Genomic DNA, 72,089 nt, shown 5'->3' with positions numbered 1-72,089 from the left:
CATCATATACGTGTGCGTTTTCCTTTTTTATTGAATTCGGATCGTTAATTGTCACTTTCGTATCAGTTGTAGTTCGATGGATCCATCTACGTATAACCATGGTACCAGGCGACGGGGACATCAACGACACTCTCACCCGTCAACTGAGCTTTGGCCTTACATATCATCATACCGTCATAATCATCGTATCTTTGTATTAGTCACAATCAAGTCACATCCTTCATCATTTCATCATTTATAAAAATTCACGCACATATATCATTTTTTTTAAACCAAACATGCAACACGTCTTTTAGCATTATCATTTTTCATCATAAAATTTCTAAACTTTTAAAATAAACATTTTAATATTCATTAAAGCATTCAGGACACTGCCAAGACATTTTCTCAGGTACAAAATGAACGTTTTTCCTTGGAAACTCTAACTTTCTCAATTTATCCTTAGACGTTAAAACGACGACCCAAATCCATCCAAACATAACATAACACCTCAAAATACACCCATAAATATTTCTTAGATGTAAACTTATGTTCATCGACTAATTTACCAATTCGTTTTAAAACTTAAACCGTCGTACCGATTTTAGCTTGAATTGACTCGAAACTTAACCAAACTTTAACCATCGCTTATTAACACCTAACCATACCCTATGCAACCCAAATCAAGCCAATTTAACCCTTGAACAAGCCTAGACCAGCCGCTCAAATTATGCCCTATCTTATTCAAACCCTAGCTTAAACATACCCTCAATCCCTTCGACCCTAGCCCATGACCGACCCAACCAGACCATATATGATCCTCTTAGGACCTTGACCGAAGCCTTAGGACTCTACTGGACCATCTTCTACATCACCTACAAGGCCAGCCCTCAAACCCCTGCCCTTCGAGCCATACATGACCCAAACGGCTAGCAACCTTCAACCTCCCCTTCCAGCCCCTACACAGCCCGTCTAGGACCATGAATAGACTCTCTTAGGACCCTTGAACCCATCCCAAACAGCATCCAACAGCTGTGCCCTCCTAGAACCAAAGTTCAAAACCCTAGTCCCACGCAAACCCAATTTTAGTTCATCATGTTACCCTATCTTGTACAGCCCTTAAACATGCACCTAAGGACCCTTAAACATGTGGAAAAACTTCCATTCCCATAGTCCTATCATGAGAGCCTCTTTGTGCATCACAATCAAGAGTTTTTAAAAAATGAAAACTTTAGTTTTGTTCATGTCATGCCATAAAAATGAGAATATTAGATAGTGCATCATATTTTCATGCAAACATGTATCAATACATATAATATGGTATGAACGATGATTGAAAGAAGATTAAGGTGTGCTTTTGCATATTTTATGAACGAAAAACAACTTGCGGTGTGAAGAACATTGATGGAGAGGGACGGAACTTGCTGCGTTTTTCTTCAAAACCCACATGAAAAAGCTTGAAGTGGCGTGTGTGTTCGTGTAGGGATGCTGATGGAGAGTCCTAGTGCTTTTGTATGATGTGTGCGTGTGTTTTAGGTGTATATGTTTAGGTTTTAGGGCTTATTTGATATATAAAATACATGGCACAAGTTTGGACCCGATAACCTAGTTAGTATAATAGGTTCATTAGATAATAATAAAAATATTTTTTTTAGGGAATTTTTTGAAAATAATAACCGAGTTTCCAAAAAGTCCATATTTTCGTAAAAAATCGATTACCGGTTAAAATACGTGTAGGTGTGTAAAAACACCTCAAAAAGCATCATTTTCGAAATTACCATTTAAAATATAACATATATTAAATAATTAAAAATAATCATTTAGTAAAAATATTTTTCCTTTAAGGTCTCCGGTCTTCGTTCATCTATCGTGTCTCGAAAAACCTTTAAAACATAGTTTTTATGCATTCTGATCTAAAACTTTTTTTAAAACATTTAAACATGCCTACTACATTCAATTAATACAATTAAATTAATTTAATTAATCATTTTTCGTTTTTCCTAGATTTGCATGCAGTTGGGTTACATTATCGTATTTCGACCTTACATACATGCTCCTAGAAGATTTGAAAGGATCTCAAGTCCACCTATGAGGTTGAGTCTGCTTCTTGAAGAGGGCCTGAATGAGCCCATTCTTGGATATCATCTGAGGAAATTCAAGAAAGCGTTCCGATTTATCCAAATGGCTTGAAGCCATGCAATCCGAGATGGAATCCATGTATTCGAACCAAGTTTGGTCCTTAGTATATCCATATGGGGGATTTGTTCCCATATAATACAAATGGATTTACAAAAAAAGCTTGAGGATGGGAAGTTAATGACATTCAAAGCTAGATTAGTAGCAAAATGATATACTCAAATGCGGATAAGAAGGTAATGACCTTCAATTCCATTAGGATTCAGCTAGTCATAAATGTTATGACTATGAAACATGTCAAATGGATGTGTAGAAAACGTTCTTTAATAGTGACATTAATGAATATATTTATATGTATCAACCTGAATCATGCACATCAGTAGGAAGTGAACATAATGTATGTATACTTCAGAAATCTATTTATGATATCAAACAAGTATCTAGGAGCTGGAACATTAGATTTGATAACACTATCAAAGATTTTAATTTTGTTTAGAATATTGAGAAACCAAGTGTGTATAAGAAATTTAATGGGAGTGCAATAACATTCCTATGATGATGATGTCTTGCTTGTTGAGAATGATGTAGGATTGTTGCAATCAACTAAAGTATGAGTAGCTAGTAAATTATTCATGAAGGACATGAGTGAAACATCCTATGTATTAAAAATATAGATCTATAGAGATATATCAAAGAGAATTATAGGGCTCATTCAAGCCACTTATATCGATGTCATAATAAGGAGATTCTCTATGGAGGAATCCAAAAGATAGTATCTACCAATGTGACATGTTGGGACTCTATCCAAGTCTATGTGTCATAAAACTGACGAGGAAATAGAAACCATGGGACACATTCCCTATGTGTCTGCCATTGGTAGAATTATGTATGATATGATATCTACTCGAGCTGATATAACATTTGCACTGAGTGTTGCAAGCAAATACAAGGAGAATCTCAGCCCATTGCATTGGAAATCCGTGAACGATTTTCTTAAGTACTCAAGATTGATTAAGAATTTGTTCATGGTCTATGTGAATGGAGAATTAAAATACGAAGATTACACTGATTCTAGCTTCTAATCAGATGTAAATGATTCAAATTCAAACTCTGGTTCTATCTTCAAGCTCAATAGTGGTGTTGTCTCTTGGAATATTTTTAAGCAATAAATTATAGCAGATTCAACAATTGAGGTCGAATTTATAACTTCTTCGACTGCAGCAAAAGAGACTGTTTGGATGAGGAATTTTGTCCATGATTTGGACAGCATTCCTAATGGAGTTGATCAAGTGTCGGTGTATCGTGACAACATTGGTGTCATTGAGTAAGCAAAGGAGTCAATGTCTCATCAGCGATCCAAATATATAATGAGGAAGTTCCACATCATCCAGGAGATTGTGGGAAGATAAGACATATTGGTTGAGAGAGTCGCCTCTATAATGCCTGAGATTTTGATTACTGTAATCCGATATGATTTGTTGATAATTGTGATATGATTATAGACGGAACGGATCAGACCGAGACAGCCTAAAAGAAGATGGGACTTATGTGCGAGGATAAGTCCTCGCGCATATGCGCGACCTGGATCCGCGCATGTGCGCGAGGGTGGCAGAGAGTTGTGAAGAACCTCGCGCATATGCGTCGAGTGAGGGCGCGCATATGCGCGAGCTACCGTGAGGATGACGCGCCGAGACATAGTATCTCGCGCATATGCGCCGAGGATGGTCGCGCATATGCGCTAGACATGCTGAACCAAGAATGAGCCACTTGGTCTCTACATGCATGATATATATATTAAATCACTACATTCCTTCAGATGAATAAGCAAGAATTGAGAAAAGCTTCAGAAAAGTTGTTGAAGATCCGCCCGTCAGAATTTCAATCTAACTTCAGTATTGTGTTTTTATCGACGAGAGCTTCAACTGGACGTAAGTTTTCTTATGTTCTGTTATGATTTGAAATTATGCTATTGAAGGATATGATTCATATATGGTGTTTCTGATATGTTAGACATCGTATAATCGAAACCGGATTGAAGAACGGATATCGTATGAAATTGTTATGATTTTCAGAGTTGATTAGATTGAGATGTGATATCAGATTTGTATCGTTATTGACTATGAGTTGTAGGAATTGATGTCTGTTGATTTGTATTGCTAGGTATATTGAGATTGTACAGTTATGCTGTTGAAACAGAATTTGATTCAGTTCTGATTATATCCAGTATTGATCTGAGTTGTATATTGATACGATAACCTCGATATTGTCATTGCCAAATTGAGTATTGATAGGCATTGAATCCGAGACTTCGACAGAGTCAGATTGAAAGAAAGAAAGGTATAAATCAATGTTGATTCGGGATTGCACAACTCGAGTTAGATTTAACTTGAGTTTCCCAAAATCACATACCGAATGATTATTGCATTGATATTGGCAATTCTTGAGATTAGTATGCTTAGTCTATTGATTTATAGCAGAGCATGTATTGAGTTGTGGGCTGATGTGCCTAGTCATTGGCTGATATGCCAAGTCTTCGGCTGATTCGCCAAGACACTGGATGTTTGATTTATATCGATGTCACTAGGAGTTGATTCATTCCTATCGTTGAAATTCGATATACGATACAATGTCCAGAATCGGGATCCCTAGATTAGAAATGAGTCGAGTCTGAGATGACGAGTCCAGAGTTTTATTTACAGCTTTATATCGATACATGTCTTCTGATTTGATACATGATATGGATATGTGTTTCATACTTTTATATATGCTTTTATATGACTGCATGTTTACATTGTTTATACTGGGATGTATTTCTCACCGGAGTTATCCGGCTGTTGTCTTGTTTGTATTTGTGCATGACAACAGGTGGAACAAGATCAGGGTCACGAAGAGAATGAGAAATTCAAGATTAGCGTGGAGATCCGGACTTAGAGTAGATTGATTTTCAGTACTTGATGTAATGGCTGAACTCTAGTTGCGATAAACATATGTTGTACATGATTTGTACTTTATGTTGATATTTGTATCAGATTGATTACTTTACGTTTCCGCATTTGTATTTAAAAAAAAAATTTAGACACAGATTAATTAAATGATCCTAATAATGATTAAGAAGATGGATTAGGTTCGGGTCCCCACACCTCTGTAAACAACATTGCTTATCCACTCACGAATATTTATTTTATTAATATTTTACAATTTTATTCAATTGCGACATTTATTTTATCTGCATATTCATGTAAGCTACATAGATAAAGTTCTTGAATATTGTGAGGGCTCGTGCTCTTAATTAATATTTAATTACCAAACAACAAGGATTAATTGTTGTAAACAGCGAAAACGAGTTTAAAATGTCATTTGGACTTACAGAAATTTCGGCATAACCTCCCCGTAAGTAGGACATCCCAAAAATTTCATAACACAACAACATCAATATATGCTCGAAAATAACATTAAGTTCACAATCAACCAAACAAGTATCCTACAGTCGCATTGGCTAGGACTAGACACAACATATCACAAATAAAATCCAAAACAACATAAAAACATCATCATACAGCTACACAGGGTATCTCACATGGCAAATGTATCAAACCAGTATAATATATAGATATCTGGGAACTCTGACACAAACCACCTGACTACTGGGTACCACTCACTGACGCTCCACCAGACGCGTCAAATCCCCTGGAATGACCTGCAATGGCATCAAAAACAACCACAACATAAAAAGAAAACAGGGGTCAGACCCCAGTACGACAAACCAGTGAAATCACGATGTATATAAAAGACATGTAATAATACCAAGTAAATGCAATGACATGTGATGCATGAATCATAACAATGGAATAACGGATACAAAATGAAGTCCAAACAAATAACATCATCAACAGTAACAGTGGCCACCCGTGCCAAGAATACAGCATCAAATCGTCACTCGTCCATGCACGTAGCATCGGGAATGCGAGTAACTAAGTCGCTCTTCCCTAGCTGTCATCTGGGAATGTGGCTAATCATAACTCACTCGTGGAGTCAAGACTCAATATGTTATGCCAATACAATTTATGCATAAACGCATCAGAATAAACATTCAAGACACATAATAACAAACAACATTTACTAAATATTATTACACGCCAATATACGCGTCATAATGATATAAGTTTGAGCGCACCTCAACTACAACTTACAATACCACATCAATTTCTTAATGACTTCCTGATGAAACTCGTCCAATGATAAAACATACAATATAAATTCGCTATATACTTCAATGTACTGCATTCTAACTGACTAAAATAATTTAAATCAAATCGGTTAAAATTAAAATTCCGGGCAGCCTATAAAACCCGTTTAAAATCTGAAATTTTCGATGTTTACTAGGAATTTCCAAAATTATCATTTTCAATTTTTTTTAATGATATAAACACATCCCAATAACGATTTAATTTCAAAAAAATCATAAATCCCAAATTAATAGGCTAAATCTAATTAAATTCCAAAAATTAGCTTAATACCTCCAATCGACTCAATGATTCACCTACAATCAATAATACAACATATATTAATTTTTGGAACTCAAATAAATCACCATACCCAAAATTCGAAACCCTAACATCTGAATTTTTACCTCAAACACTTCAAATTTTCGAGTACAACTATACAATCAGTTGTCCAGGCTTCAGAGAACACGAAATCGAGCGAATAGCGAAAATTCGAACGAGCCACGGTCGAAGGGTTCGAACAGGGTTGTGGAAAAACCTTGCAATATAGGTATCAATGGATAGCCCTTGTCGAGAGCTTTCCGAATATGTATTTACTTAAACTTTTGGGCAATTGGAGCGGCAATAATCGACGGATGAAGTTTCGAGAAGAAGAAAGAAAGCTTCGGCAAATCATACGGAAGAGAGACTGCGCTTCTTATCTTCTTTTTCATTCTTTACATTATTTTATATTATTTACTTAATTAATAAAAACAAATGGGCTGGGCTCAACTTATTGGGCCTTACAAATATACTATAGTTCCATGAGGTCCACAAGTCATGTCGATCATGAAATTCATTATATGTGTAATGTATATTTTAAACTCGCTTCTAGTCAATTAAGCCACATAAAAATAAGGATAAAGTTTGTTTGGCCTCGATACTTGATCCATTGAGGGTCACACAAGTATTGATTTATATGTTCTGGATGAGATAGTTAAATTCAATTAGTTTAATTTGATGATTAATTATGATAGATATCAAACATATATCTTATAAAGGAGTTTATAAATAGATTTCATATTTAGAAGTTGTAGAAGTTAGCTTAACTGTTAATTATATGAAGAGAGTGCAACTGCCTAATTTAATGAAGGAGTTCCAAAATAGATGGCTACCAGAAATGAATCAATGAAAAGTTTGTTTTTCAAAATGAATCAATAAAATTCTGTTCTTCGAAAATTTCAATTCGCATTATAAAAACGAGTTTTTTACCTTCGCAACATCGGCGATTTTGATCGTCAATCGAGATTATGATGAAATCAAAATCATGAATTTTTTGATTAATTAAACTTGGAGTTTCGTGTTCAAACATGGGTCAGCGGATTTCTAATAGTCAAATCACCCAAGGAGAGTTTTAGAAGGTTCTACAATCTCATGGATAGATAAAGACTTATCCAATGGTATCAAATCTTGTCAAAAGTTGATAAGATAAACATGAGAGATTTGACAGGGGTGCCTAGTTCTAGAAGGATCATGTACATTTGAGAGAGATTAAATATATGTTATCAATAGTTGAAAGCACACAACACAATCAAGATTGTAGATTTCTCTCTTCTCTCTCCTCTCCAAAAACTCTTACCACCACCACCACGTTAAAGTATCCACAACTGAGAACCTTTCTTCCACTTCTGTGAGGCGCCGCTGCTCAGGTGCACCGACACCGGGCCGGATTCTGACGTCTTCCCGTTGATGATTCTCAAAGAAAACTTCTTTTATATTTTCTAGTACGAATGAAAAGAGAAAAAAATCTATGATCGTGGACTTAATTGGACGATTGAAGAACGATATATGATCCAATTGATTATTCATAGATATTTTTAAGAAGCACTATATCTGCTTGAAATCCAGAATAATTGGAGTCGAACATTATTTGCAAGAAGTATATTTTCAATAAGATCCTATGAAGGGGTTTAGAATCATACAACACTTGAGTACAATTTTAAACATCACAAACAAAATTTTAAACTTTAGTTGGATGCAAAAAACTATATACCAATAGAAACAACACCATAGTTGTGGGGACCCGGACGCTAATTCCAATTTTAATCATTCTTAGGAATGAATCAAACAATTATTATAAACAGGGTCTAAATTTTTTTTTTTTAAATACAAAGCGGAAACGTAATGTAATTTAGTTCAAATTACATATTAAACATAAACATACAAATCTTGTATTATCTACAAGAACTCAACTAGGTTCAACTATATATTAGTGCTGAATTCTAAGTTGCTTTGGAGCCCTGATCTCCACGCTATCTAGTCCAGCCTCGTTCTCTTCATGACCCTGATCCTATCCCACCTATTTCCATGCACACATACAAACAAGACAACAGCCGGATAACTCCGGTGAGAATTACATTCTCAGTATAAATCATGTATACATGCAATAATATAATCAATATAAACGCATATAACCGACATTCATAACATGTATCCAAATCAGATTATAAATTCATATCAAGAATAAATCCTATTCTAAACATGTATCATCACCAGGAACATAAATCGACATGTACCATACTCAGGAACATAACCAACATAAATCAATATAAACTGTCAATCGTACTCGTGACTCCACGACTCAGACTAGACTCAATCCTCGCCTAGGGATCCCGGTTTCCAGATGTGGGTATTCCTATATCGACCAACAGTAATAGAAAAAATTTCAGTTCTATCCACGTCGATATAACCAAACATCCAGTGTCCTGACCTAACCGTCATGGACTGTGGCCCTATCGCCAATATCCTATCTTGTGACATCGTGCAATGTGTCCGTGGCGATCCCACCACTATCAGGCACATCTGTCCCAAGATTCATATGCTATCTTGTGACATCGTGCAATGTGCCCGTGGCGATCCCACCACTATCAGGCACATCTGTCCCAAGATTCCTATACTATCTTGTGACATCGTGCAATGTACCCGTGGCGATCCCACAACTATCAGGCACATCTGTCCCAAGATTACTCGTCGAGACTCGTCTAACACATGCTCTCTATAAATCCATAAAACAAGCATATCAAATCAAGTCAATGCAAATAATAACAAATAGTATGTGATTTAGGGAAACTCAAGTCCAAACCTCACTCGAGTTATGCAATCCCAACTCAACATTAATTTATACCTTTATCTTCTCGGTATGACGAAGACGAAGTCCCGAATTCAACTCTGTCCATATCCAATCTGATAATGACAATCGAATAGATACAATATCAGTATATAACTCAGTTCAAAACCTGTTCTGATCAATACTCAAATCAAAACATAATCTGATCAATGCCAATCGACATATGGTACCACAATACAATCTCAACCAATACCGAATCTGATCAATATCAATTTACGGATGTTTCGACGGCATAATAATACAATCTCGATAACCCCGTCAGTCCCAACATCACAGATATAGTACCAAAACTCATAATCAATATCGGTACAAATCATAATCTCAACGATAATACAAATCTGATATCGATTCTTAATCAAATCGACTCCGAAAATCATAACAATTTCATACGGTATCTGTTCTTCGATCCGGTTTCGATTATACAATGTCTGATGTCGCAAGAACACTATATATGAATCCTATTCAATTCTAACAATGCCATAATTTCAAACCATGTCAAAACGTAACAAAACTTACGTCCAATTGTAGCTTGTGTCGATAGGAACACAGTACTGTATTCGGATTGGAATTCTGACGGGCGGATCTTTCACAAAAGGCGTAAGGATTTTCAACGCATTTACAGAAACTTTTCTCGACTCCTATTTCTTTTTCCTTCTTCTGAAATGCAAACTTATTTCTTATATATATATACACGTACAAGTTTCCAGGTTATGGCAAGTGGCTTGTTCTTGTTTTGCATGCCGCGCGCATATGCGCGCCCAAGGCCCGCGCATATGCCCCGGAAGTTCTATCCTGAAATCAGCTGCTGGACTGCTCGCGCATATGCGCGCACATACGTTGCGCATATGCGCGAGACCTACTGTCTCGTGCATTCCACCACCCGCGTTTATGCGCGCCTTCTGCCACGCATGTGCGCCGAACTCTCTGGAGTTCTTACTTGTGCTACCTATCACCTCGCGCATATGGGCGATCTTACTCCGCGCATATGCGCCGGGTCTTCTGGCCAAATTGCGCATAGCTCGTGCATTAAGTCGCGCATGTGCGCGAATGACACCCCCCTCGCACATATTTTGCGGCTTTTCCGGTCTAATCCATACCGTCCATATTTACCTTAATTAACCCAGAAATCATCTCAGATTAATCTCAGATTACAGTAATTAAAATCTCGGGCATTACAATAGTCGATGAAGAAATTTCGATATTCTTCTCTGTAAATCTTGACTTTGTTTTTGTAACATACTACTGTTGAAACATGGGTTTTGGTTTATGTGGAAGAATTGTGATAAGAAATGGTTATTTTAGATATTTTATGAAGTTAAGGAGTTAAAACAAAGAAATATTTGGAAGTAAAAACTGAAAATAGACAAAGATTGACACATAAACTGATGATAGAGTCCAGTGTGGATTTAAAGACTTTATGAAAATTTACTCCTAAAACATTAACAAATATTTTCAACATAAATATTACAGTTTTATAAAAAAATTAACTAACATTAAAAAATCATTATAAAAAATGATTTTGTTGAAAGTAAGATTTGGAAATATTTAAAATTAGTGTGTGATGATGTATATAATAATATAATTATTTTCAAAGAAATTCTATAAATAGATATCTCAATTTGTGAAGAATATATACGATTGAGTGGAGAAAATAGTTTAATATATTTTGTGAGTTTGAGATTTTATTCTCTATCGTAAAATTTTATTTTTAACACGTTATGAGTACAAAACTCGAAGGTTCTCAATATTTTTTCAAACTCCAAAATATAAGAAAAAGTAACAATATTCAAAAGTAAAAATATTATTTTACTGTTTATTTATTTTATTGTTTATATATTTAATATATAATATCATGTTATTATATAAAAGAAATTTATGACTCCCCATTATAATAATGTGATGTGATTATTTCACTGTCTATATATTTTTATTGTGTTATATAATATATATATATATATATATATATATATTAATAATATCACAATATTATATAAAAAAGGTCACTGACAACTCATTATAATAATGTGATGTGATATACATAATTATTTAAACATGATTAATATTATATACATCATATTATTACCATAAAATTATGCATATTCCTACATTTATTTTTTAAAATTTTGTATTTATATAAACAGTCATAAACAGCTAGTTTTTACCATATAAATATGATTTCACAAACATATTCAATTACTCCAAAATTGCTCTTCCTCCCTAAAAAATATCCTTCATCAATTTTTTTTGAAGAAGAAGATGGTTCTTTGAAGGTTATTCAGTATAATTATTTTGGTTATTATACTCACTAGTCTTGTATTTATTGGAGAATATCCGCCTTACGTTTTTTTCTTTATTTCGAAGAATACTTGTACTTATAATTTATCTGTCACTTTGTATTGCCATATTAATAGATTTAAAATTTAAATAATAAAATGCATTGTTATTTTTCTAGTAACACCATGTCAAATTTTGCAAATATCGAATTCGTTGCACTCGACATTACGGGAAAAAAATTATTTATCATAGACTCTCGATGTGGAAATGTATCTTAAGCCATTGGGGCTAAATGAGATCATTAAAGAAAATGGTATCTCATCATCACTAGAAAAAACAAAAGATATGATATTTTTGCGCCGACATCTTGATGAAGGATTAAAACGTGAATATTTCATTGAAAAAGATCACATGGCTTTATGGAAAGGATTAAAGTAAATATTTGAACACATGAGGGAATTTATACTTCCGACCACCCGTGATTAATGTAATACGTTAAGATTCCAAGATTTTAAGAAAGTCGGTGTTTACAACTCGACAATGTATCGAATAATCTTGCAATTAAACTTTTGTGGACATGAGGTTACGGAATCGGAAACGGTTGAAAAAATATTTTCCACTTTTCACACATCAAATATAACTCTACAACAACAATATAAAGTACGTGGATTTGCGAAATATTCTGAATTTATTGCATGTCTTTTTGTAGCGGAAAAGAACAACGAGATCCTAATAAGAAATCATCAGTCCTAACCCATTGGATCAATTGCATTTCCAAAAGTAAATATTGTAAGTAAAAATGAATTTAAACCTGAAAACCAAAATCAAAGTCGAAGACAAGGTTTTGGTTGAGGTCGAAATCGAGGTTGTGGTCGTGGACATGGAAGTGGTCGTGATCGTGGTCACAGCCGTGGTTTTGAAAACAATCGAGATAGTTACTTCTATAACTCATCTCAAAAAGACGTCACGAACCACCCACTAAAAAGACATCATGAGAACATGAGTGTTAATGAAAATAACTCAAAACGATTTGAAAGTTCTTGTTTTAGATACGGCACTCTAGGACATTGGTCTCGTATTTGTCGAGGTCCCGAGCACCTTTGTAAGCTCTATAAAGAATCAATAAAGGGAAAAGAAAAAGATATCGACTTCACTAAATACAGTGACGTTTGAGTTATTCAACTCATTTTGATGTTGCAGATATTCTGAATGATTTTTCTGAAAATGATCGATATACTAGTGGAATATAAATATAAGATATTTTATTTTTTATGTACTCATATGATAATGTTTTATTATATAATTATGATATGTGTTATAATTAATATATTGGTGGAATAGAAATATAAAATATTTTATTGTACTCATATGATAATGTTTTATTGTATAATTATGATATGTGTTATATTTTTCAATAAATTACATATGTATTGTCGGTAATTTCTTTCATTGCATATTTTGTTTGAAGTTCAAATATAGAAAATACTATGAACAAAGCTAAACAAGGAAATAATCCCATGGAAAAGATATTTGTTGAGTTTTAATGACATATATTCCCATGGGTATGATACTCAGACAATAAATAAAAAAAATGATAAATATATGTGTCTTACCACATATAAATCAGGAAAAAAATATGTAGTTGAAAAACTACTAATGCTCCATACTGGATTGTATTATACACATATAAGTCCAATTAAATCAAACATGATAGTTGATAATTCTTCAATATTAATTAATTTTCATGATCGATTAGGACATCTTGGTTCAATAATGATACGAAAAATTATAGAAATTACACATGGTCATCTGCTGAAAGATCAGAAGATCAAAATAACAAGTTTCAATGTAAACATGTTCTTTTGAAAAACTTATTATGAGACTATCACCAGCTAAAATCCAAACTGAATCACCCATATTTCTTGAACGTATTAAGGGTGATATTTGTGGGCCAATTCATCCACCATGTGGAGACCATTTAGATATTTTATGGTATCGATCTATGCTTCCAGCATATGATAACATGTATGTTTATTATCAACTCGGAATATGGCATTTGCAAGATTACTTGTTCAAATAATAAAATTGCGGAAGCAATTTCCATTTTATACAATCAAGAAAATTAGACTTGATAATGATGATGAATTTACTTCCCAAACTTTCAATGATTATTGTATGTTCATAGAAATCACTGTTGAACATCCTGTTGCACATGTAAATACACAAAATGGATTAGCCGAATCATTGATTAAACGTTTACAACTGATTGCTAGACCAATGATTATGAAAACAAAACTCTCTATTTCTATATGGAGAAATGCTATTTTACATGCTACTGCATTAATTCGCATCGGACCAAGTGATATCATAAATAATCCTCATTGCAGCTTGCATTTGGTAAAGAATCAGACATTTCTCATCTGAGAATTTTTTGATGTATGATATATGCCGCATCAATGAACAAAAATGGGATTTCAAAAAAAAAAATTGGAATTTATATCGATCATGATAGCCCATCAATCATTCGATATCTTGAGCCTCAGACAGTCGACATGTTTACAACACTTTTTGCTGAATGTCATTTTAATAAAAAAATCTTCCCAATGTTAGGGGGAGAAAAGAAACATATCGAAAATGAAATTATATGGTATGCATCATCATTGTTACATCTAGATCCAAGAACTAAACAAATTTGAAAAATATGTACAACAAATTGTGCACTTGCAAAGAATAGCAAATTAAATACTAGATGCATTTGCAGACACAAAAAATGTAACTAAATTATATACACATGCTGTAAATATCCTTGTTCTAATTAAAATTCCAAAGAAACAAGTTGAAGACACTAATGTTTTCATAAAACGATTGAAGCGTGGAAGACCAATTGGTTCCAAAGATAAAAATCCTTGAGAAAGAAAATGCATAGAGAAACACGATGATCACAAAATAGAGAATTATATTGCGGCAGAAGCACATGATGATGAAAATGTTATGTTAGAACCACAAACTGACGAGAATCGTGAAATATCTATCAATTATATTAATACTGGAAAAATATGGAACCGAAAAGATATAAAAGAAATTGATGAGATATTTTCTTATAATGTGGCATTTGACATCATAAATGACAATGAAGATCATGAACAAAAATCTTTTGGTGAATTTAAAAATCGACAGGACTTGATAAAATAGAAAGACGTCATCCAGATTGAATTGGTTTTGCTAAATAAATGTTACGTTTTTTGACCTATAGTCCCTACACCTGAAGGTGCAAAACCTTATGGGTACAAATGAGTTTTTATTCGAAAGCGAAATGAGAAAATTGAAATAGTAATATGTAAAGCTCGACTTTTTGCACAAGATTTTTCTCGAAGGCCTGGAATTGATTATGAAGTAACATATTCTCCCCTTATGGATGTAATTACGTTTCGGTATTTGATTAGTTTGGCGGTATCTGAAAATTTAAAAATGTGTCTTATGGATATTGTCACAGCTTACTTATACAGATCACTCGATAATAATATATATATATGAAAATCTCTGAAGGATTTAAGATGTTTGAAACAGAAAGTTCAAAACCCAAATAATGTTCTTATGTGAAACTGCAAAGATCATTATATGAGTTAAAGCAATCCGGCCGAATGTGGTATAATCGGCTAAGTGAACACTTAATGAAAATGGGATATGTAAACAATTAAATATGTCATTGCGTTTTTATTAAGAAAACAACATCCGGATGCGTAATTATTGTTGTATATGTTGATGATTTAAATATCATTAGAACGAATAAGAAAATTCAAGAAGTTATATTGTACTAGAAGGAAAAATTTGAAATGAAGGACCTTGGAAAAACAAAGTATTGTCTGGGTTTGCAAATTGAACAAAAAAATGTGGAATATTTGTTAACAAGTTAAATTATACAGAAAATGTCCTTAAATTTTTTAATATGGATAAATCAAATCCTTTAAGTACTCAAATGGTTGTTAGATCATTAAACGTTGAAAAAGATCCATTCCGTCCATATGAAGATGATGAAGTTATTCTTGGTCCAGAAGTACCATATCTAAATATTATTGGTGCCTTTATATATTTTGCAAATTGCATAAGACCTGATATATCTTTTGCTGTAAATTTATTGGCAAGATTTAGCTCATATCCAACAAAGGGCCACTTGAACGGAATTAAACATATATTCCGTTATCTACGAAGAACGACAGACTTAGGACTTTGTATTCAAAAGATACCAATCAAAGTATAGTTGGTTATGTTGATGCTGGATACTTATCTGATTCACACAAGGCACGTTCTGATACCGGATATGTATTTACTCGTGGAGGCACTGCAATTTATTGGCGTTCACAGAAACAAACACTCGTAACAACTTCATCAAATCACGTCGAGATTATTGAACTACATGAAGCAATCCGTGAATGTGTGTGGCTAAAATCAATGACACGACATATCAAAATCTCATGCGGATTATCATTCGACAAAAAACATGTGACACTATATGAAGATAATGCTGGATGTGTTACTCAAATGAAAGAAAGATACATAAAAAGCGATCGAACTAACATATTCTCCTTAAATTCTTCGCATTCACCCAAGAGTTTGAAAAGAATAAAGATACTGATATTCGTTACATTCAATCAATTGAAAACTCATCAGATCTCTTCACAAAGGCACTTCCTACGACAATATTCAGAAAGCCTTTATATAACATTGAGATGCGCAATCTACAAAATTTGTGAAGAATTGTTCGTGTTAACACGAGGAGGAGTTTACGTGGCTACACTCTTTTTTCCTTACTGTGGTTTTTATCTCAATGAGTTTTTCCTAATAAGGTTTTTAACGAGTCTGTATAAAAACACGTAATGAAAACAATCATTGTATCATGATCATCATCACAAGTGTGAGTGTTTAAAATAAGAGTTGAAAATATTGAAAATTAGTGTGTGATGATGTATGTAATAATGTAATTATTTTTGGATTATTTTCAAAGAAATTCTATAAATGTGTCTATCCATTTGTGAAGAATATACACAATTTAGTGAAGAAAATTTTATAAAATGTGTAATTTAATATATTTTGTGAGATTGAGTTTTTTATTTTTAACGAAAATTATTATTAGTAATTTTTATTTTTAACAGATTTATTATTAATAATAATTGGCAGCATTTTGTTGAGATGACAGAGAGCTGACGTCGTCGAATAAACAAAATCCAAGAGGGCGGGCGGATAACGTAGGAAGGATGAATGAATTGGTAGTGAGATGCAACATTCCCTTCCCTCCCCCTGTATCTACACATCCCCGAAGCACCCGCACAAGTACTACTCGTCGCCAATTTCGGCCAGTGGTTTCTCATGTATCCACCGACAGAAGGAATTCCAGGAGGAACACATTACCCACGCATTCTACTGCTGAAGAGGAAGATGATTACATGACCGATGATGATGCTTGAAAATTCATCGTCGATGCTGCTTTCGTTGAGCGTAAAGCCCGAAAGAAACACGTCGTTGCTCTTGCTGGACGATTACGAGATGGAAGAAATGGAATGTCATCCCAACCACCGGAGCGGCTACGTGGCCGTTGTGGGAAAGCCCAATGTTGGCAAGAGTACCTTGTCCAATCAAATGGTTGGCCAGAAACTCTCCATTGTCACTGATAAGCCACAGACTACTAGACACCGTATTCTCGGGATTTGCTCTTCTCCAGATTTTCAGGTCTGTGTTTTCCATCATATCTTGATCCCGTGTTGGTTCCTTGGTGCTTTTGATTTTGCTCGAGTCAATTGTAGGTTGGGATTTATGTGTTGTGCTAGTGCTTGATGAGCATACGGTTGCTACCAGGCCTCGTACTGTCAGTTTTCCTTCTTTCCGGTGGCTTTTCATTAGTTTTAAAAGTAAATGATTCTACATTCATTGAAGTTACAGAATAACTAATGCATCAGTGTGAGACCCATGCTTCTACATGGTAATAAATAATCGCAAATGAAACAAGGTTGTTGAACTCACCAAAACCGAATGACCTCCTAAGCAATTATGATCCCCCGTTGTTACAAAACGCTAGTTTCTGCAAGAAGATAATTTGCATATGCCAGATGTAATCGTAGTAATATCTATGAAGGGTATGATGCTCATCATATTAGTGCTTATGCTAATATGGCCTTCTTAAATAGTTTACATATAAATTCACATGTCTCTGCTTGAGTAAAATAGAAATTGGGCACCTAACGTCGAAAAAATATCTGTCGGTTTTTAAATTGTCTGTTCTTTTGCCTTTTTTTTCTTTTAAATTAAACTTCACTTGAACAACTGTATGAGGAACAGGCCGGACTCATCTGCCTATGTTACAGTTTTCGTGAATCATGAATGGTCCGTCCATCCACTGTGATGTAATCCAAGTGTTCCATTTTTAAAGTGAAGAGAAAAGAAATATACTCGTGTGCAATTGACATAGTTTTTTCAAAAGCTATTCTTATTGAATTGGCTGTAGATGATACTTTATGATACACCGGGTGTCATAGAGAAGAAAATGCACAAGTTGGATTCTATGATGATGAAGAACGTCCGAAGTGCTGCCTTCAATGCAGACTGTGTAATTGTTGTTGTTGATGTTTGTAAGGAACCTCAAAAGGTATTGCGTTTCACTTTTAAAACAAAATTCAACTTTGGATTCTAAACTAATGGTATACAGCTGCTATTAGATTGATGACGTGTTGGAAGAGGGGGTTGGAGACCGCAAAGATAAGTTACCGACCTTGCTGGTTTTGAACAAGAAAGATCTAATTAAACCTGGAGAGATAGCCAAGAGAATTGAGGTATAATTGCTGATAAGCTATTATTTATGAATCTTACACAGCAATACCTTGTTTGGTATATGCACTGAACTTAATGATTTGGCTATGTGTCTCTTTTCCTGCTTCCGTTTCTTTGTTTGTTTAAGATCTTAAAAGTCACTTACATGCGCTCTATTTCATTAGATGATAAGTGACGGTTACCTATCTGTCCCAAACAAGACAAATAAATTAATCATGTTCTGGAAGCATGGAACTGACTAGTGATTTTGGATAGCCTGTATGGTAATCCTCTGGCTAGTTTGACCTTCCAAACCAAATCTTGTACCTGAAATTCTGCACCCATGCTTCTGCTAACTATTTTTGCTCCAATATTGCTACGCGGATTCATTATATATAGGCACCATATTTTTTGCAGTGGTATGAAAAGTTTACTGAAGTAGATGAGGTCATACCAGTGAGCGCCAAGTATGGCCATGGGGTGGATGATGTTAAGGAGTGGATTCTATCAAAACTTCCAATCGGACCAGCTTATTATCCTAAGGTGTGTCAATTTTTGCTGTTATTATATTCAGTTTACAATTTTAATGAAATTCATGATAAGTTTCAAATGTGCTGTAGAAAAATGTTCGCGTGTTAGTTCATTTTTTGTGTTCCTCCTTACAGAGGTAAATCTTTACATCTGAAATCAAATAATGCCATTCCTCTTTAGGATATTGCTAGTGAGCACCCTGAGAGATTTTTTGTGGCTGAAATTCTTAGAGAAAAAATCTTTATGCAGTACAGAAATGAAGTGCCTTATGCATGTCAGGTATACCAATTTTGAAATTTGAGATATGATCAGATACAACTTACTTCTTTATTATTTTAGATTTATTTTTCAAGGAAAAAACTCATTAATCCTGCAGGTTAATGTAGTTAGTTATAAAAGCAGACCAAATGCGAAAGACTTCATTCAAGCTGAGATTATCGTGGAAAAGAACTCCCAGAGAATCATCCTTATTGGAAAGGTAAAACTTTTTCTATCATAATATGTTCACGCTTTTCAGCTGTTGAGAATCTATATTCTTCTACTTTGCCAATTTATTTAAGATAGATGTGCCCTGATGTAGTCCTGGAGGTGTTTTATCTGCACCGATTGGATAGTCTAATGTTCAGGATTGGTGCACTATGCTGGAAGGAATGCTGAGTTTGACCCGATGGAATTAGTTGGTTAAAAATTTAGAACATTGTTTTTTTAATTTCCTAAAATGCCACAATGGAGCCAAAAAATTTCATCTAGAGAGAGAAACCAAATCTCAAGAATTTTAGAAGGGTTGAAAATCATTTTTATTATTTATAATTCATAAAAATTATATAACTGTATGAGAAAATTTAAAATGAGGGCTACAACAGTCGCCAGCCCTCCTTTGGCTATGCCTCTGTAAGACCTGGTTGACGGTAAATAATTGTTATTTGAAACATGAAGTTTATCTAAAATTCTTAGCTTTGTGTGTTTAGATACTTTTCATTTAAGTCGTCCATGGCTATTAATAGGGTCGTAATACAAGTGGTATAATATCAGTGTTATACTTGTTTGACAAACAGTTAAGGTTTTCTTTTTTAAATCCGTTGTTGCTTGAGTTCAAAACATTGTTGGTCCACTGCTTCATCAACTTTTCATGTAACCCAAAAAAAACAGCGAGAGACTGCCATTGTTTTCTAAGCAAAAGTTTGAAGAAGAAATACATTTATCGGAATATGGCATTTGTGGCTAGTATCATGCATTTGCAAAAAAATAAAATAAAAAAATGAAGCATTTTGCAACCTGTTTGCATTGGTGAACTAAAAAAGGAAGCTGTCTGATTCTTATGTGTTTTCAAAGATGAAATATCTCTTCGATAAAGGAAGCAATTATGGCTGAAGTTTACCAGTGTGAAGTTTCGCTTTAATCCAATAATATTCTTATTGCTAACTGTTTTTTAGTTGCGGAACTAATTAATAATTTACATGATGTGGTTTTAAGAAAATAATTTCTAAAACCAAATTGCATTTCTTTTTCGTTGCCTGAGTTAAGTTGATGTTCTTTGCATGTAGAGTCTTAATTCAAAAGCTATATCCACTTGATACCAAGTAAGTTCTCTGTAATATTTGTCCCTTGGTTAATTTGGCAATACGTTTAGACAGGACATAGTTATTTGTTGTGTGCTGTGTAAGTGTAAGTTTTTACTCTTAATGAGACAATTCGTTACGTGTCACTGAAAGGGCCTTTAGTTTCAGGCTACACGCAAAAACAAAAAAAAAAAAATCATTTGCACTTGTTTTGCTTGCGTGAGAATCTCGAACAGAAGAACTGAAAATTATCAATGAAGTGGTTGAATCATCGCTCTGAATTAGCACTGATCCCTCTATGGGTTCGGTGTGAGTGTGCTATCAGGTTCTGTTGCTGTCACGATAATGATTTATTGACTTGAAAAGAAATAAATTCTCTACAAGATAATATTTTTGGCACGATAAAATTTTGAAAGTATTTTCGTGCTTGTTTGAAATACTGCAGACAAGCTAAACTACTTGTTGAAAGTGGAACTACAAATCCTATCCGAATAATCAATAATTAGGATAGATTATCATTTTGTATTTTAAAGTATATTTAATCTTCTAGAGATAGGACTCCTAGTTGAAGTAAACAAGGTAGATAAATCTTTATAAATTGATATATTGTATCGTACTTATTACTTTTAATTTTCTGAATAACCTTCTGCAACCTCCAAACCCTATTTGCGTTCCTACTTTTGCTACATGGTATCAGAGCACGTGAGCGGTTCATAACAAAATACGGCTACATGGCCTCCTCTTCCGGTTTCTCTTCGTCCCCTCCACCACCTCCTACAATCACACAAGGACTTTTCGGTAATACATCCATTCCAATCACAAATCCTAAATTGAATGGCCAAAATTATCTTCGATGGTCCCAATTCGTGACGATGTTTATTTGTGGGAGCAATGACAATTTTTTAAGAGGCGCAAGCCGCTGTGTAGCAAAGGATGACTCCAGATTTAAGCTGTGGAAGGCCGAAAACAATATGGTAATGTCCTGGTTAATTAACTCCATGATACCCGATATTGGAGAGAATTTTCCGTTGTATCCCACGGCAGAAGACATCCGGGAAGCTGCTACGGATACTTACTATTCCAAGGACAACACTGCTGAAGTGTTTGTGATAGCAAGCATCCTTCATGAATTCAAACTGAGAGATGCCCTTGTCACCCAATACTTCACGCTTACTCGTTACTGGCAGCAACAAGACCTATTTGAGGTGTACGATTGGAAGTTTGTCAGAAGATGGTCACTACAGGGCTATTGTGGAGACGAACACATATTTAAATTTTTTATAAGCCTCAATTCACAACTAGATGGTGCCCGCGGCCGGACCTTGCAATCAAGCCACTGCCCAATTTGTGTGGCGCCTTTTCTGCATATGCCATGAAGAAAGCAGGAGGAAATTGATGTGGGTCCCTAACCTATTGCCCAAACTCTGTCGGATTGGCCCTCGCCATTCATCGCCCAACACCTTCTGCGCAATTACCACCTGATATGCCCCCCCAACCTGCCGTTTTGAAACTGAAATCTCCAGCCTCCAGCAACAGCATGCATAATGGCCGACCGTGGTGTGAAAAACATAAGAGACTTGTTGGAAGATTCACGGCAAGCCTCCTAATTGGAAATCTGCACGCGAGAGACGAGCCAATTCTGCTACGACGGTTCCACTCCCGAACAACCACCTTTTAGCCGGGAACAACAAGAGATGCTCCATAAATTATTCAGTTAAGCACGTCCAAATAACAATTCCTCGTTTATTGGCTCTGGGAGTGTGGCACACAAAGGTATTGCTCCTAATGCTTTCTTAGCACAACACATGTTATCAGATAGTTGGATCATTGATTCAGGTGCATCAGCGCATATGATTGGGAATCTGAAGCTCTTTTGGTCCCACAGCCCGTACACAATCTCTGCCTCGGTCAAAATTGTGAATGGGTCATGGTCTACAGCGATGGATTCTGGGACAGTCCATTTCTCTCGAACATTTTCTCGCGATTCAGTTTTGTTTGTCCCAGATTTGGATCGTACTCTATATCTCAGTTGCTTAAATCGAGATCTCAAGTGCACCGCTAAATTCTTGCATGATTTTTGTCTTGCCTGGAACAATCTTTCTTTGGTTTCTAATTCTTTAGTTAATAAGGATAATGAAATTTTGTTATGACACAATAGGTTAGGTCATGCCAATTTTATTTACCTTGAGAAATTATTTCCTTCATTATTTAGTAATAAAACCTCCAGGTTTATTTCTTGTGATCTGTGTCAATTGTCTAATCATACGCGTGCTACTTTCTCACCACAACCATATAAGCCATCACAACCATTTTCCCTCATACACAGTGATATTTGGGGTCTTTCTAATATATAAAATGTTGCGGGTCACTGTTGGTTTTTGCTTTTTATTGATGATTTGGGTATTTTTTATGAAAGAAAAATCTGAGACATCTGCACTTTTCAAACAATTTTGTGTCATGATCCATATACAATTCTCCAATCGCATCAAAATTTGAAAACTAATAGGGCCCGAGATTACTTCAATTATGTTCTAGGAACTTACCTTCACAGTCAGGTATAAGTTCACCAAAGCTCTCGTGTCAATATCCCCAACAGAATGGTGTCTCTGAGCATGAGAATCGACACTTACTTGATGTATCCGGATCCTTACTCTTCACACACAATGTCCCCAAGCATTTTTGGGGTGACGCTGTCCTCACTGCCAATCAACCAAATGCTCTCATGTCCTCAAATACAAAACTCCCATCCAAACTCTCCAGGTTTCCTTCCCTACAACACTCCTCATTCAGAATATCTCTCTCTGAGTCTTTTGTTGCTCAACCTTTGCACATATTCATGATAGGGTTTTACACCTCCAACCAAAAGGGGTACAAGTGCTTCTCACCTCTCACCAAGAAATTATACCAATGGTCATGTTTTCTGAGCATGACCCTTTTTATTCCAAATCTTCGATTCAGGGAGAGACCGAACTGAGTGAATCGCACAACCGGGAACCTGATACACATACTCTACCACAAGTAGAGCCGTGTAGGCATATCCAATCACAATTAGAGCTGTGTAGGCAAGCACAATCACAATTGGAGTCCGGTAAGCCATTACTGGTTTATTCTCGTAGGAAACCACCGCATGCAGAATCCCAACAGCGCCGTGAACAGATTCAGCATGCCCCGACTCTCCTCCGGAACAGCCAACTGAAAATACACAAGGTACTGATGAGTTCCCTGTGATTGAACGTGATATTACTGATAATAGACCTATTGCATTAAGGAAAGATGTCGGTTTATGTACATAACATCCTATATACTACTTCGTTTCTCTTGAACACTTATCACCTGCAGATCGAGCATAGTTGTTAAAAGCGAGCGCCTAGGCGCACCCATTGTACCCAGGCGCATCCCTTGAAAAAAATGCGCTTCTATGGTAAGGCGCAAGGCCTGGATGAGGCGCAAAAGCGAGCGCTTCATGAAGTGGTCTGCAAATCTTGTACATAAATAAAAATTAACTCAAGCCCAACTACCAAATCCCATAGCTATTTAATGATAAAAAAATCCTTACATTCATGTAAGTTGTAATAGTGTGCAACAACTTTTCATCTCCCTCAAGTTCTATCTGCGATTCTAGGTGCAGCGCCCAAAAGGCCGAAACTTCAGTTTTGGTTTATCAATTTCTAGCGATCCAAATCAGGTAATAAGCAGCCTTATTTTTTTTTTCTTTTTCCAATTGCTTTTACAACTTCTTGCTTCCACATTCTTTCAATTCCAAAGTTTATTTTCTCATTATGATTTAAGCTACGTTATCTATTAATGAATTTTTATTTATATTATTTGCTATATTTGTTAAATATATTTAATATATGTAATATTATAGTATTATAATATACATGTTGAATTTTAAAATTTATGCCAAATACGTTTTACTTCGATAAAGTGTGTACTTCGTCATGTGTCTCAGAGGCTTAAAATCTAGGATACCTTAGCGCTTTAGTGCGTATTGCGGCCTAAATAACTATGATATCGAGCTTTTGTATCCAGATTAGACCAGGTCCAGATTCCATCAATCATAGATATTATTCTCCAAGACCCACGATGGAAGACGACTGCTTTTGATGAAATACAGGCCTTGAGAAAAATAATACTTTGACTATCACTGATCTCCCTCATGGGAAACGAACAGTTTGATGTTAGTGGATCTTCTCTTAGATCCAGTGAAACACAAAACTGATGGTAGTACAGAAAGATTCAAAGCATGATTGGCAACAAAAGGATACATGCAATTATATGGCATCGATTGTTAATAAACTTTTGCTCCAGTGGCCAGACTCAATAATGTCCGAGTTCTCTTATCATTAGAAGCAAACTTGGACCGTCCCTTGTGTACCAGGTTGATGTGAATAATACTTTCCTCAGTGGTGATCTAGTGGAAAAAAGTCTATATGGATATTCCACCAGGGTTCATGACATAATCCACAACTAATAAGTGTGAAAACTGAAAAAATCCTTATATGACTTGAAGCAATCACCTCGGGCATGGTATATACGGTTCTCGTTTGTTCTAAAAATGAGTGGGTACACTCGGGAACAATCGGATCATACCTTGTTTACCAAACACTTAGAAAAAGGAAAAATCACAGCCCTCATAGTCTATGTTGATGACATCGCTCTTACAGGGAGGCATATTGAGGAGATGGAGCATATGAAGGCCTTGTTCTCGAAGAAATTTGAAATGAAAGACCTTGGGAACCTCAAATATTTTCTTGGAATGGAAGTGACCAGGTCTTCCTTGGGATCTCAATTTCTCAAAGAAAGAAGTTCGTGATAGATCTCTTAAGAAACTAGAATGTTGGGAATCAAACCAGTGGACACACCACTGGATGCAAATGTCAAGCTTGAAGCAAAAACAATAGTCTACTTGTTGACATAAAGAGATATCAAATACTAGTTGGAAAATTGATTTATGTCTCACGTACACACCTTGATATTGGCTTTACTGTGAATGTTCTTAGTCAATTCATGAATTGTCTTACCAAAGATCACATTGATGAGGTGTATCTGAGTACCGAGATATCTCAAAAGAAACCACCGAGGAAGGGGACTATTCTTCAAGAAGTCATCAATTTGAAATGCTGAAGCTTATAGTGATGCTGATTGGGCTGGGTCGCATACGACAGGCGTTCCACATCGGGCTATTGTACATACTTACGGGAGAATCTGGTAACATGGAGAAGTAAGAACCAGTATGGAGTGGCGAGAAGTAGTGCAGAGGCAGAATATCGAGCCTTAGCCCATGGTATATGTGAAGGAATGTGGTTGAAGAGACTACTCAATGAGCTGAAGTTAGACAACCTTTGCGAGTAGTGTGTGATAATCAAGCAGCTATAAGTATAGCCAAAAACCCAGTCCACCATTAGTGATCAAAGCACATTGAGGTGTATCGACATTTTATAAGGGAGACGATTGAGAGTAAAGTCATTGATCTCTGTTATATACCCACTCACTTTCAAATAGCAGACATCGTAATATAAGCGCTTCACCGACCTCATTTTGAAGACTTGAGTTCCAAGCTGGGCATGATCAACATATGTAACCTATCTCGAGGAGGAGTGTTGAATGTTGAACAACAAATCTTATCCGAATAATCAGTAATTAGGATATATTATTATTTGTAATTTAAAGTATATTTAATCTTCTAGAGATAGGACTCCTTGTTGGAGTAAACTAGGTATGTAGATCTTTATAAATTAATATCTCGTATCAGACTTCTTAATTTTAATTTTCTGAATAACATTCTGCAACCTCCAAACCCTACGTGCGTTCCTACTTTTGCTACGCTACTATATTTTCATGACCTCGTTTTCACCATTCTTTTCAAAATTTATGATATTATCCGATGGAGCACATTTTGTAATTCTATGAAGTTCACTTTATTCAAATTTCATGAAAGCCTCGAAATAAAGAAAAAGGCTTCGGATGAGATTCCTGTGAGATGCGTAGTATGTAACATCGATCTTTTCTTGATACTATCAGGAAGGAAAAGCCTTAAAACTACTGGCGACGGCAGCTCGGCTTGATATAGAAGATTTTTTGCAAAAGAAAGTTTTCCTTGAGGTATAATTTAATTAGTTTATTAATGTTACTCTGCATGAGAAATAAGTATTGTGAAAATTTCAACCGCTAGTTGAGACTTTGTATCATTTTCTTTTCTACTTTTCGTAGTGTTTGTTGCAATAATGATTACTGGGAAAATAAAAAATTTCAGGTTGAAGTCAAGGTAAAAGAGAATTGGAGGCAAAATGAAGGGCTACTTAAACACTATGGCTATGGGGGGCAAATTCAAGCTTTGTGATGTAGAACTCCATGCTTCCTGTCGTAAAATCCCCATATGGCTGATGATTTTTTGGGCAGCGGCTGATCAAGGTACCAGTCAAGACACCTGTGTTCATATTTTGTTAGCAGGATGATGTCTGTATTATTATTGTCCATTTCCTGTAACGAAGTATATTTTCTAGATGAGTTTCTTTTACTTACCAGACATTTATGCACATGATATATCTTGTGAAGACCCGGATTTTCGAAGCAAATCACTCAAGAAATAAATTCAGGATTTTTAGCTCAACTTTATCAAATTAAAAGCTCAACAATTGGATTTAAAATTTCAGCTCAAGATGTGCAAAATCCAGTATAATGGAGCTCGAGACGTCGCAAAACCGCAAGGACCAAACTGTAGCCACTCGGTGACGCAAACCCTTGGCTCATGGATCTTAATATCTAGTTCAAAGAAGCTCATCCATATTGTCCTAAATGACAATAAAATGCAGTCAATTAATGAGCTAGGAGTCGAACATTGGTGTAAAAGATGACTTTTTAGTAAACCAAAATGACGTGAAGTGGTTAAGCAAATAGACCATCATGGAGGTTGACTGGGCTCCAAGATTTCGGCCATATGGCCCTCGATATGTCATTTTTCAACCTACAAATTCCACTCATGGTCTAGACAATTCATACTCCAAAAAGCCTTCACAAACTCACCAAAAATTCGGCCCTTATTGTGCCCTTAAATTTTGGGCAGCAAGTAGATATTATCTTAAGGTGTTAATCTGTCCAAATGATCGATTATAGTCAAGCCAAGAAGTTCCCTCAGGAGTTGAGCAACAATAAAATAAAAATGGAATCTCATTTGAATCGTCATAGTTCGGCCTTCTCAAGCAAGTAGCTGTCGAGATCGTGTGCTTTTAGTCAAGTTTCTACATCGTCTAGCCAACATTTTAAGGCATTATTTTGCTTTCATATCACGCCCAAGTCTTGCTCATAATGCCGTCCAATTCACGTTCAAGCTCTGCCCAGGTTCGGCGAAGGTTACGTTCAAGTATCGATCAAGTTCGAAATCGCACCTTTGAATCAGCGTAAGTGGGGTTATATATGTTTTAAAGACTTATGTACGTGTTAAAAATTGATCGTATACTGTATGTTTTGTTTTGAATCGTTTCCTTCGCATTTGCATCTTTTGCGATCCGATTCGTTCAGTCCGTTTCATTTTATCTGTCCGTTTTGTGCCATTGGGATAAGTTTGTTTGATATGATTCGAATTATGAGGCATCAGGAAAGCCTGTCTATGGGAAAAAGCATCAGAGGGAGTCCAGACGTGGGAGAAGGCCTCAGAGGGAACCCAAGATCAATGATAACTCATGGTCATTATTGTAAGATATGTTTTCAATATGTGATTCTGATTTGATAAGAATTTGTTTTATTAAGATTTTGTTTTGTTTAAGATGATCTGATCGATATAAGTTCCGAACGCTGTCTTTTCCATTTTCTACTTCTGCTCTGAAAAATGACCACTTTAAAGATATGTATATGTATAACTTGTTATTCTGGTCTTCAATCGACCCTATTTGCTGAGTGTTTCTCAAAACGGTCACCCCTTTACGTCTTTCCCTAGATAATAATGAAAAACAGGTGGAAGAAACGGAACAAGATAAATTTTGAGGTTGGTGAAGAAATCCAGAATTATGAAGACCAAGCCCCTCATTTCATGATTATAGTTTATTCGCTTCCGTATTTCGCACTTTTCGTTGTAAGAACAGCGTCCGCATTATTCATATTTCACATATATAAAGACAATCTTCTTTTTATGAATCAGACTGATTTTTGACTATTTGCTACGAAACTTATTGTTTTCAATGAAATGTTTAAACAACGTCGGATGTCATCTACGGCCTGAGGCGTAGGTCTCGGGGCGTGACGTGTCTGATTTACTTTTACTGGCTACCTTGTTCACCATCCCTTTCTCTCCGTGTGTATGTGTATCGAAGGAGTTAATTGATGTTATCTACGACATTGATACTTATGCCGAACTGGAAACTGCATGATGTACTAATTACATTATAAATCCTGGAAATGTGAATATGAAGATAATGGCATGTGACCGAAATGTATGATTTTTGTATCTTTCTTGCTTTTAACTATCCTCCATGGTTTTGTGTCCACAAGTTTTATGCATTTCAAGGCAAAGAATATGGTGTGATTGTCTGTGTGTCCAAATACTATAATATTCGAAGATTCAACACAGCTGGGGTTTGATTAGCAAAGAAACCATAGAAGCCGAAGCAACTCGATGAATCAAAACTCTGTTGAATGGACCAATCTATAACATAAACGAACATGGGGTGTCTGTACAATGAATGAGATCATATATCCAATTAATTAATATGTAGGACCGAGCACTTACCGCTTTACCAAAAGCTATAGCTAGTGGTAATGGTGCAAATCAAATCTTTTAAACCGCAAACAGGGACAATTATTGCACTCAACAATCTCCCTCCCAATAATTATACTTCTTGCAATCAATGGGAATCGAACCCGTGACCTTAGCTCTGATACCAATTGTTGGGGCCGAGTGTTTACCGCTTTACCAAAAGCTATAGCTAATGGTAATGGTGCAACTCAAATCTTTTAAACTGCACAGCAGCTCAAGCACCACGGTTCGATCGCTCTACCAAAAAAGGACAATTATTACACTCAACATAGTACATATTTTTTGGCATTGGATTGGGATCGTATTGATTGTGTTGTTGGGGGACAGACCGTGCTGCACTGCACGTCTTGAATCAATTAATTACCACCAGATTTTGGCTGCGTCATTCACAAACAAATATTAAATATTCAAAATTTTATAGTTTAATTAGTTATAGAACATTTAGAATTTTTTATTTTATTATTTTATTTTACATTTATTGGTTTTTGGCCCCCCTCCAACCCTTTCTACTTGGGTGAACGATAGTTTCTAAAAGACAAAATAGAACGATTGATTAATATTTAAGAAAAATGTTATACGTAAAATGAGAATTACAAATTGTGTTACAAAATTCCTTTCAAATAACAAAAGACAAAAATTTGTGTGAGACGGTCTCACGGATCGTATTTTGTGAGACAGATCTCTTATTTGGACCATCCATAAAAAATATTACTTTTTATGCTAAGATTATTACTTTTTATTGTGAATATCGGTAGGATTGACCCGTCTCACATATAAAGATTCGTGAGACCATCTCACAAGAAACCTACTCATAACAAAAGTATCATTGCATTTTATTTGAAAAACTCTTTCAAAAAAACATTTAGGATAGTTTAAATTGTGTCCCTATGTTAGAGGTGTTCCGCCCGCGAAAACTGAATTTTTTTATAGTCCTTTTAAATACACTTTGTAACTTAACGTGTAACTCTCATCATATATATAGGATAATTCAATATTATATGATGGGACAATTCAAATATTGAGCGTTGCAAAAACTTTCATTTGCATAATCATAGTTGATATTTATTCTTTATTTTGTGATATCTACGTTCCACTTCACGTGTAATTATGTGTCGATATTATTCACAGATAGAGCGCAAATAACAAAAAATGGAGTGTAATTAACAACTTCCTTGCAAAATTTTGTATTTTCTTGACAATATTTCTAATTATACTTAAATCTATATTTGGTCTTGTATATTTGTGTGGTTTGAAGATATTGTTTACTAGTATACCGAGAACATGAATTGCATGTGTATATAATATAAATATTATATGGAAATGAATTTTATTTTTGTAAATTTGAATTTATTTATAGCATTTCCTTACATGTTATAAGATAATTATTAGAATAATGAGCTAGTGGCAAAATAATATGAGATGTTTTTGATTAAATAATTTACTTTTTTGCACATTAATTCTTAAATAAGAAAAATGTTAAGGACAAATTTGGACATTGATTAATATCATCAAATATAATTATCCTAAAGGTTTTACATATTATAGCATAGATAATCTCTTTTTTACAGAAGGATAGAAATCAGGAATAGGAAAAATAAAATAAGAAAAATACATAGCAAAAGAAGATGACATCCATAAATTTCAGCCGGGTTTAATGCAAAAAGCAGATGTATTAATTCCTTTCCGCTTTTCTTTTTACATTAATTCAATATTATTAAAGACGGTAACATGAGAAAGTTATGAAAATTAATTCGAGTGCTACCTAGCTTTAATATGGGACGGTCTTTGACCTTAAAAGTGTAATACTATTGCTGCAAATAAGCTTTAAATTGTATATTTATTTCAACCACTCGGGACCCTTTGTATAACTTTACCACTTTTACTTATATCCCATTAAAATTTATATAATTTAATAATTTTTATATATTATAATTTTGATATGTTGTATATACATCATGCACTTTTATATGAACACTACTGATTTAACACTCACATATTGGATATATACATATATATATGTGTGTGTTTTCACAATTTTTATGGAATGCGATAATGTCAGGTGCTTAAAAGCGCCAATTGATGTAAATGATATAATTTCTAAAAATTCAAACGGCCTAGGAACCAAATTTGGTCATAAGTTCTAATCTCCTAAGAAAATATTACGCTAAAAACGAAGAAAAAAAGTCTGGAAATTGAAGACATAAAACTCCCAACATAATTTTTATATCTACAATAATTTGTAAGAATTTAGAAAGCATAAAATTATATTAAAGTTTCTGATGGATCGGTTCGGGCACCTTTGAAGGTGCTTCAAACACAATATTCTCAATGAGCTGCAATAGCTCGTGTTCTAAGAATATAAACATTGATGAATTAGATCGAGTTTGGTTTTAACCAAGCGCAAAATACACGAAATAATCCTTCATTAATAAAGCTAATCATTTTAAAGCTTTTAACATGTGTAAACTGATTAACTGATATAAGGGGGATCATTTTTTGCATATATCAATTCAGTTATGGTAAGAACTGAACTGATAATAGCTCGAACTAATCAAATCAATTTGAAAACAAATGTTAAACATTTAAATATACAAGATATGTTTATGGATGTTTGGAGCTACGTCACCCCTTCTACCATCTCGGGTAGGTTCAACTAGAAGACTTTGATTTATACAATGCCTTGTACAAACCCACTCAGCTGAGGACTTACCCTGCTGCCTAACTGAACTCCTAGCCTAGACTGAAGGAAGCACCTTCCAGCCAAGACTTGTTTAATGTCTATGTGTCAAATACTACATATATAAGTTTTACGTCTTTGTGCAAGACTCACTCAGCTAGTCAATAATCTCAACTCTCTGTAAATGTGAGTGATGGTGTGTGTGTGTGTGTGAGAACGGAACTATGAATACAATACGAAGATGTTCTCACACACTGAGAATTTTTTTATACTCTGCAGTTGACATGCCTTTTTTATCTTTAGAACTTCACACACTTCTTGTTCTCTTCGTTGGTCTTCACTGATCTTCATCTTCTATTTATAGGTGCGAAGCTTGATCGTACAGTGAGACTCAATTATTGTATTCGTTGCATTTTGAATCTGTTCCTCGATATTTGTCTTGTACTTTCCGATAGCCATTCTGGAACGTTTCGGCTTTAAGCACTGCTGCAACGTCTATTATTGTCCTTTGATTTGACCAAAGCTTTTTATCAGTGCACACAACTAGATTCCATTGAATAAACTTTTGTTCTGCAAACTGATTGATTCCTAATTGATGTTCTGAACTGGTCAGTTGAACTAATCTTGAATTGGTTCGGTGAAATCAGTTGGCTCGTCAGCTAAACTGATTTAGCTGCTTCAGTTGAACTGGTCAGATGAACTATTCATTAGTTGAGCTCTTCATCAGCTGGTCGGTCTTCTGAAGGTCTTCTGCTAAATTGTCTATCAGCTGGACAATTAGTTGAACTGGTCTTTTGATATCTTAGTTGAACTATTTCAGTTTGGACGATCAGTTGGCGCTTTCAGTTTGCGTCTCGATAACTTCTGTTTTGGCTAGATAACTGATTAGTTCGAATCCTCATCAGTTCCAGTTTCTGCGCACTTAGATAAAATCATTAGAAACAAAATAACAAGTTTTGTTAGCATCAAAATCAAGATTGCGAACATGAAATGTTTCAACAGTTTCTGAAAACCATGGAAACTGGAATGAATATTGAGAAAAATATCTAGAATCTAAAATGAAAAAGTGAATTTGCTTGAACTAATTTTATAGAATTTTTCGAGAGAGTTTGCTAGAGTTGTGATGTTGAGTTGTGTTGTCCAATTTTCTTTCGTTTGTTTTTGTTTTTGTTCTCAGCTTGAGCGGTTTCTCCACATCACTCATCTCCATGATTTGTTTCATGATTTCTTCCACTTTCGCCACCAAACACGCCTTTATCGTACGATCTCCTCACAAACACGCTACTTACTGCCAAACCAATTCAGATTTAAGGAAATAATTGATGGGTTTTTATCTTTCAATCTATCTTATTGATTTGGGCCACTTAGAGTGTGATGTGTCATATTTTTATTTTATAGGGTACATAATCTATCATAGCCTCACACATGGCACAACAAGATCCATACTTAGATGTTGGATATTTGGGTATGTGAATATACATATAATTCAATCATGAAATGTATGCAAAAACTATTCCTATCTTTGTAGTCCTATGATAATTAGGCAATAAATAAGGTTGGCCCAAAATTCATCAATCACCCATCGCCTCCTTGATTTGTGGCGAGGTTGATATTTTCCCAATTCTTTTTATTATTATATTTTCAAATTACATAAATCACGGTTTTTTTAAGCTGAAGCAGCAGCATAGTGTTCCTCAAACTTAATAGAAAGAGTGCTCAATACCCAATATGAAGCCAGATTTGGCAGCAATGCTAAATATTATCTTCTTCTTGTTCTTTTTCCTCCAACAAAAATGGATTGTTGTTAATGGAGACATGTTCATCAGAAGCAAAGGGATTCAGTTCATGCTGAATGGAAGCCCTTTTTATGCCAATGGCTTCAATGCCTACTGGCTCATGTATATGGCTTCTGACCCTTCTCAGAGGCCAAAAGTATCCGCCACATTCCGCCAAGCCAGAAGCCATGGCCTCACTGTCGCAAGAACTTGGGCTTTCAGTGATGGTGGCTACCGGGCTTTACAGTATGCTCCTGGATCTTATAATGAGCAAATGTTTCAGGTCTCACGTTTTAAATATATATACATATATATATTTTGTTTCAAGATTCTAATACATTATGTGTGTGTAAAGGGGTTGGATTTTGTTATAGCTGAGGCTAGAAGATACGGAATTAAGCTGATATTAAGCTTGGCTAATAACTATGAAAGTTTTGGAGGAAAGAAACAGTATGTGAATTGGGCTAGAAATAAAGGGCAATATCTCAATTCTGATGATGATTTCTTCACAGACTTTCTTGTCAAGGGATTCTACAAGAATCATATCAGGGTAATCTTCACGCATTTGTTATACGTTGGAGTGAGAATCTTTTGACTTCTGAATTTTTTGTATTTTGGGTATGATTTTTTTACAGACCGTTCTTAATCGATACAACCATATTACCGGAGTCGTTTACAAAAATGATCCAACAATTATGGCTTGGGAACTAATGAATGAGCCCAGATGCACTTCAGATCCGTCAGGCAGAACCATTCAGGTTTCATGAAAAAAATTTCATTCTTTTTTCTGTTTAAAAGACCTAATATTTATTTGCTACATGCTTTATAGATAGACCCAATTCATTTGTTTTCTTCTCCACTTCTGTCAGATTCAACACACAATCTTTAGGCCTAGAACATGCAAATAAACTGCAAAAAGGGTTGGTCCGCCCCAACCATCTGAATTACATGATGATGGTTGGGAATAAATAAATGACAAGAACTGGTATTTCTTAGTCCACCTAATTTCTTGGTGAGCTGTGGTCCTAATTATGCATGTGTTGCTCTCTTTTTCCTTTGACAGACCTGGATAACGGAAATGGCCTTCTATGTGAAGTCCATTGATAGAATTCATTTACTTGAAGCTGGTATAGAAGGATTCTATGGACAATCAACTCCCCAGAGGACCCATCTCAATCCTCATTTTAACTCAGGAACCGACTTCATAGCAAACAATCGGATACCTGCCATAGATTTTGCTACCGTTCACTCCTATCCTGATCAATGGTAAGTGCATATGCTTACCTTGCAGATATTACGATCCTACATCGGTTCAATGATATAAGATGTGCCAAGATCTTGTAACTCTCAACATATTTTTTTGTTAAATGATTAGGCTATACAGCTCAAACGATCAAAGCCAACTGTATTTCTTGAGCAATTGGCTGGATGCACATATTCAAGATGCTGAGAATGTTCTTCACAAGCCACTACTCATCGCCGAGTTTGGAAAATCTTGGAAAGATCCCAGTTTCAGCCCATACCAGAGAGACATGGTGTTCAACACTGTGTATTCCAAGATTTATGCCTCCGCCAAGCGCGGTGGAGCTGCGTCTGGAGGCCTCTTCTGGCAGCTTTTAGCCCAAGGAATGGACTCTTTTCGAGACGGGTACGACATAATCCTGGAGGAGAACTCGTCTACAGCAAATTTGATAGCTGAACAAGCTCGCAGACTGTACGAAATCAGAAAAATAGTTTACAGGGCTCGATGATTTTGTGGAAACAGAGGGAAATCCATTGGAAATTGATGCTATATCTAAATACAATATCTATATATATCCCAACGAGTACGAGTGTTGTGTTTTACTCTTAGAGATGGATCGAAAATGGTCATCCAGGGGAGTCTATAGAGTTGATGGCTGTCTCAATATGCGAATTCGATCGGTTGACGGTTGATGAATACATAGATCTCTACTTGTACTGATGTAAACTTCCATGAATGTGGATAATAGCGAAGGATAAAAAACTATATCATATTTTGAGCGGCTCATATTAATTAGCTTTGTTGTGTCAGACTGACGTCAAATTAAATTTCTTCTACAATTTTACTCTTCGTTATACTAGCTAATCAATTTTTTGTTTTTGTTAGTTAATTAGTAATTTATGTATATCTATCTATCTTTTTCGTTTTTTCTCTAATTTATCTCGAATTTATTTAAAAGTTCAAACTATTTCAACAAATCTTAGTGCATAAATATCATAGCCTAATAAAATAATAAATATTTGTTACATAAAATTATCAAACACAAAAAAAATTTTAATATGACACGCATCTGTGCTACGGAACACTAGTATATGATTAAATAATTCATGTTGTATTTGATGAAAATCGAACTGATTGATTATCAAACTAACCTAGCTGATCAGAGCAATTAGATAAGAGATATTGATTTGACATATGACAACAAAGATAATTCAATGCGAATAAGAGGATCTATCAATCACCGGCACCAAAGATTTTAGATCAGTCAGCTAGGGAAAAAAACAAGAGAACTATTGATGAGAATCAGACTGATCTGAACTAAGCTGACATGGACCAGAATGATGATATCCAAGCTGATGAGAATAAAATTATCAAGAACCAAGTTGATGGGAACCGGACCGAGGAAAACCAAACTGATCTTATTCCAAAAAATGCCTATAGCAATCCACTTGAACCAAATTACCAATGAAGTAAAACTCATCCACCCTCGGTAGTGATTGGTAACCATTCAACACATCTAAAAACTAGACAACGAATGATTAATGAATTCTTGCATGCTGTTTTTATTTCACAATTGGAGCCTAAGAAGATAGATGAAGCACTTTTAGACAATAGCTGGATAGAAGCTATGCATGAAGAACTTAATCAGTTTGATAAAACAAAGTATGGTATTTAGTTCCTAGGAATACTCGTCAGTTAGTCATAAGAACTCGATGGGTTTATAAAAATAAAATTTAATGAAAATGGAATTGTGATTAGGAATAAAGTAAGATTAGTCGCACAAAAATTTAGGCAAGAAGATGACATAGATTTTGGTGAAACTTTTGCACCAGTAGCTATGCTAGATGAAATTAGAATATTCCTTGCTTACGCTTCTTACAAAAACTTAAAAAATTAATAGAAGTAAAGAGTGCTTTTATGAATGACCTACTGCAAGGAAAAATATATGTGGAACAACCACCACATTCTATCAATCATACCTCATCTGATTATGTGTTTAGATTAAATAAAGACTTGTATGAATTAAAACAAGCACTACAAGCCTGGTATGACACCTTATCACAGTTTTTGATTGATTATGATTTCACAACCGGTTCTGTAGAAAAAAAATCTCTTTATTTTTTTTAAGAATGATCATACTTTATTATTACAAATTTATGTTGACAATATTATATTTAACTGGACTAACCCAAAACTTTGTGATAAGTTTGTCAAGTCGATGCAAGAAAAATTTGAGATGAGCATGAATGTCGAATTGACATTCTTTCTTGGTTTTCATGTCAAATACTTAGACGCATGGATTTTTATAAATCAATCCAAATACACTAAAGAGCTACTGAAACGATAGAATGGAGACATGCTCTGCTGCAACAATCCGTACGAGTTCATCGGTTAAGCTCGGTAAAGACGTACTCGATCAGAGCTAGAACCCATCAAATCTTTGTTAGTTTCACTAAGTTGTTACCTAATCACAAAACCCTAATTTACCCAAACTTGTTCACTCATGTGAAAATGATAGAAATTTCACTTGTGCTAAAATATCATTGTTTTCTCGTAATTTTATTTACCAAAAGAAATCAAAATTTTAACATTGTTTTGAAAAATCATAAAGTAGAACTGAACACTTGCATGAAAACTTGGAGCTGAAGCTAATAGCCTAATACCCAATAAAATTACATTAAAACTCTTAAAATCTCAAAAAATATTGAAGATATAAAATTTTAATCTACCTCCCAACGTAATTATTAATCATATATTCTTTATTAGGCTAGATCTTATATTCAGTTTCTATATTGGAATATCAAAAATCGATTTCATAAATTTATCCCAATTTATCATATATTAGTCTTCCCAAAAATATTTTATTATTCCCCAAACAAATTTTTATCTTAAGTTAACTTATGCTTGACAGTTACACTTCCAAATGTAAAAGCTGTAAGTCTTAGTTCTGAAGTGATACCAATCATAGAGATAAGTTCAAGAAGTAAATCCAAAATTAATCAAGAAATTTCTCTAATACAAAGTACCTTTGAAAACTTATTTTTATCTATCTTAAACAAAAATTAATTTTCATTAAATAATCAATACAAACCATATAATATCTCATAATAAATAGGTCATTACATGAAACATCTCAATCTTATAATTGCACCATTTTAAGTTACACATATAAAATATTTTAGTCAATCTATATAGTAATAATGCATGTCCAATTGATCCAAAATATAGAGTAAAATTTTTTCCAATAGCAAGAATATTATTAACCATATGTCCCATGTTCTCTCCATCATAAATCCATAAGGTTGAAAGAAGACCACAATTGAGAATTCAATATTTCTTACCTATTTGAAATAATAATTCCCCAACTCTGGGACGAAATTTCTCATCCAAACATCCTCCTTTGCTGCAGTCGATTCAGTTATGTATTCGGCTTTAGTGGTTGAATATGTTGTGGTGTCTACTCAATGGCCCAGTTTTGTTTCAATACAACTAAATCAACTTAAGTTTAAATTTCATATTACCTACTCAATACACAATATATTACTAGAAGTACGAAAATATTACTAACATGTGTCCACATTCTCAATAAAAGATATACCACCTATTAGGATTATATCATATCATAACTTTTAAAAATCCGTAAAAATAACATTAAACATTTAATTTTTTAACTTAACATACAGTAAATTTTTAAATAAAAATGCAGAAATTTAATTTTTTTAAGCATAGCATGAAGGCCGAAACGTGCAATTTAATTACTTAAAAATTTTGCCAAAAAAATAAACACAAATTTTTCCCTTCATAAAGATAAAAAAACTCCTCAATTGCCATCATTCTAATAAATAAAAATCATAAAAATTAACATTTGAAATCTAAAAAAATTCAAATAAAAATCTCATTTTTAATAGAATAAACTCAGCAAATAAAATTCATGAACTTCAATTATTTTTGCGAAAACATAAATGCTCAGATAAGTGTTATCCTCCTCGAATCAACCATCCTCGCCGGCGAACACCATCTCATTTTTTCTTACTCACTTATATCGTTGAGATCTAGTGAGTTTAAGGACCCATCAATTCATCGTGAAATAACAAATAATACTATATAGTAAAATGATGACATGTATCAACCTTTTTTTCTCAAAAACTTTTGAATGTAAAAACACGACTTTCACATCGGAAACTTTGAAAAACCACTTAAAATATCATGGATCCAAGTTAGGACCTGAAGGATGACATCAAAATCCCATAATCAATAAGTTGGTAGATGCACCTCGACCCGAAAATCAACATCCAAAGTCCGTAATCAGCCAATTTGACATAAGACCAGAGCAGTAATAACTTGTCATAGATCATTAAAATTATTTAAATTTTTCATCATCCACGTGTTTGCATAGATTTCTCCAAAAATTTTATTTTTTAAAAAACATCACACCCCTTCACGACACGCACACGCACCCTCGTAACCCCTACAAAACTTCTCCCCCAAATAATTTCCTCATTCTTCATCTTTTTTCTTTAAAAGAAAGCTCCACATAGATGCCCAATCATGAAGGATATGCCACATAAAACTCATGCACACAACAATCATCTGTTGATGTACCGTTTTCTAATACCCAAAACGCAACAAAATTTTAAAAAAATTTAGTTTTGACATTAAAAATTTTCGTTGGGCGTCATGTGAAATAAATCATTCATAGGATGTTCAATTTTGATTTACCTTTGCATATATATTGCTAGCTACAACGATTCTGGGTTTTAAGCAGATATAATATTTCTTGTAAATCCCTATAGATCGCATTAAAGATCTAAACGAAATTTGCATCGAGATTGGATCGTCAAAATTCCAGAAATCCGGTGCTGTTGCGGCAAAGTCGGGGCGGAGACGCTGTGGAAGGGATTACATATTTATAAAAATACAATATCACAATCTTCGTAGCATTCTAATCATATCATGATTCTTTATTTTCATTATTTAAGGTATATCTGTACTCTTTTAGAAAATTTCATGAGAATATTGTAATAGTCACCACTATTAATACCATTATTTAATTACTAGATTTTAAATTTACTAAATAAATCCTTGTTTACAACCCCGATCGACGATCAGACAGCGCCTTGTACCGAGGGTACAAATTTTGTTCATATAATAAAAATTTAAAATTCGAAGGACAAGATTTTCCACTGATCTATTTTTGACAACTATCAGTTTTGTGAACTCCTTTATTTAAATAGACAGCTTCACTCTCCTCACTTAATTAGCAATTAAGCTCCACAACTTCCAATAATAGAATCCACTTATAAAATCCTTTATTAGAAATATTTTTTTATCTCTATCAAATTACAGTAGCCGAAATTCAACTCGTTGAATTTGACTATCTCGATGGGAACACAAAATCCGATACTTGTGTGACCATCATATGTTCAAGAATACAACTAGCTATAGATTCATAACTTCGTGTGATTCAGAATAAATGATTCACAATAATATTTATTCTTATTCATGCTCAACCTAATTAACCTTATTCTTTTCATCAACCCCTTGATCAAGAATGTCATAACTCAATCCTGACTGCACCCATCATATCATGATAAGAGCTTCTAATAGCATCGCCATATGATCCTCTAGTTATCAATGATAGTATCTGCAAGAACCTTAACTTATTGTTATCGTACATTATGGTCTCTTCAACTCATATATCTCGATCGAATCTGCAACCATTTGTATATCTAGGGTTGCAAATAACAGTCTCTGTCCATAGAAAGACATACTTTAGGAAAATGTGTTTTCCTAATTGCACATATGTTGTCACTATTAACTCATTAGATCACAGATGATATCTTCACCCGTAGGCAAGTGGTGAATCCTTGACTAAATTCTTTGGCACCTACATATTTCGAGACTAGACCCAACCTCTCCATCTGATGATCCTCAATTGAGTCGGTAAGCGGACCAAAGCTCATGCTAGTACATAGAGTCTCCAAGTTAATTGTCTCCGGTCAAAATATTAATAGTGTACAACTATAACCGCATACTTTTCCACTCGAACAATATCGGTGCTCCTTATGGTGATGCACTTAGTCTGATAAAACCGTTATCTAGTAGTTATTCCAATTTCTCTATCCTATCCTTCATTTCCATCGGTGCTAATCTATACGAAGCCTTTGAAATTGGTATGGCACGGGACTAGCTCAATCCCAAAATCCACTTCTTTAATTGGGGTAAACCTAGCTATATCCTTTGGGAATACCTCAGTAATCACAAACTACTTTTACGTCATCTAATTTCGACCGAGGAACTTATGGCTCCACATAAATGCTCTCTATAAAGCCCACACACCCTTTACTCGTCATACCTGAGCCTTGCAAGTAGAAATAACACAAGGCAGGTCCGCCTCCGCACAACATGGAAAACGAATGTCTCTTCATCTATTATATCGAGTCCATCATGCATTGGCCAATGAGAAAAATTTCCCGCACATAGGGCATGAAACCATGTCATCAAATTTAGGGGCGGTGCCATCTACTTGTTTCGGCCATTGAGGACGTTGTTGTGCATGTGATGGTTGTGGTTTAACTTGATAGCTCGCCCTCCAGGTTTGTCTATCCTTCTCCATCCCACGTCTGTATCTCTGGGACATCAACGCCTGATCGACTACTTCTCAAAAGTGGTGACTTTGTTCAATCTAACATAATGCTGAATACTCGCATTCAAACCCTCCATAAAATGTTTTGATTCTTCTTGCTATTATCCCGTGATCAAAGGAATAAAGTAACGCCCTCTTTAAAACTTCTTTAGATACTCCGCCACCAACATGCTCCCTTGTAGAATCTTCAAAAACTCCCCAGGCAACCGATTTTTGTTATCAGTGGTAAAGTATTTTCCACATAACACTTCTTTGAAACCGTTCCAAGTCAACATCGTAAGGTATAGAGTAAAACATGCACCATCCCACCAAATGCGTGCTTCATCACTGAACATAAAAATCATGCATCTCACTTTGTCTATGTTTTTCAACTCCAAAAACTCAAAGATAGTCTCCAAATGATCATATCCAACTCTCAGCAACAACAGGGTCAGTAGTACGAGTGAACTCCTTGGGTCCCAACTCTCTTAACTGTCTAAAATCGGATTTGCACCTCTCGCAGGACGGCTAGGTGCACCATTATACGCATGAGCCCTCAAAAGGTGATTGACATGTTCCCCTCGCACACGACTTTGTTCCCATAGGACTTCTGCCAGTGTTGCCAAAATATGGTAGTTCTGATTGGCTTCATTGTTGTTGTTTATACAGGTATAGCCAGCATCCTATACATCTAACACCATCCACATCACCATATCACGTTTTCTTATCAATCGTATATGATCATAAGAATAAATAAACACATAACTTTACTTTAAAACAATAAGCTTACATACATGGAGACAGAAGCGTTCAAGTCCTCGAGGAGATTGCATACATGTATTTTCCTTCAGAACCGACCTCTCTCATACCGACTGTGACGTGTATGCTCATTAACACTACACAACCATGCATATAAATAAATTCATTCAAAAACGAATCCAAAAAAATTGCATAAAAATATCCATATAAAATGCCAAAAATTTGAATGCCATTGTTCCCACTCGAAAACACCAAAAGCTTCCTAAACGCATGCATAAAATCGAAATAAAAATATACAATCCTAAAAGTAACATATTGTGACATGAATCAAATAAATGTGCATATCATAAATAGAATGCAAAAAATTCATGGACATGTTGTGGAAAGGATCTCGGACAATTGTGTCATGCAATCCACTCGCCTTCTCCCCCGACCATCGTATAAATCATTAACTTCATTTTTCGTATTTGAGCCAGCCAAGCATAGTTATTCTAAAGACTCAACAAACATTTTCATTTACTAACAAATACATAATAAAAACTTATAACATGCTTAGGACGTAATCATGAAATAAAAATACAAAACTTTCTTTACTTTTACACGATGAAATATGATGCAAATGTGGTAACCATCATTAGAGCACATGCTTAAAGTTTAATAATAATATAGATAGTTGTGCAACCTAAGTATATCATTTAGTACATCTTTGCACTAGCCGAAGTCAATGCACCATCCATTCTTGTTGGAAAGTCCCTCCTCATGGCTCATCCCGTGGCATCAATCTCTACAATCACAAAAAGTACACTTATAATGACATCATAAAATAACATTTTCATGCTCATTAATCTCATTCTAATAAAAATGATCGGTAAATCGTTCCATACACTCCCGATGACCCACGCATGCACCCACACCCACGTGCCCCTATTCATGTGTGACTTTAACTTGTGCTGCCCAACCAACGTCCGGAGGCACACATGCTTGCCTCTGTGCATGGGTGACCTAGAACACACACTACCCAACCCACGCTCAGAGGCACATGTGTGTCGGTTGTGAAGAATTTTTCCATCCCAAACACTGCACAATCCTACACATATGCAAATGTCACCAATCCAACACATGCATGCAAAACATGATACCACCCATGCAATAGGCCCCTAATTGATAGGAATTGAGAGCAAGAATAAAAACAGAGACGTTTTATTTTCACTTGTTTTATAATTAAAAATTCAAAATGAAATGAAGTGTCTGTATATAGGCTTACAAAAAAAACTGACTCTCTAAGAGATCTCAACCAACAAAGAGATTATTAATGCACTACGCCGACCATCTAGAAACAAATAAAACTGATAAATGACTTGGTCAAGTTTGAATTACTTCTCAACACCCTCCCTTAATTCAAACCTGCAGACACCAAGCTGAGATCTTAGATAAACATGTTTTTCTATAGGAAGAGACTTTGTGAAGATGTCTGCAACTTGCTCCTCTGTATTGCAGTAAGATAAATCAATTTGCCCTTCAACTACAAGTTCTCTGATGAAGTGAACACGAATACTGATATGCTTGGTCCTGATATGAAAAGCAGGACTTTTAGTCATAAAAATCGATGCTTTACTATCACAAAATATCTGAGTTGCTTCTTTTTGTTCCTAACCAAGTTCTTCATGAATTCTCCGCATCCATACTGCCTGACATGCTGCTGAAGTTGCAGCTACATATTCACATTCCGAAGATGACAAAGCTATTGTTGCTTGCTTTTTGAGCTCCAAGAGATGGAACCTGAACCAAGATTGAATGTATAACTTGTTGTACTCTTTCGATCATCCAAGAACCCGGCCCAATCGCTATCAGTAAAAGCCAATTAATTTAAATTTAGCAACTTGATTGTACCATAGACCAAAATCAATTGTTCCAGCAATGTAACTCAATACTCTTTTGGCTGCTCCAAGATGATGCTTTGACGGAGAATGCATAAATCTTGAAATTACCCCCACCAAATAAGCAATATCTGGTCTGATGTGAGTTAAATATATCAAACCCCCCACTAAGCTCCTGAAATATGTTCCATCAACTGGTTCAGTTTCGTCGTTAAGTTGCAATTGCTCATTCGAATTCATTAATGTGGCTGCAACTTTAAAATTGAGCATATTAAACCTTTTGAGAAGATCAGCAGCATATTTCTTCTGATGGACAAAAATCTCATCATCAGCTTGATTCACTTCCAAACCAAGATAATAGCTCTATTTACCTAAATCTATCATCTCAAATTTGTTCTTCATACAAACTTTGAATTCTTTAATAAAACAGGAAGAACCCACGTGGATAATATCATCTACATATAAGCAAAAAAGGATAAAATTGTTACCAGCTTTCTTCAAATAAAGTGTGGGTTCATTTTTGCTTCTCTTAAAGTCAATTTCTTGAAAGTAAGAATCGATCTTGTTGTACCAGGCACGCGGGGCTTGCTTTAAGCCATAGAGAGCCTTTTTCAACCTGTACACCTTTCTCTATTCACCATGAACAACAAAGCCTTCAGGTTGAGTTATATAAACTTCTTCTTCCAACTCACCATTTAAAAAGGCAGACTTAACATCAAATTTATAAACAATCAATCTTAATTGAGCAGCTAAGGCTAGAAGAGTTCTTAGTGTTTCAAAGATGGCTACGAGAGAGAAAGTATCTTCATAATAGATACCATGTTGCTGTGAGTATCCCTTGACCATGAGCTTGTCTTATTTTTGAATTTCTCCATCAGAATTATATTTAGTTCTGAATAACCACTTTACTCCAATGAAATTTTTTCCTTCTGGCAACTCCATCGATTCCCAGGTTGCATTTTTGTTAATTGCCTCCAATTTTTCTTTCGTTGTTATCCACCATTCTTCTTTGCCTACAACTTCTCCAAAGTTTGTAGGATCGGCTACAGATAAAGCTTGTGTAGTCTCATAAATATCTGCTAATGATCTGAATTTTCTCAGTGAAGTTTCATATTCGTAAGAGTTATTTCCACTTGAGTTAGTGGATATAGAGTTTGTTGAGGCTAATCGTAAAGAACCATTTGATGAGTTATTGTTGTTGGATTTAGAGGATATGGAAGTTGTTGAGGTTGAGCTGACGAGTTCAGGTGTGTTCTATAGAACTTCATATTCATTCGATATCCATCTTGAATTTTCATCAAAAACAACATTCCTGCTAATAATCACTTTGCCATTTTTTGGATTATATAGCATATATTCTTTAGATTGATCACAATAACCAACAAAAATACATTTTGCTGATTTATCATCAAACTTACTACGATTGTGTGAATCAATTAAAACATATGCGATACAACCAAAGATATGTAAGTGGCTTACCAAAGGCCTTCTTTCTTTCCACGCTTGATAAAGAATCTGATTCAGGACAGCTTTTGTTGGAGATAAATTTAGAAGATAAATTGATGTGGCTACTGCTTCTGCCCAAAATATATTAGGAATACTTTTGGCTGTCAACATGCTTCTTGCCATCTCTACTACTGTGCGGTTCTTGCATTTTGCCACATCGTTTTTTTGTGGTGTATAAAGCTCCGTCAATTCCCTGTGAATGTCATTTTCTTCACAGAATAAAGAAAATTCTTTAGATAAAAACTCACCACCTCTATCAGTTCGAAGCACCTTAATCGGTGTGCCCCTTTGCTTCTCAACATAGGCCTTAAACTTCTTGAAATCTGAGAATGTTTCTGACTTGAGTTCTTGAAATATACCCAACTCATGCGACTGTAATCATCGGTAAAGAGTAGGAAATATTTGCTCCCGCTAAATGTTGCAGTTTCCATTTGACCACATAAGTCAGCATGCACTAACTCAAGAGTTTTAGATGCTCTCCAAGACCTGCCTACAGAAAAAGGACGCTTGCTCTGCTTTCCATAGACACAACCTTCACATAACTCAAGTGAATCAATTTGAGGGAGCCCACTCACCATTTCTTTTTCATTTAACAATTTCAGACCCTTAACATTTAAATGTTCATACCATAAGTGACATAGTGTGGATTCATCCTTTTCTTTCACAGCAAGAGCATGACTCTCTACACTAGAAAGTTCAAGAGGAAATAATTTGTTTCTAGTCATAGAAACATTAGCTACAACGTTACCAGAAGTTTTTTCTCTAATCACACAAGAATTATCATCAAACAAAAGAGAAAAACCATTTCCCATTAACTGCCCAACACTCAATAGATTATGTGACAAGGATGGAATGAAATAAACATCATAGAGAAACTTGACATTACCGTGATCATTCTTTATTGCCACAGTACTCTTACCTTCAACTTGCATCAGCTTATTGTCACCGATTCTTACCTTCAACTTGTAAGAATCATCAAGTTCCTTGAATAAAGACTTTTCATTAGTCATGTGATTAGAGCATCCACTGTCCAGACACCAAATATCGCTCATGATGTTTGGATCATCATGATAGGCCATAAGCAACTTAGCCTCCTCTTCTTCCTCTTCTTGAACAGCACAATTTGCTGGTATATATGTCTTTTTCTCTTTTCCAATAATTAGCTTGTACATGTCCATATTGTTGGAAATAATAGCATTGGATATTGCTTTAGTTGTTTTCGCGTCCTCTGCCTCTTCCACGATAGCCTTCTCTGCCACGTCCTCTGCCGGACATTTCTCCCTTCACATGAAAGGCTTTTTCTTCATCTGGTTCATATTTCTTCAGTCTTACTTCATGGGATTGTAGAGATCCCATTAGCTCATCAAATGAGTAAGTTGTCAAGTCTTTAGACTCCTCTATAGAAGCTCTATATAATCAAACTTTTAATTCAAACTCCTCAGTACCTTTGCAATTAGTCTTTGATTTCCTCTCCATAGGACCTCATTTGATGACAACAGCAACCACCCTTGTAAAGAAGTCTTGTATTGATTCTCCAGTTTTCATTTGTAAGGTTTCAAAATCACGACGAAAAAATTGGAGTTTTACCGTGATTACTTTTGAGGAGTCCTGGAAGGATGTCTGCAATGTTTTCCAGGCTTCTTTGGCAGTGTTTGCTGTTGAAATCTTAGTAAAGATAGACTCATGAATAGCCTGCTGAATAAAAAACAAGGGTTTTGCATCCCTCTTCTTGTTCTCCTTTACCTTCGCTTCCTCATCCTCCTCAGAATAGCCATTTTCAACCAAATCCCATAAGTCTTGAGATTTAAACAAGGTTTTCAGTTTTATACTCCAGAAGTCACAGCACTCACCTTTGAAAATTGGAATTGCTGGTTGAGAAACGTTCACAACATTTTTGTTTTCATAAGCACGCCCAGTTACAATCGAACCTGGCTCTGATACCACTTTGATAGGAATTGAGAGTAAGAATAAAAGCATATACATTTTATCTGCACTTGTTTTATAAATAAAAAGTCAAAAGGAAATGAAGTGCCTTTATATAGGCTTACAAAAAAAAAAAAAAACTTACTCCCTAAGAAATCTCAACTAACAAGGAGATTATTATGGCACTACGCCGACCATTTAGAAACAAATAAAACTGATAAATGACTTGGTCAAGTTTGAACTACTTCTCAACACTAATAATCATCAAAACTACATTTTGCAAATCATACTCATGCTTTTGTCTCCCAAAACACATCAAAACAATCATTCCAACCGATAATTATGTTTTTCTTTCTCAAAACCTTACACGCAAACTCGTACTTCTAACTCGTCGGGAATGACTTACCCTAGGGGATAGGAACGTACTGAACTCAACTCGCTTTTCTAGATTCATCGCATCACATACATACATAATCATACATCGTTTTTTGAAGAAATATTGTGATATCTTGCTAGAAAACATCATATAATTAGTATCCATACATCATAATCAAAATCTTTAATATCACTGGGATAACACATTCAAAATTAAAAAAATACTTACCTTGTTCTAAGCGGTATGCAATAATTTGGATTCTAGCAACACGATTGTAGTCTTTACTTGATTGAGCGACGTCAAAAACTCTTGGAAATACGTGAGGGAATTTTCGTGAGGCTTGGGAAGGAGGGGAAGTGGCTGTGACGTGAGAAACAGAGAGTGGGAGTTTAATTTCAAGACATGGTATTTTATTTTTTAACTTCGATTAACTATTTAATTAAGAAAATGATTTTCTCATGTATATTTCAAATACATATAAGGAGATCATTTTGTTAATTAAATAGTTTATCGATATTCTTTTACAAATTTTATCCTCCTTGGAAGATCCTCTCTATGACAAGATAATCGTATGATGTGAGAACTTGAAATTCCAACAGTAGCAGCAGCTGGCAAATTTCAGCAGAAGCTAACATTTCCAACAGCAACTCATATTTCAGAAGATGGTATTTTCCAGCAGACAGAATCCAGCAGCTAAAATCCAGCAGACAGAATCCAGCAGGAGAAGAGTTCAGTAGCGAGGTTCCAGCAGATATCTACTAATTCTGCTCAAGACTTGTAACCGAAGCATTTAACATGGAATAAAGGCTGTTAATGGCAGATTATGGTCAGTAATTGGAAGGCTAACAGTCATATTTTAGCTTATAAATAGCACTATCAATCTCTGAAATTATTGTTACCAAAATATTGAGTTATCACTTAAAATTAGAGCTAAGAGAGTGCATTTTTCGAAGCTGTAAAATCCAGTAGCGAGGCAAGCAGATTTCCAGACTTCAACCGAAATTCTTTAAGAAAAATACGGTAAGTGGGCTTAAGTATAAGTATTTTGAATCAAGTTTGATGATTTATGTTTTAAAGCAAAGTTTCTGTATGATCTATTTTTGATATCTGAATTTTAAAGCACTGAAACCTAGTGAACTAATGGTAGGAATATATATTCTGAACATTACTGATTACTGATTACTGGCCTCACCCCTTAGAGGAGAGAACATATAGGGGACTGATATCAGTTTAGCCATGAAATTCACGAACGTGCTTACTTGTTAAACTTCTGATTTCTGAATACAGATTACTGATTTCTGTTATGAAAATAAGAATTTCGGTATACTATTCGTATTACTGTTTCTGTATAAAAATGATTTCGAAAACTGGGAGTTATTCCCGCTCCCGCTTACTGAGTGACAACCATATCACTCACCCACCTAATCCATCTCAGATAAGAGCGAGGAAGAAATGTTAGAAGAAGAAGAACATCATCAGTTTTGGGGCTGGTGAAGAAAAATGTTATTTTTCTCAGTTCTGATTTATGTAATTAGATTCCGCCGCATCTGTTAAGACAATATTATGTTTTGTTTTACATTTCCGCTGTAAAACATTTGAGTTGTATCAGACATTGAGATAGTCAGTATTTATGAATAAAAAAGACTGGTTTCTGAAATTTTTTACTTCTGAGGCTTGTTGCTTTCGAATGTAAATTTGAGAGCAACGTCGGTGTCAACCAACCCCCGTCCCGGGGCGTGACATTGAAGTGGTATCAGAGCAAAATCGGGTTTGATAATCTGGGGAGGAGGAACTAGAAATAATAAGTTCTAATAGACTTCTGAAAATAAGTTCTGAAAACTACTGTAATAGACTACTGAAAATTAACTACTGTAATAGACTATTGAAAATATAGACTAACTACGTACAGTTGGAAAAAATCAGCAAGGGAAACAGATCAGAGTACAGTAGAGCTCTGAGTGTTTCAGCAGCATGTCCGAAATGAGTAGAAAAAAAAAATTCAGTAGACCCAAAACCAGTAGCCCGAAACCAGAACCAGTAGATCTGAATGCAAAAGACTGGGTCAGTAGACTCGGAATGCAGCAGACTGGTTCTAACAGTGCTGGAAAGCAGCAGATAGTGCTGGAAAAGCAGCAGCCTGATTGCAGTAGCATCAGAGTTGCAGTAGATAGGGAATTCCAGCAGACGCATGCAGTAGACCTTGCAAATGGCATGGAAGTTGAGGTGTTTTCCGCGCAAACTTCAAACAGCCATAACTTTTGATCCAGGAAGAATTTTTACTATTAAGAGTATGCGTTGGAAAGCTCTCGAAGAGAAGAACCTAACTTAAAATCACTTAATCGTTGTAGCACCGCCGACGAACCCCAAAATCCTTCGTTAAAATAGTGATATCATCATTTCCGTAAAATTTTCCAACTTTTCAAAACTTTGAGGAATTTTCATTTCCAAACAGCTTAGCATTTTTACACCAAACTTGGTAGCATTCATGTTCTTGATGTGAAGGATTTTTAGTAAATTTTTCACGGAATTCTGAGACCAAAAATTTTTGAGCTATTTCTTCTATTAAATGCATAGACAGTACTGATTTTGTTCATTCCAGTATTCGTCTATAACTTGACTTGTGTTTTTGAGATCATTTCTGAACATTCTCTTCCATGTTTTGGATGTAGGATATGGCTGACCAGAGTAGCTACATTAAAAGCTTAGAGAGGAAGCTAGAGAAACTCAAGGAGCATAACTACTGCCTAGAGCTGGACAAAGACGAGTTAGAGCGTCGAGCAGAACACTTGAGGTGTGATGTTCAACGATATGCTCACTATCTGCATGAAGCAGAAAAGAGGAATAGGAAGACTCAAGAAGAGTTTGAGACCTCTCAAGAGACTGTTGCCGAGTTCATCGAGTTACGTGAGACCTTGGTTGAGAAGATCCAAGTGCTTAAGGATCAAAATCACCAACTCGTACACCAGCATAATCAGTATAGTGAACATACCGATGCTCAGATTCAAGAGCTGCAGGACACTGTTGAAGTTCTTAGCGACCAGAATGCAGTTCTGCATGGTCATATTGAACATCTAGAAGCAGTAATAGCCAACCATGAAGACGAACCTGAGGAGGATCCCGAAGAAGATGAAGAAATCGAAGAGGACCCTATGGATTTGGGATTATGAGAAGTGATAGATTAGACTAGCATTAATAGTTCTTTGTAATATCACTTGTTCCAATTGCATTTCTGTTTTCAATTTCGATGTTTCGTTGTAATTGCACTTTATTGAGAAATCAATAAAAAAAAATTTATTTCTATCCATTGGTTTCATAATTAAATTTTGAGCAATTACTCAATCATTTTGCTTCCGTTGTTTAGTCTCTATCCTGCCATCAACCTTAGAACTTTCATAATTGTAGGAAATGGACGGACGACCAGTTAGAAACAATCGCAATCCTCGCTACTGGCAACCGCAACAACAACCGCAATGACGAGAATGCACAGCAACAACCACCACAACCACCACCAGCAGTTGGCCTTAGTCAGGTGGACTTGATGGCTATAGCCACGATTGTGGCAACCACGCTACAAGGGTTAGTGAACCCTAATGCTAATCAGCCACCACCACCACCTCCAGCTCAGAATGGGACTAAGCAACACTATGAGGCTCTCCGAAGAGCAAGAGTCCCTAATTTCGACGGAAGCTCCGATCCTGAGGTCGGACAGAATTGGATGAAAGAGGTGGAGAACCATCTTCGACTACTTGAGGTTCCATAAGGGGTCAAGGTAGATGTGATTACATCTTTTCTTGTGGATAAAGCAGCCAAATGGTGGGAAGGAGTCTCACCAGCTATGGTAAGGGCGGGACCTATCACTTGGCAAAGGTTCCGAGAGGCTTTTCTGAAGCAGTACTTCCCGACAGCAGTTCGAGTGCAGAAGCTGTCAGAATCTGAAAGTTTGGTTAAAGAACCAAACATGTCAGTGGTGGAATATTCATCCAAGTTCCACTCATTGGGAATTTACTCCCCAACCATCATGGGAGACGAGGCCTTGAAGATGCATCGCTTCAAGAAGGGATTGAACAGCCGTATTCAATCTGCCCTTGCCGTTATCGAGCCCAATAGTTTTGATGATTTGATGGGAGCCGCCATCAGGGCTGAGAATGACATTAAGAGGCGTGAAGGTGAGAACAAACTCAAGCGTCCTCAACCAAGCCAGTACCAACCGGGCCAGCAATTCAAGAGGCCTAGGTTTTCAAACAACCAATTCACCAGTGTGATCCAGCCAAAGGAACAACTCCTTCTCAATCAAGCAAAGAGGGAGTCAAGTGCCAATCTTGTGGATTCACTCACACTGGTGAATGCCATAAGAATTCTGGAGCTTGTTTCTGTTGTGGAAAGACGGGCCACCGCATTGCTTAATGTCCTTTTCCAGATCCAAGTGATGGTCCAGCAGGCGGAACAACTCCAAACAAGCCAAAAGAGAACAAGCCAAATGCTCGAGTCTATGCTATCACTCAAGAAGAGGCTGACAACTCAAATGACGTCGTAGCTGATACCATTCTAATCAATAATATACCTGCTTATGTGTTATTTGATTGTGGTGCTATGCATTCATTCATGTCTAAGAGATTTGCCAAGAGGTTAGGAACTAAGCCTGATAACGTAGAAGAACCTTATAGAGTAGCAACTCCTGCAAATCGAATTTTAGAAACTCGCACTCTAAATAGGGATATTGATGTTCTCATAGGTAATCAGAGTTTCAAGGCAGACTTAATTCAACTAAACATGGTGGAATTCGACGTAATTTTGGGAATGGATTGGTTAGCCAAGAATCATGCTTTAGTAGACTGTCATGGAAAGACGGTAACCATCCAAGCTCTACACCAAGAGAAACTTTTATTTCATGGTAAGACAAAAGAACGAAAGACTCTTCTTTCTGCTTCTCAAACTTGGAAAGCCATGAAAAGTGGAGAAGAAGTTTATCTAGCTATGTTAAGCGAGGTAAAGAAAGAAACCACACTTACCCTATAAGAGATTCCGGTAGTGCAAGAATTTCCGGATGTATTTTCTGAAGAACTCCCTGGCGAACTTCTCGATCGCGAAGTGAAATTTGAGATTAATTTAATGCCCAATGCTACACCAATCTCAAAAGCACCGTACCGAATGGCTCCGGAAGAGTTGAAAGAACTCAAAGAACAACTGCAAGAATTGTTGGATAAGAAGCAAAACTGACCAAGCGCATCTCCGTGGGGAGCTCCTGTCCTATTTGTAAAGAAGAAGGACGGAAGCATGAGGATGTGTATTGATTACAGAGAGCTGAATAAGATCACAATAAAAAACAAGTATCCGCTTCCAAGGATAGATGACCTGTTTGACCAACTCAAAGGAGCTTCAGACTTTTCTAAGCTCGACTTAAGGTCAGGCTACCACCAATTGAAGGTCAAGACAGACGATATTCCGAAGACAGCTGTAACACCTCTGACCGATTTCATAAAATAACAGCGAAATTTTTCTAAAATTTATTTGAAGGGAGGAAGGATTTAAAATTTTCTTGACATAAACACATTTTCAATATATACAATCAAATGTATATATATGATCAAATAAGTGTTGCATCAAAATAAAAAATATCATTTTGATCATGTCCAACAATGCTAACAAAATAGCCTTCTTCCTTCCATCTTCTATGCATATGACCTCGGCTCCAATCAACGTCCTGGCCCGTCACTCTTATCTGCATCACATGAAATAACTGAAATGAGTATAAAACTCAGCAAGTAAAACTCTTACATAACAATCTATACATCTCATACTCTGTAAAACATGACTTTGAAATCATTAAATACCATCTAACTCTTTAAACATGAATAATATAGTAGAACATGAACATAACGATGGTATTACTCTTTTCTCTGATGGATTGATATTTCAATAGTATCTCTGTCTCTGTACCTATATCCCATCGATATAAATCGATCACTCTGTTGGGATATAAGCCTATGGTCGTTGATCAACTAATTGCATGCAATCTCTGACTATCTCTTTATCAATCCAATAAATCATTTGAATTCTCTCTCTTGGACATTAAATCAAACACTTTGAAGACTCTTTCCTCTTTTGCATTCCCTTTGACATAATTGAGACATACAAATGCCTCTAATATACAACAAAGTGTATCAATACATAACATGAATCAAATGGAAGGGAATAGCATGTTAAAACCATTGAAATACAATACATATACTTCATGTGAGCACAAGGAATGAATTCCACTTACAACCAATAGAAAGCTTGAATCTAATCTCTTGGTACAAAACCTACAACAATAAACCATGTATTGCACCATCAACAACCCAATAATCAAACAACCATACCATAAAACCCATAAAACCAACACAATCAACAAACCCATGATTTCTCCCCAACACCATAATCCAAAGAATAACGAAGCCACAAGATTACCTTAGCTCCTTGAACCCAAAATGATCTTGTTCTCACTTCAAATACCCAACAAGATGCTTGAATCAAAGGAACAAATGAAAGAAATTGAGAACCCTAGGTCTCCTTGAGCTGAAGAACCGATAGGAGAATGGGTGGAAATGAGTGAAAATGAGGCAAAATCTTGTATTTAATCACTTAAATCTCGAAAACACGACTTTACTGTTCACGACCGCGGGTGCACTACAGTTCATACCGCGGGTGCGCTAGGCAATCTGTACTACTTCCGAAAATCCAAAGGCGACGACCGCGGGTGCGGTCTCTTTTCCAGTGCGGGTGCACTGACTCTTCTGTCCAATCACCGCGGGTGCACTGCATAATGGACCGCGGGTGCACTCTCCTCTATAGCCAACAATATACTCTTTGCAACTAAATCGAATTGCAACGTCGCTACTCCTCATAATTAGGCAACACTATCAACAAGAAAGTTGCACCAATATGTCTTATCTAACAACTACAATTGGCTCAACATACAAATGATAATGAATTAAACTGCAACGACGCTACACTATGACTACACACCATCTATAATCAACAATACCATAAATCATAAATCCAAATTCTTAACATCTAAATTATACTTAAACTTAACCAAATAGTCCATAAACATAAGAAATCTTAAACCGTACCATTCACCAAGCTTGGATATTACAACAGCCTTCAGAACAAGATATGGACACTATGAGTTCATGGTAATGCCATTCGGATTAACCAACGCTCCAGCAGTATTCATGGATCTCATGAACAGGGTGTTCAAGCCATTTCTTGACAAGTTTGTTGTGGTATTCATCGACGATATTCTGGTATATTCGTCAAGTGAGGAAGACCACAAAGAACATCTTCGTCTTACCCTCCAGAAGCTGAGAGAAAAGGAACTATACGCCAAGTTCAAAAAATGCGAATTCTGGCTAGAGAGCGTCGCATTCTTGGGACACATAATATCAGCAGCAGGAGTATCTGTGGACCCTAAGAAAGTAGAGGCAATCTCAGATTGGCCTAGACCAAAGAATGTGACAGAAATTCGAAGCTTATTGGGACTAGCAGGCTATTATCGAAAATTTGTTGAAGGATTCTCTTCAATAGCATACCCCTCACCAAGCTCACACAGAAAAACTCTAAATTTCAATGGAGTGAAAAATGTGAACAAAGCTTCGAGACTTTGAAGAAGAAGCTTACATCCACACCAGTGCTAGTATTACCTATGGAAGGTAAGGACTACACCGTCTACAGTGATGCATCTAAAGAAGGTTTAGGATGTGTACTCATGCAAGAGGGAAGGGTGATAGCATACGCGTCAAGACAGTTGAAGCCGTATGAACAGAATTACCCAACGCATGATCTCGAACTAGCCGCAGTGGTGTTCGCACTAAAAATTTGGAGACATTACCTTTATGGAGCCAAATGTGAGATTTTCACTGATCACCAAAGTCTCAAATATTTGTTCACTCAAAAGGAACTAAATATGAGACAAAGACGATGGATCGAACTCATGAAGGATTACGACTTGACGATAAGCTACCACCCAGGCAAAGCCAACAAGGTAGCTGATGCTTTAAGTCGAAAAAAAATGAGTAAGGCGATCCTGACCTCACTTTCAGCACAACTATGTCTTCGAGAAACAATCAAGATAAGTCAGGATAGAGATTCCGCTTTGGTGAAATTAAAAGATCAAGTTAAAGAAGGGAAATCACTAGATTTCGAGACGGATAACAAAGGAATCTTGTGGATAAAAGGACGATTGTGCGTACCAGACATCGATAACCTTCGACAAGAAGTAATGTCTGAGGCACTGAAACCTAGTGAAGCACTGAAACCTAGTGAACTAATAGTAGGAATATATATTCTGAACATTACTGATTACTGATATCAGTTTAGCCATGAAATTCACGAACGTGCTCAGTGCTTACTTGTTAAACTTCTGATTTCTGATTTATGAATACTGATTACTGATTTCTGAATACTGATTACTGATTTCTGTTATGAAAATAAGAATTTCGGTATACTATTCGTATTATTGTTTCTGTATAAAAATGATTTCGAAAACTGGGAGTTATTCCCGCCCCCGCTTAATGAGTGACAACCATATCACTCACCCACCTAATCCATCTCAGATAAAAGCGAGGAAGAATTGTTAGAAGAAGAAGAACAGCATCAGTTTTGGGGCTGGTGAAGAAAATTGTTATTTTTTTCAGTTCTAATTTATGTAATTAGATTCCGCTGCATCTGTTAAGACAATATTATGTTTTGTTTTACATTTCCGCTGTAAAACATTTGAGTTGTATCAGACATTGAGATATTCAGTATTTATGAATAAAAAAGACTGGTTTCTGAAATTTTTTACTTCTGAGGCTTGTTGCTTTCGAATGTAAATTTGAGAGCAACGCCGGTGTCAACCAACCCCTTTCCCGGGGCGTGACATATGAGCCGAAAATTGGCCCACGAGAATAAAATAAAATAATCGAAAAGGCTTTTTCTTGCTTTCCAGATTAAAAATAAAATACTACATATTATTTTAGAAAAGCTACGTGCATCCATGTATCTCACTATAAAAAATTTATAAATCTTGCTCATTGTTAGTCTCGATTCTCTTTGTCTCTGAAATTATACCCATACATGAAAAACATCAAAATTAGCTTTTTGCATGATATGCATAAAATTTCATAATTTAAGCATTTAAACACATTGATTCCCATAATAAATAATTAAAATATCTCGTGAGGGGATTTGTGGTTATCAGATATTACACCAAACATCATGTTCATTATTAAAATTATAGTATTTATCTACAAACTATTATTAATCATCCCTACATAATTATCATATCATCCTAACCAAGTGGCACCTTATAGTATCAAATTTATAACTTTATACCAACATATCTACACACCATTTGCTTGTATATGATTTAATATAATATATTGATATTATGGGTCTTCTAGGAATAATACATTTTTTTGTATGTTTAATAATTTTTGTACACAAAAATTATTAAACAAAAATGTGCCACGAAACACTACTATGAATAAAGTTTACATATCAAAAGACAAAATCTGGAAGGAAAAAAATGTGTTTTTTTGTGCCGTATCAGAACTGATTATTCTAATAAGCTCAATTATTATGATATAGAATGTTATAAATATATAAATATAATTTGAAATATTCATCTTTGAATAAATTATTTTTGGAGTTAACTTGTTCAAAATCTCCCTAAAGAATTAAATTAAAGTAAAAAAAATAAATTATTTCCATCTATTGAATTTAGATGTACTTGTACTAAAAAATATAAATAGTTATATACTCATAAAATTGCACAAATACTGAATATATGGTGAACTTCACAGAACCCTTTACGTATATTTCGGGGTCGGGTGAGAATCAGACAATGCATTAGCATTGCAATGATAATGCATTGTACGAAGTGTTTATCAAGGCCATTTACCATCTCAAGATTACATTCAGCATCATGCATTGCTTACGCCGCGCCCAGAGACATTTTGTCTCTAGAAGATGCTCAATATCACTCAATTCCAAATGAACATGAAGCTTTGCAAACCAAGATGATGGAAGTTAACTCACAGTTGAGGCTTATGATACTACGTGGGGATTTGGAAGGCGCCCGCAATATGTTCGACAGCTTGCCTCAGAAAAATGAAATTTCTTGGACCAATATGATTTCCGGCTATGTAAATGCCAATCGTTCATTTGAAGCATTGTCGTTGTTTTCAAAAATATGGGGCGAGCATAAAATCCATATGGATCCCTTCGCACTCAGCTTGGCGCTTAAGGCATGTGGGTCAAACATGAATTTGAGCTATGGGGAGATGTTACACGGGTATTCTGAGAAAACTGGTTTTGTGAGCTCGGTTTTCGTGGGGAGTGCAATGCTTGATATGTATATGAAGAATGGAAGAGTTTTTCATGGTTGTAAAGTGTTTGACGAGATGCCATTAAGGAATGTAGTGACTTGGACTGCCATTATCACAGGCCTTGTTCGTGCCGGTTTTAACAGCCGTGGGTTGATGTATTTCGCCAACATGTGGAGAGATGGTGTTGACTATGATTCATATACATTTGCCATTGCACTAAAGGCATGTGCTGATCTTGAGTTTTTAAACCATGGAAGGGAGATACATGCTAGAACAATCAAGAAAGGTGTAGATGTGACCTCATACGTGGCCAATAGTTTGGCCACGATGTACAACAAGTGCGGTAGACTGGTGTATGGTTCCCGCTTGTTTGAAAGTATGAGTACACCAGATGTGGTTTCTTGGACAACTTCAATAACATCATGTATGCAGACAGGCCAAGAGAAACATGGAATTCATTTGTTTTTGGAGATGATAGGGTGTGATGTACGTCCAAATGGGTATACATATGCAGCCGTTGTTTCGGGCATAGCAAATATTGCAAAACTTGATTGGGGCCAGCAATTGCATGCACAACTTTTCCATGTAGGCCTTGCGAATTCATTATCTGTGGCAAACTCCCTCATGACAATGTATTCAAAATGTGGACAGCCTAACTCAGCTTCGACTATTTTTCATGAAATGACCAGAAGAGATATCATTTCATGGAGCACCATTATTTCAGGATATGCTCAAGGAGGTTGTGGAGAGGAGGCTTTTGAACTTCTTTCAAGGATGAAAAGAGAGGGTCAGAAGCCCACTGAATATGCTCTTTCTAGTGTATTGAGTGTCTGTGGAAGCATGTCAATTCTTGATCAAGGTAGACAGCTTCACGCCAATGTGTTAACAACCGGTTTAGATAAAACAGCTTTGGTACAAAGTTCTTTGATTAACATGTATTCAAAATGTGGCAGCATAGGAGAGGCCGTAAAAATTTTTAATCTGGCAGAGAATGATGACATAGTGTCATGGACAGCGATGATTAATGGGTATGCGGAACACGGATGCAGCCAAGAAGCTATTGATTTATTTGAGAAAATTTCCATTGTAGGTTTGAGGCCGGACGCTATTACGTTTATTGGTGTTCTCAGTGCTTGTAACCATGTCGGACTTCTTGACCTTGGGTTTCACTATTTTGATTTAATGACTAAAGAATACAGAATAAATCCTTCCAAAGAACACTATGGTTGCATGATTGATCTCCTATGCCGAGGAGGAAGATTACGGGACGCCGAGAATATGATAAAAAACATGCCATTTGAACAGGATGGTGTTGTTTGGTCAACTCTGCTCAGAGCTAGTAAAGAACGTGGTGATGTTGAATGTGCAAGGATTGCCGCGAAGCAGATACTTCAATTGGATCCAGCTTGTGCTGGGACCCATATCACCCTAGCTAATATATATGCCTCAAAAGGGAGATGGAGAGAAGCAGCCCATGTAAGGAAACTGATGAGAACCAAAGGTGTAATCAAGGAACCTGGATGGTCTTGGATAAAAATCAAAGATCAAGTTTCTGCATTTGTTGCTTCTGATAAGTCTCATTCACAGTGTCAAGATATATACGACATCTTGGAAATAGTAGCTTCCATAGAAGAACTCACTGTCCAGGAACTTGCTTCCATCTTATATTTCAGATGACTAGCAGATGAGAAAGTCTTTGAGAAGATGTGAAAGCAGTGTCGTGGCTAATGGTACAGGTAGGTAAAATGGTGTGTTGAAGTGTGCTTCCTTTAATTGGCAATGAGATTGTGAACCTGATGATTTTCATTCCACAAGAGTAGGGCGATCTTCACAGAAATGCTGAGTGAGTGTGATGGTGGAGCAGAACATTCTTTGAACCCTACTACTCCAATTGCTGAGTTTTACAATGCTTGCGAAGGTGACTTACTTTTTTTAAGGATATAGTTTGTTGATTTATGTGGTTCATCTAAATTATTGGAAGTATCACATTAGTCATTATGTCTTCTATATGTTGGCAAAACTTATTTTGGGCCCTAATTTATCTGTTAGTGCTACACTTAATTTTCGTGATATAAAAGTATATCAATATCAACTAAAAAAAAGAGCCTAAAAGAGGGACGATGTGACGTGGTGGGATATAATGCTCACATAGGGCTAAAGGTTGTGAGAAAACATTATTTTCATTCTCCTTGTTGATTATAAATAACTTTGTATGATTTGTTAGCATCAGATGGATTTGCTGCCAGAGATTGGGCTTCAACTTCCACTGCACAAAAGCCAGGTTGAGATGGACACATAAGCTCAAATAAGGTCAAAGAACTTCGAGACTGTTCATCTGTGGGATAGAGTACATTATTATGAAACCATGAACCATGAAACGAGATGTGTCAGAGGAACCAAGAAGTTGTGGTGGGTGGTACAACGCCTAGTTTCTTCCACGATGAGGTTTATCATGATTTTTGTTATGCAGAATAACAACTAGAAAGTTACTGTCAATTTTTGTGTGCATTTGGTTCATCGGGCAGTTATGTATAAGCAATACTGGCTATGAAATTCTCTAACTGATACTCTAAAAAACTGGAGGTGTATTTTTTCTGATGGATAAAAAAGAGTGGTGTAAATAACTTTTCTTGTATTTTTTGTACCAAGTTATTTGCTTTTTGACAAATGAACGTAAATTTATATGTGATGCATCCATAAGTCCCAAGCCTGCTGTTTTGAGTCACTTCTAAGTTCTAATCCACACTAGGAACCAAGGAAGCAAAAAATCATATAAGCGAAAATGCTAGAATTCCTCAAAGTTTATTTCATAAAAATATTCCACTGAACAAGAAACAGAATCATCTGTCTTTCAAAATCCAGGACTGAATAACATGATAGATAAAACCCCCAGAAAATGCAACAGAACCTACAACTACCACAATTCTAACCCACACATAAGATGCAAATAAATTCAAAACATAAGATTTCCAAGACCAGAACCATAAAATGCAGAAAATGGATCCAAGAACAGCTCCCACAACGACCTGGCTAATTGTATGGAATTGCTGGGAAACTCGTAACCATGACTGTAAATAAAAAGATTTGCAAATTAGCAACTCTATACTTCCAGTCCATTAGAATCCACCAATTGAAATAAAATCTATTTGTGAATCCTTCAAGTCAAGTAATTTTTTGACTACCGCATGCTGATTGCCCGGCATAAATAATCTGATAAAATGCCATACAATATCAAAGCAGACATGTGTATGTAAATGACAGTATGAACTCATTTTGAAAAGCAGTCTGATCCAGCCAAGGTAGGAAGCAGCCTTAGATCAATAAGAATCAACCAATCGCTAATGATGAGATATTTGACAAAACAAACTTTTACCAAGAAATCCAATCATGATAGAGTGATCATATGTATGTCTGATGCTCATTGGCATATACTTACCATAAATGACCCGAGTGTAAAGAAAAACACGCATAGAGTTGTTGTAACCCCATTTAGTCCGTACCATTCGACCACTGCATAGATGAATGCATCACAATTATATCAAAATGCATGATGAGATATGTTAAGCAACACACTGTCAGTGATAAGTAAGAGTCAGACATTAAATGAACTCAGCAGTTTCATGCTTTCAGGCTTCAGCGAGAAATTGTTGCTCGGTTTAGTTGAAACCATTTTGTGTTTCTCATCCAGAAAGAGGGATAAATTTAAAGCATGGATCAGGACAAACAAATAGATAGAAAAAACGCCCAGAAGGATAATAATGCTCAAGGAAGGCCAAGGGGACTGCATAATGAACCACACATTACAAGAGAAGAATTCTAAACATAAAAAAAATTAGTTCTATAAGATGGTTGTATCATTATGATATGATTAAAGGATTTGATTATGGGGGGTGACATTCGGTGGTGTTCCCGAGTGTGGGAACAATTTTTTTCTGAAAATGTGTATAGAGATTGTATTGGAATTAATTTTTTTATCTTCAGCAGGAGATCATGTTCAAGATCGATATCATTTATGAAGAATTTATTGGTTTAGTGATGGTCCATGATATATATTTAGTTATTTTAATTGTACAAAATGCATTTTAAAATATAAAATAAAATATATTTATAGAAGACAATAATAGAGCATTATTGAGAAATGATAAAAGAACTAAAGTATTTTTCTGGAGATTATAATTGGAGAATGTAGTGTATGTTTATATTTTTTTTAGGAGAATGAAATTATTTTTTGCAACATTAACAAATATTGCTTGAAATTTCTTATATATTGATATATGCAAGCATACATGTACATTTATTGATCTATAAGTGTATATGTATGTTTGAATGCATCAAGTGTAGCTGGGGCAAACAAGTGACAGTTGAATATCATATCTTTACTATGTTATAATCTTCACCATTTAGAAAAAATATTTTGGTCATTTTATGTTGAGACTAAGATTTTCAAAATAATTCTTACCCCATTTTCTTAGCTTTTATCTCTTTAGTTTATATGCAATAGGTAACCTATGCTTTATATGCAAATCAGTTTTGCCTTCATTTACATAATTTTTTCCTTCTGATTTGATGCAATCGAATGAAGTTTTTACACGCATCTTATGTGCCTGGTGTCTAGTGTATAAGAAACTATATCGCAACAGGGTGGCTGTTGAAAGAAGTTCAACAGGTAAAACTTACTCGACAGATTGAGAAATGTGATTGTATAAAAGATGGACTGAGCATGAGAGGATGGCATTCCGGGATCTGATTTTAACGTGGAAGTAGGCCTCTCTTGGTTAAGTATTCTCTTGAGAGCAGTTGAGAGCGTGACATTAGTGACAGACCCTATAGCAGCCCACAACGATTCGGCATCATGCCTCAAGAGGATTATAGAACAAAAAACTGCGGTAACTAACCACTTGGTCTGCGCCAATTGTAATAAAGCAGTCAAAATAATGAACAATGTTACTCCCAGTCTACAAAAGGTAGTGTGTAAACTAAATAGCTTAATTCGAATTTAATTGATGAGAACATAAGTAATGCCTCAAACTTAAATTTGAGTGATGTAATTGAAACTTGCATTTATTTAAAAGAAAAAAGTGAAGTAAAACGGAGGGTAACACACAGTTGGAGAACAAAATAACTAGCTTGTTCATAAGCCTACAAAGGTATGATCCTACTTGGGTCCTTTGGTTACACTTGAAGTGAATACAACTTTTCAACTCTTGGGTTATGATAGGGAAACCTTTTAAAAATTAGAATTCACCAATATAACATAATTAGTAGAAAAGAGACCAAGAACTCGAACTGGAGAACCCTTCAATCTTTCATCTTTATACTAAGAAAACCATGGTTTCTAAAATAACCTAAACACCAAATAGCTTGATAATTTTCCAAACCTTCGGAAAAACCAATTAAAAACGAAGACCTGCAGAAGCATTTCACACGAAATAGAACACCGATCAAGAAACATAAAATGAAATTTTTACCAACCAAACTATTGAGAGTGGCTTGAATCCCGCCAGCTCCAAAAGATGAAGACTCTCCCATTAAAGCATCTTGTTCAAAAGCTTGAACACCCTCTTCACTCGAACTGGCGCCTGCCACATTCAAACTGGGCATTCTCCTTGGGTTTATCCTGCGAATATCCTCCCAATAAATTGATTTTCTGAGCTCCAACCGTTCAAAATATTCCAGTCTTCTGGCTAAAATTTTAGTGGGATCACGGAGTTTCGTTGGTTGCGAAATCGCAGCTCTTATAGGTCTGACAAAAATGGCTGACATTTCCGTGTGTTGAAATTGTGTTTAAAGATGTGATAATGAGGTCATAATTCATTTTATGCGGGAGTGTTGTTTTAAAATAAAAATAAATTATTGGGTTGCCCCAAAAACTTTTCTCATTCCTGAGCCCTAACCTCTCTACACCATAGGCATACAAGGTCGAGCCCCTGTGTTCGACCGAGGCACCAGAGCAATGCACAGGAAGCTAAGGTGCTCGGCCGAGCCCCTTGTGTACTGTCGAGGCCTTGAGCCATGCTCGGCTGAGGTTCTGCCTATTCAGCCGAGCCCTATTCATCCAGAGCCTAGATACATACTTGATCCGATTTTAGAGTAGTCTAATATTTACATATGAAATCTCATTACCTCGAGCTTTATATTAGAGGGAGTATGTTATATAATATGGTACGAGTCTCAGTATGCGGGGTGAGTATACGGCGATGCTCGAAGCCTTGAACTAATTATACCAGCTGAAACTCAATCTTGACCTAAGTGTTCGTGCTCTACCCTAAGAACTTTATCAGATATCGAATACATGATTGATCTTTTTAAATACAAGGTAATCTCGAAAATCTCGCGATATGATTAAATCTACCAAAATATCTGGGATATATTCGGATTTACAGAGATTTGTTAAGAATGTATCTTTACAAGAGAAACCTATTTAAAATAGACTTCTTCTCGGTGCGGTAACTAATCCTCTCAACGCTTATAAATATCAGGTATGGTTCATTGTTTGATTCATTCACACATTGTTTCACTTAGCACTACTTTACATACCATAGTTTATTACTTATCTTTCTTCTTGAGTCAAGATCTGGCTTGAGCGTCATACTGATCACGTCAGAAATATCTCTGGTCCCCCTAACTATTGCTCATTTGTGCAGATTTTAATCAATCCATCAGTCTTAGCTCAAAAATTGAAGGTTCGAAGATCACGTTCACCAGTCCAGACCCATAGAAATTTCGGTATCATCATATTGTATATTAATTAATATTAAAATAATTATAATTATTATTACTACTATTTTTCTTCTAAAAAAAATCTATTACTGTGAAGATTTAGTGAAAATTGAACATAGCTATAGCAAGTGGACGAGAGACAACATTTGGTTAGTCAACTATCCAATAATATCAACTCTAATTTATTTTTGGATCCATTTTTTTTGCAAGTTTGAATACAAAAATCAAAATATAGCAAAATTGAAAACGTTCTGGATTGGTCAATAAGTACATTTGATTTGAAGTCATTTTTACACCAATCAAGATCATTTTCTTTCGATACAATTATTGTATGGCGAAGAAAAGAGTATTACGAACCATACATTTTTCTTAGATTTAATGTTTCAACATTAAGAAAAGATATTTCATTGGGCAACAATGCATTTGTTTTTACTATAAATGGAAACAAAACAAACAAACATGATAAAAAGAAGTTGGTTGACAAAGTCAAACCCATTTCGACTAGAATTTAATTGGGTCCAATTAAATTTTACCCATCAAACCCAATAGAAGGAACTAACTGACAGTAAGAGATACAGAAAGCCCGATATAATCTAAGTAAAAATTTGTGTGAGACGGTGTCATGAGTCGTATTTTATGAGACGAATCTCTTATTTGAGTCATATATGAAAAAAATATTACTTTTTATGCTAAGAGTATTACTTTTTATTGTGAATATCGGTAGGATTGACCCGTCTTACAGATAAAGATTCGTGAGAGCGTCTCACAAGATCCCTACTCTATAATCTAATCCAAGCCCATGGGTGTTCTCACAAAGAATTTGAATGTGTGGTTGGGAAAATCATGGGCAAGATCATGGCAAAGACCGTGGAGAAAGTGGGGAATAAGAAAAACTCCCACCGAATAAAAAGAAGAAGAAAATATCCGCAGATGACATCTCAACACTCAACAAACTTGCAAACACTATGCAAATTCAATAGCTCTTGTTTCAAGGCAATTTCGGTTTCTTAGTCTAGTTTCCAACGTTCATTTTTATCAACGTTATTATATTTTTATGTTTTGTAAATTCTTACTGTTTGATGTGAATATATCAAGTGGGGAGTTAATTTATTCAAATTTCAGTATTGTTTCGTATGTTTTTAGCATAACATTTTTTAGCAGATTATAACAAATCAAATTAGGAATTAATCGTCGTTTGATTTGTAGAATGTTTACACTTCCCAACCAACATGAGGAAAGGTATTGCGACGCCTGTTCATATGTAGTTACTATGTATTCTATAATATGATGTTGTGGGAATGTGATTCAATTCATTTAAATTTAAAGGTATTTGTTTATCAAATATAGGACTCGATAAATTATAATCACTTGGATAATCTGATGGAGGAATGTGCAGTGTACCCATCATATGTGTGTGCCCAAAAATCAATACACGTAAATCTCTTGCATAATTGAAATAATTTAATTATTTATTTAATATTTAGATGATGCAAGCTATATGTTAAATTATTCTGAAAGGTATATATCTTTATGCAATTTAAAATGTTTTCTCAAGTTTTATTGAAAGGTCTACTACTAAAATACTACTACAATCGAGGATTGTTGTTCTTTGGGATTCCATTTTAGACACAAGAAATGAATAGAAAGCATTCGCGTTGCTTCCAAATGCTTTTTGAGTGAGTGACGAATCGGAGAGCGGTCGGCGACTCCGAGCATGCAAATCGAGATGAAATCAATGGGCTGACGATGGACGAAGGTTGGACGATTAGGCATTACAGATAGATTTAACTAGAGGTACATAATGTACTGATTGAGATGACCAACGTAGTACACACACTTATATGCTCCATATTTGTATGCATGATACATGGTTTACTTGTTTGATATTATTATGTTGCATAATATGTTGAGCTTGTTATATTTTGTGGTACATCTTGTTGGTGGGAAAACAACATGAAACCTAGCAAATGGAATTAATAGAAATCCCAATTGGTCATTTGAAACAGTTCAAAGCTAACATCAAGTTTTTAATCTTGCTTGCTTCTTCCGATCATAAAATAGTTGCATGATATCATGTTTCGTGTTAGTCATCACCCATTATTTGTTAAAATTTCCATGTCACTTTCTTGATCAGCCACATCTCCTTTTGCTTTCTGAACCAATTCATTTTACGAAGTTTCGGCTTCAGTACTCTTCGACTTGAGAAAATTAATCAGTCCTTCAAGAGCTTTATGAGCATCATCACCCCTCATCAGTTCCTCTGCAACCTCTGCAGGTGTGACTCTCATATTCTCAATCAATTCCTCAATCTCTCCGAAACACGAGTGTTGATCATGGATCCCAAGATATGTTGAGGCCAATAGTTTGAAACCGTCTCGCGTCAGGTAGGACATGTGAATGTGCATATCCATCCTGCCAGGCCGCAACAACGCCGGGTCAAGTTTGTCTCTGTTGTTCGTGGTGAATATGATAATCCGCTCATCTCCACAGCTCGACCATAGCCCGTCCACGAAGTTCAGCAAGCCCGACAGCGTGAACTGCATTGAAAAGTTATTAAAAAGATGAACACTATTATTTTCATATCTCTTGAGCTTTAAACTTTTGATATTAATAAGTTGACATATGATTAACTTACCTGCTGATCGGGCCGACACTGGCCGGGTCCATTTCTGCAGGTTTGCCCGTTTCTGTCGGCCGACTCTGTGCTGCAATCAATGTCTTCAATCACAAGTATGGATCTATTCGCTGTCCTAAGCAAAAGTTTCCTCAAATCCGAGTTGCGTTTTATGTTAGTCAGCTCCAAATCATATACGTCAAACTTGAGATAATTAGCAATTGCAGCGATCAAACTGGATTTTCCAGTCCCTGGAGGGCCGTACAACATGTACCCTCTCTTCCAGGCTCTGCCCACTTTCCTGTAAAAGTCTCTTCTACTCAGAAACCTTCCCAAATCATCGATCAGAGCCTGTTTCTGGGCACAGTCCATGGCAATTGTGTCAAAAGTGGATGGGTGTTGGAGATTAATAGAATCCCACACGATTGAAGATGTATAAGGAGCAGCGCAAGCCAGTGTATGAAGCTTAACGACATTATTCTCAGATCTGATGGAGTTCGCCTTTTCAAGCACGAAAGGCACGTAGGAATCCAGCACTTTACCCGTGTACTTCTTATCGAAACACAGCTCGAAATACCGTTTCTCCGATTCAAGAAGAACATTATCAGTTTCTTCATCGATCACTTTCGAAGTCTTTCTCATCTCCTCGTTCACGAACCGCCATTGAAGCTCCATCCCATTGAAAGTATCCGCAATCTTTTCAGATTGAGCGAACTTGATGCTCACATTGGTGTCTTTGTGGCGTTTGCTGATCTTCACACGCCCAATATTTGGCCTGGTTTTGGTGCATAGATAGATTTCAGCAGCGCTGTAAATTTCGTTCAAGGACATGCCATCTCTTTCTTCGATAACAATGGTGGCGTTAATGGAAGATCTTGGCATGAAATAGAGATGAATTTTGTTGAGTATATAGTCTTGAACCTGTCGTGGCACAAGTTGGTTCAAAATGGTCTGAAGCATCAGAAGTAGAGCTGAAATGGAGGCGTATAAGGTAAAAATTGAAGAAGCGGGAGGCATGCCGGAGAATATCGAAACAGCCATAATCGACTGCGAAGGTTAAATATATATCTCCTTAATTGTTTTCAAATGATGGCCATTACATGTAATAATGATGGCAATTTATACAGTTAGAAATTGTGGAGTGGGCTCAATTTTATTCATTTTTTAATATTAAATTTTAGTTCTAATTCTGTCAACTTTTATAGGTTTAAATTCAGCTTAAATATAAAACAATAATTTAGCCACCCAAAATCTCATTTAAATTTGATATACTTAATAATTATTAAACAAATATATTACACTTGAGAGATGTGGAACAGTAACTTATTCTGAAACTTGATTCGAAATCTCCAAAATACTGTAGAATTAGATTAGGTTCGGCTCAAAAACAATATATAATTGAAAATTTTAAAATACATGTAAATATATGACTTCTAATCGTGAATTTTCCAATATACCCTTATTCATTTAATGTAGCAAATTAAATCAATAATTTTTTTGATGGGTTCTTTTATAATTTATTGTCTATCTTAAATGCCTTTGGATATTAATGCATGTTGAATTTACCCATAATTTTTCTTTGTTGTTAACTAAAATTAGTGTATTTCTTCATGGTTGCTAATGAATATTTAATATTTATATCTTATCTTTTCTTTTATTTTATAAATTGATTTAAGTAATAATTAAATAAATAATTACTCAATAATTTAGTGATTTCATTTATGATTCATTATGTACTATGATAATAGTTTAGATAATAATGTTTTTAAAATTAAAGTTCATATTATTATATATTTTGTTATCAATTTTCAATTGGGTTCTAAACATAATACAAAGTATGGTTATATTAGCGTTATGCTATTACGAAATCATCGTATATAATATATTGATTTGTTATCTTGTTTGTTCAACCTATTAACTAATTTATAATTGTATATGATGAAATTACATACATAAAAAACAATTTTTTCTCTTTTCTGCATATAATTAATTTATCATTATATATGATGAATTTATATATATATAAACTATTTTTCACATTTCAAAATAACAAAATTGTTATTTAACATTACTCACTTACTAAATTAACTAAGTTATGTTTACCAATTCATTGTGCATTATTACTATGCTTGCAACTTAATGATGCATAGGTGATGACATAGAGTGGTCACCCTAACAATTAATATTTGTGTTTAAATTATTATTAGTAATTAAAACTACTTTGTGTTCGATGAAATTATTTGATTAGTAAGAATAAATTTGATTTAGAAAAATGATTTCTAAAATGTAAAATAACAACTATATCATATTTGTTAGGTGCAATAATTGTTTATGTAAGGTATAACAATCCAAATGTGATGTTTGAGTTATTTTACGATTTTAAAAGATTTTAGTTAATGTTGCATCGTTACCCCGGTTATAACTTTCGGTAAATCGGCAAATGCATGATCTTACAATTGGTATATGTAAGAGTCAAAGTCATGAGATCGATTCTCATAGATTGCAATTAGTGTAATTATTGATATTGTTGGAGTGCAATAATTGTCCTTGTTGGAGACATCGATCGAATCCTGACGATTGAGCTACTATACCGTTTAAAATATTTGAGTTGATGTGTAATATCTATTCTATAAAAGGAAAAAGTTAAACAAAATTCGTAATGAGTTAAAAGTTAGCAAAAACACAATTGATATTTAATTTAATAACAAGTTTAGGGATTTTATTTTAACATCATTATGATAATTAGTTAATTAAGAGAATTTTATTTGACAATCACTATATGCACTCCATTTAAATACATTGTGATTTTGGTTTTAGTAAAATTTACTATTCTCATTTTATTTATATTGTTTTTCATTGTGAATGATATTTGGATGAAAAATATCTTTGTTAATTTTATAGAGCTGCCATTATGTTATAATCATGCAAATTGAAAAATGTTATATAAATAAGTGAATATATTTTATTTATCGTCATGATGTATTTTTATTTATTGTGTTTTGATATATTTAGATTAATAAAGACTCATAAACAAGATGTTATTCAAACGATTTTAAAAATTATCTAAATATCGTTATTATATTTTTCATTATTAATCACCCACGTGCATCGTACGTGATCATTCCTAGTGAAGCAAAAAGATTCAAGTTTAAGCCTATTCAATTCATCTATATTCTTATTCGGAACAAAGAAAAGTAGCCCAAAAGAAAAGGTTGATTGAAAAAGGGAGCTAAGAAGGAGACGTGAGATCAAGGAAGTAGTCAAGAATGTCGCTCTATCCGTAATATAATTTAAACTCCTAAATTCTTTAATATTTAAATTGATCGACCCGTACTGATATTAAATTGATCCAAAACTATACACATAATTTTTTAATGAATGTGGATCCGCCACTGCATGAGATATATAGATATATATATCTCCTATGTATTTGCACGAGGCATATACCTTTGTGTGTGTGTGTGTGTTCTCCCGGGCATAAAAATTTTTCAAAAGGGTTTATGTAAGGCACCCTTATTTTAACATTTTTCCTTGGGAACTTTACTTTCCTTTTGTATGTGAAGGTGAACAGATGAAGAAACCTATGGATGCAAACATCTTTTTGTTAAAAAATGGTCAGTGGATGAGGAAAAGGAGCTAGGTTTGCTGGTTGATTTTGAGTCGTCGATCTGATTTTGTGCTGCCGAGGTTGTGACACTTGTCCTAAGCGTACGGCCCAACTACCCACCCAATGCACAAAAATTGTGACTTTAATAAAAAGAATGGGTTTGCATGTTGTTTCGTTTGATGGGTAAAAGAGAGAGAGGACAAGGTGAAGGGGATCTTCAGATATGAGTCAATGGGAAGTGACGTGCAAAAGGCTTAGGGATCCGATAGTGCCTTAATTGGAAATGGATGGTGTGGGACTTTTGCAAGGGAGAAAATCAGTGGATTCGATCTTAGGGCATGGGGTTCTCTCTATTGCGTGTCGCTTCATGTTTTGATATCACAGCTTTTCAATATCATCTTACAATCGATATATATATATATATAATTAAAATATAATGAATTTCGTAAAATCTTTTTTTTGTATCACTTCACTGGTGAATTTTTTGGGGTTTTTTTTTTAAGGAGAAAATATAGGTAATTGATTTTTGAGTTATATTTTAAATAACTCTTTGTTTTTTAAATAAATTTTATCTTTCACACAACAGAGTATATATTTCTGATGAACAAATCTTGAATTAT

At 35.3% G+C, this 72,089-nt stretch overlaps 5 protein-coding genes across 8 annotated transcripts; 3 read left to right on the top strand and 2 right to left on the bottom strand.

Annotated features, from left to right (window-relative positions):
* Positions 1-16,980: 16,980 nt before the first annotated feature.
* LOC142530151 (GTPase ERA-like, chloroplastic) lies at positions 16,981-27,279 on the top strand. Its single transcript, XM_075635944.1, is given in 9 exon segments — positions 16,981-17,236; positions 17,238-17,502; positions 18,275-18,415; positions 18,486-18,599; positions 18,994-19,119; positions 19,288-19,386; positions 19,484-19,585; positions 26,691-26,771; positions 26,923-27,279. Coding segments are annotated over 9 exon segments (1,221 nt in total). The 5' UTR covers positions 16,981-17,030; the 3' UTR covers positions 27,010-27,279.
* A 6,394-nt stretch (positions 27,280-33,673) lies between these two features.
* On the top strand, positions 33,674-35,908 carry LOC142529760 (mannan endo-1,4-beta-mannosidase 7). Its single transcript, XM_075635386.1, has 5 exons — positions 33,674-34,153; positions 34,226-34,420; positions 34,506-34,628; positions 34,934-35,136; positions 35,246-35,908. The coding sequence occupies exons 1-5, from the start codon at positions 33,824-33,826 to the stop codon at positions 35,619-35,621; spliced, it is 1,227 nt and encodes a 408-aa protein (XP_075491501.1). The 5' UTR covers positions 33,674-33,823; the 3' UTR covers positions 35,622-35,908.
* A 22,068-nt stretch (positions 35,909-57,976) lies between these two features.
* Positions 57,977-61,163, top strand: LOC142528854 (putative pentatricopeptide repeat-containing protein At3g47840). 3 transcript variants are annotated; one of them, XM_075634094.1, is made up of 3 exons: positions 57,977-60,264; positions 60,349-60,446; positions 60,759-61,163. In XM_075634094.1, the coding sequence occupies exon 1, from the start codon at positions 58,061-58,063 to the stop codon at positions 60,203-60,205; it is 2,145 nt and encodes a 714-aa protein (XP_075490209.1). In that variant the 5' UTR covers positions 57,977-58,060; the 3' UTR covers positions 60,206-60,264; positions 60,349-60,446; positions 60,759-61,163. The 3 variants fall into 3 exon arrangements, with proteins under 3 accessions (XP_075490209.1, XP_075490210.1, XP_075490208.1); XM_075634095.1 differs by having other exon boundaries at positions 60,753-61,163; XM_075634093.1 differs by having other exon boundaries at positions 57,977-60,446.
* A 156-nt stretch (positions 61,164-61,319) lies between these two features.
* Positions 61,320-64,333, bottom strand: LOC142528855 (lipid phosphate phosphatase epsilon 2, chloroplastic). Of its 2 annotated transcripts, none has more exons than XM_075634097.1 (4): positions 63,997-64,333; positions 63,206-63,352; positions 61,965-62,038; positions 61,320-61,596 (listed from the first exon to the last, which is right to left on the bottom strand). In XM_075634097.1, exons 1-4 carry the CDS (start codon positions 64,289-64,291, stop codon positions 61,369-61,371), a joined length of 744 nt encoding a protein of 247 aa, XP_075490212.1. In that variant the 5' UTR covers positions 64,292-64,333; the 3' UTR covers positions 61,320-61,368. The 2 variants fall into 2 exon arrangements, with proteins under 2 accessions (XP_075490212.1, XP_075490211.1); XM_075634096.1 differs by having other exon boundaries at positions 63,206-63,431; positions 64,001-64,328.
* Positions 64,334-67,202: 2,869 nt separating this feature from the next.
* Positions 67,203-68,994, bottom strand: LOC142530161 (AAA-ATPase At3g50940-like). The gene is made up of 2 exons (XM_075635956.1): positions 67,884-68,994; positions 67,203-67,785 (listed from the first exon to the last, which is right to left on the bottom strand). The coding sequence occupies exons 1-2, from the start codon at positions 68,901-68,903 to the stop codon at positions 67,417-67,419; spliced, it is 1,389 nt and encodes a 462-aa protein (XP_075492071.1). The 5' UTR covers positions 68,904-68,994; the 3' UTR covers positions 67,203-67,416.
* Between the last annotated feature and the right edge of the window lie 3,095 nt (positions 68,995-72,089).

This window comes from Primulina tabacum, chromosome 16 (genome assembly GCF_025594145.1).
Source record: "Primulina tabacum isolate GXHZ01 chromosome 16, ASM2559414v2, whole genome shotgun sequence".
Lineage (NCBI taxonomy): Eukaryota > Viridiplantae > Streptophyta > Magnoliopsida > Lamiales > Gesneriaceae > Primulina > Primulina tabacum.
This window is presented reverse-complemented; position numbering and strand designations above follow the sequence as displayed.

Excerpts from the sequence above, each read along its gene's own strand:
- LOC142528854 (XM_075634094.1), top strand. The coding sequence starts at position 58,061 with ATGATAATGCATTGTACGAAGTGTTTATCAAGGCCATTTACCATCTCA.
- LOC142530161 (XM_075635956.1), bottom strand. The coding sequence starts at position 68,903 with ATGGCTGTTTCGATATTCTCCGGCATGCCTCCCGCTTCTTCAATTTTT. Across the intron at positions 67,786-67,883 it reads AGTGTCGGCCCGATCAGCAG|TTCACGCTGTCGGGCTTGCT; the intron begins GTAAGTTAATCA and ends TTTTCAATGCAG.
- LOC142528855 (XM_075634096.1), bottom strand. The coding sequence starts at position 64,291 with ATGTCAGCCATTTTTGTCAGACCTATAAGAGCTGCGATTTCGCAACCA. Across the intron at positions 63,432-64,000 it reads AAGCCACTCTCAATAGTTTG|ACCAAGTGGTTAGTTACCGC; the intron begins GTTGGTAAAAAT and ends CAATTGGCGCAG. Across the intron at positions 62,039-63,205 it reads CACATTTCTCAATCTGTCGA|TGGTCGAATGGTACGGACTA; the intron begins GTAAGTTTTACC and ends TCATCTATGCAG.
- LOC142529760 (XM_075635386.1), top strand. The coding sequence starts at position 33,824 with ATGAAGCCAGATTTGGCAGCAATGCTAAATATTATCTTCTTCTTGTTC. Across the intron at positions 34,421-34,505 it reads TCTACAAGAATCATATCAGG|ACCGTTCTTAATCGATACAA; the intron begins GTAATCTTCACG and ends ATTTTTTTACAG. Across the intron at positions 34,629-34,933 it reads CGTCAGGCAGAACCATTCAG|ACCTGGATAACGGAAATGGC; the intron begins GTTTCATGAAAA and ends TTCCTTTGACAG.